A 71,265-nucleotide genomic window follows, 5' to 3' on the forward strand; every position below is an offset into this window, starting at 1 on the left:
TATGCGACAACTTACACCAGCGGGTTTTACGCACCAGCCAAGCCTCTGGGAGAGCGCGATGGTTCTCTTTTGTTCAATAAAGCATACACATTATTACAGCTATTGTCCGGGATTGGTACATACATATTTAACAAAAAATATATAATTACATTTAAATTAATGACACAGTATAACCAGCAATTTGAAGAATATAACTTATAAATACGTCATGAGCTTACGATTGTTTATTTTGGGTTCTAATGGGGAAAAAGACACTTATTTTACTCCATTGTTTATAAATATAAAAAACCTATGTATAGATTCAAAAGATGGTTAAAACTATAATGCAGATGTCATGGACTGTCAGTCCTGGCATCTGGAGCACATTCTTGAATTTGAGAGGGGTTACATTTCCCTAGCCCCATCCCTCAGCTGCGGACCACAATAAGTGGTGGGACGGACAATGTTATTTCTCAACTATCAATTCAAGTAACAATTAAAGCTACAATTAAAACTACATTTGGTGAAACAGCGCCTTTGATATTGTTTTAGTGATGAAACGCAGGAGACAAGTTGTGTCAGATGGAAGAAAGGTGTTCTTCCTTTGAAGTAACTTCGTTGTTGTAATATTCCAAACGGACGTGCCAGTTTCACCAAATGCGGATTGTAGCTTTAATGATTGGACAGTAAAGGTTTTGCTTAGCAACCATTTAGGCTTATCGAAATGAAATAAGGGTTAGTAGCCTACCTTAAATCAACGAAGCTTTCCGATGGATGTCAACCAGACAGAAATCACAAGTAGATGTACAAAATAGAAGCCAAGTAGAGCCCATAGGTCGGGATGTATCTCTACCAAGATGTAGACCGGGAGTGACACCCTGTTTTATAGACCAAATCACAGAGTTTCTAAACCCAGAGGTGCAACATCACGAGACTTCCAGGAACGCTTGTGAAACAGACTGAACAGAACATGCCGGGATTTGGTGCTTGAGAAGTCAATGACAGAAGTGAAAATATCTTCCTTAGTTGTTCATTTTCACAAAATCAAAAGGAAAAACCTAGATTCGAGACAATTTCTTAAGTAGTTGAACATGTTATTTCACTAATCTCGTGAAAGTAATAAACTGACACGTTTTAATTTTAGTCAAAAACAAGTTTATATCGAAGGACTACCTTTGATTTTCCTGCTTGCACATGCGCAATTCGGCGCAAGATGACCATTAGACCCGATGACTTGCTTCTACGCCTGAGCTTTGACAGCCAACGTCGCCATGACATCACCTACAAGTGTAGTCGCGGATTTGAATAGGATAATCATTTTTAGCTTATCTTCATACTGTATTGTCTTTGACCAAATCTCTCTTTCTTGTAATATATGTGACCACCCCACCCAAACACTCTTCTTGTAAATCACATGACTAAAGGTAAGCCTCTGACTGCAGTCCGAATTCAAAGGGTGCATTCCAAACATGTAAAAAACACCCTCTCCCCTCAAATTAAGTGGACACTTCAAATCAAATCAAATGTATTTGTCACATACACGTGTTTAGCATATGTTATTGCTGGTGTAGCGAAATGGGTTGTTTTTACAGGGTCAGCCATAGTAGTACGGTGCCCCTGGAGCAAATAAAGGTTAAGTTCCTTGCTCAAGGGCACATCGACCGATTTTTCACCTGGTCGGCTTGATTATTCAAACCATCAACCGCTCGGTTACTGGCCCAACGGTCTAACCGCTAGGCTACCTGCCGCCCTGATGACATATCATGACGAATGATGAGTTGACACTTGCAGGGCAAGGGGCGAGGGAAGAATGAATACATTTTAAATGGACGTGCCCTTGCCCAGAAATGTGTCACTAGTTCGTCCCACGGTTGTGTTTTCTGTCATCATGGAACCACCGGTAGCTGTTGTGTGTGCCTTATATGCGACACAGTGAATGATGATTGCATTTCATGTTTTGGCTAGAAGACAACACATCCGCAGATATCGAATGCTAGCCATCGGAGGATATCAGGTAAATCGAAAACTACAATGTATAAATGTGATGCCAGGACAAGTTGTATGCTCTAGCTAACGTTTCCAAAAGCTAACCAGACAAAAACATAATTACTTTTCCGATATGTGCTTGTGCTGTCGTGAATTAGTAGCACAATTTCTAACTTATTTACATTCATTTTTACTTATACTTGTATTTTGACCTCTCCATTTTGATGTTGGTTTCACGTTTTGGCTGCCTTTTCTTAGCGGATGATTAATCATCACAAATTTAATAGTGGCTACTCCATCACTCGAGGTGCTAAGTGGTTTTTAGAGGGCGTATACCTCTCCACGTGCATATTGTCACTTCTCCGCACGTTCCTGCTGTGTCAGAGGTGAACTGGACTGCTGTACCTAATTATTCTATATCGACATTATCGAAAATGAATCTAAACGTTTTTATATCGTTATTGAGGGATATTGATTTATCGCCCAGCCCTAGCCTACATCATATCAAATTCAAAAATGAAGAAAAATTACAGAAACAGAGCATCACTTAACCTGTTGTGGTATAGGGGGCAGTATTTTCACGGCCGGATAAAAAACGTACCCAATTTAATCTGGTTACTACTCCTGCCCAGAAACTAGAATATGCATATAATTAGTAGATTTTGATAGAAAACACTCTAAAGTTTCTAAAACTGTTTGAATGGTGTCTGTGAGTATAACAGAACTCATATTGTAGGCCAAAACCTGAGAAGATTCCATACAGGAAGTGCCCTGTCTGACAATTTGTTGTCCTTCTGTTGCATCTCTATCGAAAATACAGCATCTGTGCTGTAACGTGACACTTTCTAAGGCTTCCATTGGCTCTCTGAAGCCGCCAGAAAGTGGAATGGTGTGTCTGCTGTCTCTGGGCAAAGTACAGCAGCTCTGTTTGTGAGTGGTCAGCCTGGGGACAGTGAGACTGAGATGCGCATTCACGAGACTACTCCATTTTTTTCTCAATTTTTTTCTTTCAGCCTTTGAATGAATACAACGTTGCCCGGTTGGAATATTATCGCTATTTTACGAGAAAAGTTGCATAAAAATTGATTTTAAACAGCGTTTGACACGCTTTTAATGGAATATCTTGAATTTTTTTTGTCACGAAATGCGCTCGCGCGTCACTGTTTGGATAGTTACCTGAACGCACGAACAAAACGGCGGTATTTGGATATAACTATGAATTATTTGGAACCAAAACAACATTTGTTGTTGAAGTAGAAGTCCTGGGAGTGCATTCTGATGAAGAACAGCAAAGGTAATCCAATTTTTCTAATAGTAATTCTGAGTTTAGGTTGTCCCAAACTTGGTGGGTGTGAAATTAGCTAGCCGTGATGGCCAAGCTATCTACTCAGAATATTGCAAAATGTGCTTTCGCCGAAAAGCTATTTTAAAATCGGACATAGCAATTGCATAAAGGAGTTCTGTGTCTATAATTCTTAAAATAATTGTTATGTATTTTGTGAACGTTTATCGTGAGTAATGTAGTAAATTCACCGGAAGTTTTCAGTGGGTATGCTAGTTCTGAACATCACATGCTAATGTAAAAAGCTGTTTTTTGATATAAATATGAACTTGATTGAACAAAACATGCATGTATTGTATAACATAATGTCCTAGGAGTGTCATCTGATGAAGATCATCAAAAGTTAGTGCTGCATTTAGCTGTGGTTTGGGTTTATGTGACATACAGTATATGCTTGCTTGGAAAATGGCTGTGTGATTATTTGTGTCTATGTACTCTCCTAACATAATCTAATGTTTCGCTTTCGCTGTAAAGCCTTTTGGAAATAGGACAACGTTGTTCGATTCAGGAGAAGTGTATCTATAAAATGGTGTAAAATAGTCCTATGTTTGAGAACTTTGAATTATGACATTTTGTGGTTTTAAATTTGGCGCTCTGATTTGTCACTGGCTGTTGAATAGTCTGGGACGATTTCGTCCCACCTCCCCTAGAGAGGTTAAAAGGGGAATGGAAACACTTCAGGAAGTACAGTTGAAGTTGGAAGTTTACATACACTTATGTTGGAGTCATTAAAACTAGTTTTTCAACCACTCCACACATTTCTTGTTATCAAACTATAGTTTTGGCAAGTCGTTTAGGACATCTACTTTGTGCATGACACAAGTAATCTTTCCAACAATTGTTAACAGACAGATTATTTCACTTATAATTCACTGTATCACAATTCCAGTGGGTCAGAAGATTACATACACTAAGTTGACTGTGCCTTTAGTCGGCTTGGAAAATTCCAGAAAATGATGTCATGGCTTTAGAAGCTTCTGATAGGCTAATTGACATCATTTGAGCCAATTGGAGGTGTACCTGTGGATGTATTTCAAGGCCTACCTTCAAATGCAGTGCCTCTTTGCTTGACATCATGGGAAAAATCTAAAGAAATCAGCCAAGACCTCAGACAAATATTGTAGACCTCCACAAGTCTGGTTCATCCTTTGGAGCAATTTCCAAACACCTGAAGGTACCACGTCCATCTGTACAAACAATAGTACGCAAGTATAAACACCATGGGACCATGCAGCCGTCATACCGCTCAGGAAGGAGACGCGTTCTGTCTCCTAGAGATGAATGTACTTTGGTGCGAAAAGTGCGAATCAATCCCAGAACAACAGCAAAGGACCTTGTGAAGATGCTGGAGGAAACAGGTACAAAAGTATTTCTATCCACAGTTAAACGAGTCCTATATCGACATAACCTGAAAGGCCGCTCTGCAAGGAAGAAGCCACTGTTCCAAAACCGCCATAAAAAGCCAGACTATGGTTTGCGACTGCACATGGGGACAAAGATTGTACTTTTTGGAGAAATGTCCCCTGGTCTGACAAAACAAAAATAGAACTGTTTGGCCATAATGACCATCGTTATGTTTGGAGGAAAAAGGGGGAGGCTTGCAAGCCGAAGAACACCATCCCAACCGTGAAGCATGGAGGTGGTAGCATCATGTTGTGGGGGTGCTTTGCTGCGGGAGGGACTGGTGCACTTCACAAAATAGATGGCATCTTGAGGATGGAAAATTATGTGGATATATTGAAGCAACATCTCAAGACATCAGTCAGGAAGTTAAAGCTTGGTCACAAATGGGTCTTCCAAATGGACAATAACCACAAGCATACTTCCAAAGTTATGGTAAAATTGCTTAAGGACAACAAAGTCAAGGTATTGGAGTGGCCATCACAAAGCCCTGACCTCAATCCGATAGAAAATTTGTGGGCAGAACTGAAAAAGCGTGTGCGAGCAAGGAGGCCTACAAACCTGACTCAGATACACCAGCTCTGTCAGGAGGAATTCACCCAACTTATTGTGGGAAGCTTGTGGAAGGCTACACAAAACGTTTGACCCAAGTTAAACATTTAAAGGCAATGCTACCAAATATTAATTGAGTGTATGTTGTCATTGTCTCCGACCGTGGCCCCCAATTCACATCACGAGTATGGAGGACCTTTGTGGAGAAGCTCGGGGTCACGGTCAGCCTCACTTCCGGGTACCGGCCTCAGTCAAACGGGCAGGTGGAGAGTTTGAACCAGGAGCTCGTGAGGTTCCTGAGGATTCACTGTCAGGACCGGCAGGATGAGTGGGCACGATTTCTTCCATGGGCAGAGTACGCCCAGAACTCACTACGTCACTTCTCCACTGGGTTGACCCCCTTCCAGTGGGTTTTGGGATTTCAGCCGGCTCTGGCTCCGTGGATCCCGGGCCAGACTGAAGCTCCTGCGAAAGATGAGTGGTTTCGGCACGCAGAAGAAGTGTGGAGCGATGCTCACGTAAGACTCCATCATCCCGCTCCAGAGTACAGGCCTCGGTGTAACGCTCATTCCTTTGACGATAAATGATGCAGAATAATGTATCCACGCTTTTGTCACTTCTAGATTAGTCGACTGCAATGCTCTACTTTCCGGCTACCCGGATGAAGCACTAAATAAACTTCAGTTAGTGCTAAACACGGCTGCTAGAATCTTGACTAGAACAAAAAAAAATGTATCATATTACTCCAGTGCTAGCCTCTACACTGGCTTCCTGATTAGGCTAGGGATGATTTCAAGGTTTTACTGCTAACCTACAAAGCATGACATGGGCTTGCTCCTATCTATCTTTCTGATTTGGTCCTGCCATACATACCTACACGTATGCTACGGTCACAAGATGCAGGCCTCCTTATTGTCCCTAGAATTTCTAAGCAAACAGCAGGAGGCAGGGCTTTCTCCTATAGAGCTCTATTTTTAAGGAATGGTCTGCCTACCCATGTGAGAGATGCAGACTCGGTCTCAACCTTTAAGTCTTTATTGAAGACTCATCTCTTCAGTAGGTCCTATGATTGAGTGTAGTCTGGCCCAGGGGTGTGAGGTGAACGGAAAGGCACTGGAGCGACGAACCACCCTTGCTGTCTCTGCCTGGCCGGTTCCCCGCTCTCTGCCTCTAACCCTATTACGGGGACTGAGTCGCTGGCTTACTGGTGCTCTTTCATGTCGTCCCTAGGAGGGGTGCATCACTTGAGTGGGTTGAGTCACTGACGTGATCTTCCTGTCCTGGTTGGCACCCACCTCGGGTTCGTGCCGTGGGGGAGATCTTCATGGGCTATACTCGGCCTTGTCTCAGGGTAGTAAGTTGGTGGTTTGAAGATATCCCTCTAGTGGTGTGGGGGCTGTGCATTGGCAAAGTGGGTGGGGTTATATCCTGCCTGGTTGGCCCAGTCCGGGGGTATAGTCAGATGGGGCCACAGTGTCTCCCGACCCCTCCTGTCTCAGCCTCCAGTAATTATGCTGCAATAGTTTGTGTCGGGGGCTAGGGTCAGTCTGTTATATCTGGAGTATTTCTCCTGTTTTATCCGGTGTTCTGTGTGAATTTAAGTATGCTCCCTCTAATTCTATCTCTCTCTTTCTCTTTCTCTTCTCTTGGAGGACCTGAGCCCTAGGACCATTCCTCAGGACTATCTGGCCTGATGACTCCTTGCTGTCCCCAGTCCATCTGGTCGTGCTGCTGCTCCAGTTTCAACTTTTCTGCCTGCGGCTATGGAACCCTGACCTGTTCACCAGACGTGCTACCATGTCCTGGAACTGCTGTTTCAGCTCTGTCTCTCTACCGCACCTGCTGTCTCTACCTCTGAATGATCGGCTATGACAAGCCAACTGACATTTACTCCTGAGGTGCCGACCTGTTACATCCTCTACAACCGCTGTGATTATTATTATTTGACCCTGCTGGTCATCTATGAACGTTTGAACATCTGGGCCATGTACTGTTATAAACTCCACCCGTCACAGCCAGAAGAGGACTGGCCACCCCTCAGAGCCTGGTTCCTCTCCAGGTTTCTTCCTAGGTTCCTGCCTTTCTAGGGAATTTGTCCAAGTCACCGTGCTTCTACATCTGCATTGCTTGCTGTTTGGTGTTTTAGGCTGGGTTTCTGTATAGCACTTTGTGACATCGGCTGATGTAAAAAGCGCTTCTTAAATACATTTGATTGATTGAAACACAAAAGACACACCCTCCTCCACTTACCCTCGGGGGAATCCCTGCAGCCATCTTTGCCTTCGGTCCAAACAATTAGCCAAGCAAGGGAAGTTGACAACGTAAACGCCCCATAATTCAATTTGTGATGATTATACATCCGCTAAGAAAAGTCTGCCAAAACATGAAACTAACATCAATATGGAGAGGTCAACATACAAGTAAAAATGAATGTAAATAAGTTAGAAATGGTGATACTAATTCACGACAGCACAAGCACATATCGGAAAAGTAATGATGTTTTTGTTTGGTTAGCTTTTGGAAACGTTAGCTAGAGCATACAACTTGTCCTGGCATCACATTTATACATTGTAGTTTTCGATTTACCTGATGTCCTCTGATGGCTAGCATTCGATGTCTGCGGATGTGTTGTCTTCTAGCCAAAATATGAAATACAATCATCATTCACTGTGTCGCATATAAGGCACACACAACAGCTACCGGTGGTTCCATGATGACAGAAAACACAACCGTGGGACGAACTAGTGACACATTTCTGGGCAAGGGCGGGGTCCATTTAAAATGTATTCATTCTTCCCTCGCCCCTTGCCCTGCAAGTGTCAACTCATCATTCGTCATGATATGTCATCAGGGCGGCAGGTAGCCTAGCGGTTAGACCGTTGGGCCAGTAACCGAGCGGTTGATGGTTTGAATAATCAAGCCGACCAGGTGAAAAATCGGTCGATGTGCCCTTGAGCAAGGAACTTAACCTTTATTTGCTCCAGGGGCACCGTACTACTATGGCTGACCCTGTAAAAACAACCCATTTCGCTACACCAGCAATAACATATGCTAAACACGTGTATGTGACAAATACATTTGATTTGATTTGAAGTGTCCACTTAATTTGAGGGGAGAGGGTGTTTTTTACATGTTTGGAATGCACCCTTTGAATTCGGACTGCAGTCAGAGGCTTACCTTTAGTCATGTGATTTACAAGAAGAGTGTTTGGGTGGGGTGGTCACATATATTACAAGAAAGAGAGATTTGGTCAAAGACAATACAGTATGAAGATAAGCTAAAAATGATTATCCTATTCAAATCCGCGACTACACTTGTAGGTGATGTCATGGCGACGTTGGCTGTCAAAGCTCAGGCGTAGAAGCAAGTCATCGGGTCTAATGGTCATCTTGCGCCGAATTGCGCATGTGCAAGCAGGAAAATCAAAGGTAGTCCTTCGATATAAACTTGTTTTTGACTAAAATTAAAACGTGTCAGTTTATTACTTTCACGAGATTGGTGAAATAACATGTTCAACTACTTAAGAAATTGTCTCGAATCTAGATTTTTCCTTTTGATTTTGTGAAAATGAACAACTAAGGAAGATATTTTCACTTCTCTCATTGACTTCTCAAGCACCAAATCCCGGCCTGTTCTGTTCAGTCTGTTTCACAAGCGTTCCTGGAAGTCTCGTGATGTTGCACCTCTGGGTTTAGAAACTCTGTGATTTGGTCTATAAAACAGGGTGTCACTCCCGGTCTACATCTTGGTAGAGATACATCCCGACCTATGGGCTCTACTTGGCTTCTATTTTGTACATCTACTTGTGATTTCTGTCTGGTTGACATCCATCGGAAAGCTTCGTTGATTTAAGGTAGGCTACTAACCCTTATTTCATTTCGATAAGCCTAAATGGTTGCTAAGCAAAACCTTTACTGTCCAATCATTAAAGCTACAATCCGCATTTGGTGAAACTGGCACGTCCGTTTGGAATATTACAACAACGAAGTTACTTCAAAGGAAGAACACCTTTCTTCCATCTGACACAACTTGTCTCCTGCGTTTCATCACTAAAACAATATCAAAGGCGCTGTTTCACCAAATGTAGTTTTAATTGTAGCTTTAATTGTTACTTGAATTGATAGTTGAGAAATAACATTGTCCGTCCCACCACTTATTGTGGTCCGCAGCTGAGGGATGGGGCTAGGGAAATGTAACCCCTCTCAAATTCAAGAATGTGCTCCAGATGCCAGGACTGACAGTCCATGACATCTGCATTATAGTTTTAACCATCTTTTGAATCTATACATAGCTTTTTTATATTTATAAACAATGGAGTAAAATAAGTGTCTTTTTCCCCATTAGAACCCAAAATAAACAATCGTAAGCTCATGACGTATTTATAAGTTATATTCTTCAAATTGCTGGCTATACTGTGTCATTAATTTAAATGTAATTATATATTTTTTGTTAAATATGTATGTACCAATCCCGGACAATAGCTGTAATAATGTGTATGCTTTATTGAACAAAAGAGAACCATCGCGCTCTCCCAGAGGCTTGGCTGGTGCGTAAAACCCGCTGGTGTAAGTTGTCGCATAAATCTTTCTTCATTATTCTATGTTTTTAGTAATTTTCACTGCACACAGATGTGTCGGCTTTACAGCCTTCAGTGTGTAGTGACAACATCTGTAAAGAAACAGATGAGCAGCAGGTGCTTCTAATCAGGGTTTCCGCTTATCTGCCCTTCTGGGATGTGGCTTTTCTGGTCTGACTGTATTCAAATGAGTCAAAAGAAATACAGAATATTAGGGTATGGGAGCAGGCACGAAGGTCAACTCACAAATCAGACAGTACAAAATTACTGCTTTGCGAGCAAAAGCATTCACTGTCTATTTTTGTTGTTATTTTCATATCATCTCTAAGAAAGTCAGAGACCAACAAGCGAATGGGTGGAGACTGGTCAAAAGATCGAGCGGATAAGGCAGAGAGAGACCTCGATCAAGCCAAAACTGAAAAACAGAAAGTGGAGGAGGAAAAGAGGAGGACTGAAGAGGAAAACAAGCAACTCCTTGCTGAGAAAGTGAGAATGGAAACAGAAAAAAAGATGGAAGAAAAACGAAGACGGGAGATCGAGATCCAAAGACTAAAATTAATAGAACACAGTAGACAGCGAGAGAAGGATGAAAGGACCAGGATAAAGCAGGAAAAAGAAAATGCAAAAGGAGATCACAGAACTGTATAAATGTATTCAAATATTAAGAGACAAGGGCATAAACAGTTAATTTATCCACAATGAATTATTGGAGAAAGTACACAATCATTGTGTACTTTTAATATCTACAATTGCACTGCCTGTTTTATTTTCCTCAAATGATGTGCTTAAAGGGATAGTTCACACAAATGACAATGATTTTAATAGCCCTGTTAGCAGTCTTTGGTTTTGTTTACCTGGCTGCTGCCATCAAATGCTTTTCAAAACCAATGCCTGTCAATATCTGAGAATCTGTAGCTTTGCAATAAATAGATTCTATTGATGCCTTGTTGCCGGATCTCTTCTGACACAGAAAAATCCACACATTTTATTCAGGATTCATCACTTGCGCTATGCACATTTTAATGACAAAAATAAACTATCCAATATACTTTGCTAGGCAGTAGCAGGCACTGCAAGAAGCCCCTGGTGTGACTCAGTGTCTGCTGTGTTTGGTAGAGATATAACACAGTGGACCACTCCTGTCCCTTAACCCCCACCTCTACAGCACCGGTTAGATGTCAATGTCATCACTCAGTAAAACACCTCAGCATAAAACAGCAAATATGGATACTCCAGAAATTCTTCTTAAAGAGGCAAAAAAAAGTGATCAGGTTGAGTTAGTAGTGAATGAGGTGGAGAGGGTAGAACAGCCAGAAAGGCAGTGCAGCAGAGTTGGCTGCATGTTTGGCGGTAGCTAACTAGTCCCCATCAGCATAAGGGTAGGCTAATGCTAATAAGTTAGCGTTCAGTATCCTAAAGGTATTGGATGTCAGTCTGAGTTATTTAACAGTATATTTAGTGAATGGGCAAGCTAAGAATGTTGATAGAAGTCATGATATTAGGAAAAGTAGTTATTTCCAGCAAGTGTATTTGATGGGTTTCGTTTCTGTAGCTAGCTAGCTTCTGTAGCTAGCTGAGAACGAAGAGCTGAGCGAATGTTTTTCTGACTGAAGCACATATCTTCTGACAGTGACACAGCGCCACCCTGTGGACTGAAGCTGAACTTCACTACAACATATTTAACCCTTTATAAAATGAGCAATGCTGAGGTAGTAGAACTAATGAAATGAATCATAGGTCTTATAACCTATATCATTCTACATGTAAACATGCTTGGCTCGTGTTATTTCCATATAGTCTATGTGACTATTTGTGAAGAACTGCCCATTATTAAATTTGTGAAATAATGTAATTGTGCTTTTATTTTTACTCTTTATTCATTTAGCTACTTTTTCTATTGTTGCATTTTTGAGAGGTGAACCTGCAAGAAGGGGGAGGGCAGCCAGAAAGAGGGGGGAAAGATGGTCAGCCTTGTGGTTATATTGTACAGTGAACAAAACATGAAATACATAGGCCTTTAAATTGTGTCCTCAAATGTTACGTAATGGTAGAATTGACGAGGTCTGATAACTCATTCCATTCCACAAGTCCATTTTTCTTTGGCTCAAGTCTCTTTATATTCATATAGCCTAGGGGGCTATGTAGCTTCTTATCTGTCGTGTTTGGAGTTGTGTTGCGTTGTTATGTGAACATTTAAAATGTTTCTTTACAGTTGAGTTGACCTGGTTGTGTCTGTATACTAGGATAGGGCTGTAACGGTACAGGTATACCTACCAAACCTTGGTTTGGTCCGCACTGTGAACCTGAATGAATACAAAAAAACATTTCAACAAAAAATGAAAACACTAGGCCTATACGCCATGCCTACGCTGGGTTGTATGCCATTGTCCTGTGAGTAAAGCTGAAAAAACATTGTAGGTTATTCTGTTAACATGTAAACCATATATAGCTTCCAAATACATTTTCAAAACTATCCTGTGAATATCATCTAGAGCGCTGACTGACAGTCCTTCTAGAATTTGAGGGTTACCAGCCTCATCAAAAAGCTAAGCTGTATGCCAAAACAAGAGGTGTGGCTGCTGTTTTGCTGAAAAACAAATCCAGAGTGTAGAGAAACTTCTGTATTTTCTACTCACATTTGTAATATATGTCCTCTATTTTTTTCAGTTTGGTACATTACTTAAGTCAACTTAAGGTGGATTGTTTTAATTAAGACTGTATTATGTCGACCAGAAAACCATCAACATGTTCAGTGTCTTTGTTTTTTTCCCCCAAAGAAATAAGAGCACCAATCGTTAGGGCTCCAGAGTCCTCTTCCTGTTCAGAAAGAACAACAAGACTGGAGAACAAAGATGTGAATGACTCAAATGTTTGCATCACATACTGTATCAGTGATAATTTACACACGCTGCATTGTCTGGGCAATGAGCAAAAGAACTATGATTTTTATGTTGACAGCCATATTATCTGTTGCAATTTTCTAATACCGGGGCTGCTGAAGTAACCCCAGTTCTGATATGTTTTCAGAACACTGAGTCATGTCTGACTCGGAGACCATCGAGCTAGCCGCTCTGGGCCGACCCTTCCAGCTGGGGATGCTGTATGACTGTCGTAGAGATGTCCTCATTCCAGGTACAGGAAACTATTCCTCTTTGGTTTGGAGGTAATCAGTGTGCATCATCTTGAATTCATTGACAGTGTTTCCACCACTGAGTTGGATAGAGGGCACACTGTTCTAGCACAGAGAACACCATTGAGGGTTTTCACCATTTTAAAGTAGTTTCTACGGATTTAGGAAGAATGAGCAGGAGGGGTCAGCCAATGAATTGCACTCCTGAACAGACATTCCATAACTGCAGATGTCAGTAAATCACCAACCTTGGCTTTATACCTGTTCAGACTATACTGTACACACTTCACACAGTAGGTGGTGATATGCACCTTTTCAGTTTATTTACAAACTGCTAATACACTCATAGAAGTTGAAGACATTGGGGACATACTTGTGAACATAAGCAACCATTTAAATTTAAACAGTTTCTCCAGGTCAAAATGAGTCTCAGCTAATTAAAATTGTTGATTTACTTGCACGTGACAGAATGCTAAATTGTAGCTGGTCCCATCAGATAACATGGCATAAGTTAGCGCTATGCTAACCTCACCAGTTGGCAGCGATTATATTCTGTCTGATCCCTCCAGAGGACCCAGATTGAATTATGTAATCCTTCCTTAACCCAAAGGAAGTATCTCCCAGTTGAATACTTCAAAATGGGGAAAGTCCTGAATGGAGCTGCCCATGCTAAAACAGGCTTTTGGGCACTTAAGTCCTCTGTGATGCTGTCACAGAATCGGCCATTGCAGAGAGAGATTAGCTTTCTGGTGCATCTCTATGGTTACCACAGAGTAAGAAAAGCTAGAGGACGCACTTGGGACAAAAGAGTGATGTCATGCAGGTTGTTTTTGAAGTGTTCATATTGTAGTAATGCTGTCAATGACAAAGATTACCCTTTTTTTTCCTTCTGAGAGTGTAATGTGGCACTATTTGTCCCTGTAGGGCAGTGCTTCTCAATTATTTTCTGTTACGCCCCCCCCCCTAGGAAGAAGTAAACATTTCGCGCCCCCCAACTCTCCGCCGCGACTCTAAATAGTATCATTTGTCTATAAAATTGTTATAAGTACACCTCTGCATAACATTGTATCCTTATTAACATTAAAGAAAAAAAATATATATATAGATCAACTTACAACAAAGAATAACTTTATTAACATTGTTTTTTTTAGTTTGTAACAGAAAAGACTTCAAGTGCATCAATTTGCCTGAAATTTAAAAAAAAAATTCAGCCCTTATTTAAACTGTAAACATTTTTGACCATTTGATACTGAAAAATAAAATTAAATATAATCAATAAATAATAATAAATTCAAATTGATCAGCAACATTAACTCAGGAGCACAATATATGAAACATTTTGACCTATAAAACAAAAATGAATAAAACAATTTGTGCTGATTTTTTTTTTTAAATCAAAATGAGGAAGTCAGGATTAATGGCTACAATGAGCACGTTTTGCAGAGCTTAGCTTTTCCAAGCGGGGTTTGAAGCATGATACTGCAACTCTCAGCTCCTGCTCAATGTTTAGCTGGGACCTGTACTTGGTCTTCAGTGCAGCAACAGCAGAGAAGCCAGTCTCACAAAGATAAGATGTTGCAAAAGGAAGAAGAATGCCCATGGCCCTCTGCCCTAAGAGTGGATACTACCTCTCTACACTCAGCCAGAATTCACTCAGTGTCTGTGATGTGAACCTCAGTCTGAATGTGGAGTCAGACGTCATATCAATGAACTGGTCCTCCTCTGCAGAGCTGAAACCAGTTGGAGCTGGTGCATTGAAAGGATCTCTCACCCAGTCATATTGGGAACTGTTTTCAGGGAAGTACTTTTTAAAGAATCCCATCAGTGATGAAATATGCTCCTTAATATATGGAATCACTGAGGTGGCATCATAGTCAGTAGTGTCAACAAATTCATGCAGGTTCTGGAATGAATCAGTATTTCCTTCATCAAGTCGCCTGCCCCACATTGCAAGCTTTCGAGTGAAAGAGCTGATCTTGTCTGTGACCTGAGGGAGGTGTTTATCTTTCCCTTGAAGCTGTAGATTTAGTTAATTTAGCTTTCCAAATATGTCACTCAGGTAGGCCAGTTTTGCCAGGAAGTTCTCATCACTAAAGGTTTCTGTGATGTCATACTTGTGCTCCTGCTCCAAAAACATTCTTATCTGCTCTCTGAGCTCAAAATCTCGGGACAAGACTTTTCCTCGTGACAGCCACCTTGCTTCACTGTGAAACAGCACAGCTTGATGTTCAGCTCCCATCTCCTCACAGATGGCAGAGAAGACTCTTGTTTTTAGTGGTCTGGTCTTTATACAATTGACTACACCTACAATGTCAGTCATAACCTCACTTAATTCAGAGGAAAGGTGCCTTGATGCCAGTGCTTCTCTGTGTATAACAGTGTGTCCACTCAGCATTAGGTGAGGCCTTCTTGATGAGTGCCCGAAGTCCTTTTCTCATCCCTGCCATGGTCTGTGCACCATCACTGCAAACACCAATGCAGTTCTCCCACTTTAGCCCATTCTCAGTCAGAAAGCAGTCCAGCATTTTGAATAGCTCTTCAGCTGTTCAGCTGTGGCTCTGTCTCTGACATATTTACAAAAAAGTCGATCCTCACACAGGGAGTTTGTCATGTCAAAACGTACATAAGTGATAAACAAACAGTCTTTGTTGCTGTCAGTTGCTTCATCGAACTGTAAGGCAAAACGTTTGTCTTTGAGTTTATCTACCAGCTGTTCTTTAAGATTGTTAGCAATGTCATTTATACGTCTGGCGACAGTGTCATTGGACTGGTCGTTTGCAGCACTTGCGTCATCCAGCATGACAGAGACCATGTCTAATGCTGCAGGCAGTATCAGCTCCTCTGCTATGGAGTGGGGTTTTTTGCACTGAGCAATTTGGTACGCCACCTTATATGATGCTAACAGTGCTCGCTGGTTTACTGAAGAAGCATTCACAAAGCGGGACGATTGTTGACAATATTCGGCACGTTTTCGCTGAAAAAACTCAAGCGGCTTATCAGCGTGATTGGGGTGTAATGTCTATAAGTGACGCCTTAATTTATTTGGCTTCATGCTGTCCGCTGCCAACATTTTTAGACACAGTAAACATACCGGTCTTTCCTCGTCTCCCACCGTAGTCACAGTGAAGCCAAGCGCTACATACGCTTCGTCATATTTCCTCGTCTTAGCTTTCGGGAGACTTACGTTTGTCTCATTATCTCCGTCTCTCTCCATCTTTCTTTTCATCCCTGTTAAATATTTTTCCATGGTGTCTCTTAAGGGTTTGTTATCTGCACTTCATATCTCCTGCTCTGTGCTGTGTGCTCTTGTTCGGTTAAAAAAAAATACTCCCCGCGGCAAGAAAAAGCATGTTCCCCGGGGTCACGCGCCCCCCTGGCATCGCTCCGAGCCCCCCCAGGGGGGCGCGCCCCACTATTTGAGAAGGACTGCTGTAGGGGAACATTCTAGATAGAGTTCTATCTCGAATCTTTCTGGTTCCAAATAGCACCCTTTATTTGGTACCCAGATTCTATTTGACCTGAAAGAAGCTTCAGATAGAACCCATTTCCAGACTGGTTCAAATGGTGCTACAGAGCATTTTTTTACTTCTGAGTGTAGGAGGTGTAGGTTTTCTAACTATGGGTTGACACCTAGAATATTTACTTTGAATTAAATATTTACCTTCAATTAGTTATTTGAATTTAACCATGTTTACATATAGAAATATTTACACATGTACACGTTGGAGTATAATTTTCACAATAAACGTTCTTTGGTCATTCTCTTTAAACTGCAGGTATCACTCTCTGGGATTCTGAGATGCTGCAGAAACACATCAATGTCCGTCCACAACCAAACACTGACTTCAAAATCATTGCTTCAGACTCAAGTGAAGCCAAGTCAGAGGCTTTGAATGTGTCTGCATCTCTTGACGCCAGTTTCCTTGGTGGCTTAGTCAGTGTGAAGGGTTCTGCTGAATTCCTACATGACAAAAAGACCTCAAAGCGTCAGTCTAGGGTTTCTCTGCAGTACCGTACCACCACTCGCTTCGAGCAGTTGACCATGGACCACCTGGGGGTAGGAAATGTGAAATACTCTAATGTCTTACAAGAGGGCTCTGCAACCCATGTGGTGACTGCCCTGCTGTTTGGAGCGCAGGCCTTTTTCGTTTTTGACCAAGAGGTTTCCTCAGGAGAGAACCACCAGGACATCCAGGGAAACCTGCAGGCCACAATAAAAAAGATCCCTCAAATGTCAATAGAAGGGCAGGCAAATTTGAAGATGAGTGAGGAAGAGCAGAGAGAGACCAATAAATTCAACTGCACTTTCCATGGTGATTTGGCACTAGAAAACAACCCTGTCACATTTGAAGATGCCATCAAGGTGTATGCTGGCCTGCCATTTCTGCTAGGGGAGAACGGAGAACATGCTGTGCCCATGACCGCCTGGCTCTATCCTCTCAAGAACCTGGACTCTGCAGCTGCCCAGCTAGTCAGGCAGATCAGTGTTTGCCTGGTGCGTCGCGCACAGCGACTCTTGGACGGACTCGACAATACTGATGTACAATGCCAGGACATGATGAAGGAAGACATGGCTATCAAGTTCCCTGAACTCAAAGCCAAAATCAACAAGTTCAGGGACTTGTGCTCAGAGTACAAGCTGGTGTTCCAGAAAGGTCTCTGCAAGGTTCTTCCCAACATAAGAGGAGGAGGAATGGAGGAGGAAGAGCTGATAAAAATGCTCAACAGCAAAGAACGTTCTCCATTCCAGAATAACCTCATGATCACGTACCTGGACGACAGAGAGAGAGAGATGAATGTTGTTCGCTCTTACCTTGACATAATGAAAGAGGTACAAGTTGTGTACTCAAGCAGTGAATTGGATGGAATAGTGCTTGATAAAGCTAATGATTTTGTAGTGTGTTTTGCATTTTCCTATTTGAAGGAGAAAGAAGAGTATGTGTTAGACGTGGAGAACTACTTGCTGGAAGAATCAAAAAGTGATTTTTCACTGATACCTTACAATCCCAACGCAGCCGGGAAGACTACAGCAGAAAAGTGGTTTCGCTCGGGGGAGGTAACGACCCTAACTAGGCAAACCATAAATCTGTTCCTAGACTTCAAAGATTCAAACAAAGGCAGAGAAAATCTTGCATTCTGCATTGCATCAATTCCAAACAAACACCTCACTGCTTCCTCCATCCATGTCTATGAAAGAGGGACACTTTTGAGTCAACAGTTTGAGCTGCCATCAAAGCCAGGTGTTCCCACCATCAAGAGTCTGGAGCATGACTGTGTCCACTTGCAAGTCAACCCTCCCAACCTTGGTGTTACCTGTGTGGAGTCGTACCAGGTTGTGTACCAGGCTGAGCAGGCTGACTCTGAGTGGACAGAGGTGAAATCGGATGCTACAACTAACCAGGTCACCATCAGTCGTTTGGACCCTTACAAAAAGTACCGCTTTAGCTGCAAGGCAGTGTGCAGACCTGGTGTGAGCCTCTCCAGTGACTGGACAGAATATTTCAGGACCCGCCCATGTAGCCCCCCTGGACCACCCACAAAGAAGAGGATAGAATCGGGAAGTATCAGAGTGAACTGGGACATTCCTACCATGGTGGGAGATGATGTTGAAGTCATTGGTTATGTGGTTGAATACAGAAAGAATGTAAAGGCTATAGACAATCAGATGTGGCACACCATGAAAACCACCACTAGAGAGAGTACACTGGAAGGACTTGAGGCTGACACTGCATACAGCATCAGAGTCTTTGCTAACTGTGGCGAAGCAGGGAATAGTCTACCCAGTTCTGAGACTGTGCTGACTACCCTTAGGGTCTCTGATCCCCAACCGAAGATGAGCAAATCAACCAGAGCAAAAAGTGAGGAGTTCCTCACAAAATCCCAGAAGGTGGAAAAGGGCAACCCCTCAATCCACTGGCTGAATCTGGAACAGAAGTTGGGTGTAAGTGACAGTTTTGACCAGTACAGATTTGGGAAGAAAGTTGAGCAAGGTAATAACAAGGTGATATTGCTTCTGGGGGCCACAGGTGCAGGAAAAACAACTCTGGTCAATGTCATGATAAACTACATTCTCGGGGTAAAGTGGGAAGAACGTTACCGCTTTAAGCTCATCCATGAGGTGACCAACAGGTCACAGGCTGAGAGCCAGACTGTGGTTGTGACATCATACGAGCTCTACAACCAGCCAGGCTTTCAGATTCCTTATTCTCTGACCATCATTGACACACCAGGGTTCGGAGACACCAGAGGAATGGCTCAAGATAAATTGCTCACCCAGATGTTGAAGGATTTCTTGTGTAATCCTTTAGGGATTGATCACATTGATGCACTCTGCTTTGTAGTGCAGGCAACACTTGTTCGTCTCAGTCCTTCCCAGAGATACATCTTTGATTCCATCCTGTCCATCTTTGGAAAGGATGTTGCTGAAAACATCCTGATGCTTGTGACATTTGTAGATGGGAAGCAAATACCGGTGCTAGAGGCCATCAAAGCTGCAAATCTGCCTTGTAAGAAAAACAAGAAGGGGCTACCAACCCATTTCAAATTCAACAGTTCATTTGTGTTCTCAAAGGAGACGGAGAGCAGCTCTGAAGAGGATGATTCCAATGATGATCATAAGGCCCAGTGTCCAGATCAATGGAGTTCAACTTTCAAGGAGATGAAGAAATTTTTCCAAGCACTGGAAAGCATTGAGAGTAAAGATCTGACCCTGACAAAGAAAGTTCTGGAAGAACGTGAGCTTCTGGAGAAGACATTGACACACCTGACCCCTCAGATCACAGCAGGTCTGTCAAAGCTAAGTGAGATCAAAAGCTTCAAACAGTGTCTGGAGAACGAGGACGAGAACATGAAACAGAACAAAGATTTTGAATCTGAGGTAAATGTGCTGCAGGTGAAGAGAAGCAAATTATCCCAAGACTTTGCAACAAACTGCAAGATATGCAATTTCACATGTCACACCTGCTGTTTCCTCCCAAATGAGGATGAAATCAAAAGTTGTGCCGTGATGGATGATGATGGCAACTGTACCGAATGTCCAGGAAAATGCTCTTCCACTGACCACGACAGGGAAAAAGTCTTGTTGACATATGAAACAAAGACTGAGAAAAGGACTATTCAAGAACTGAAGGACAACTTCATGAAGGCATGGGACAAGTCTAATGAAACCAAGGAGATGCTGGATAAACGTGAGGATGAGTTTCATATGATTGAGGACGCGCTGATGAATTTGATCAAGCAGTCTTCTGACTGTCTCAAGAGACTTAATGATGTTGCCCTGAAACCAAGCTCTCAGTCCACTGTGGAGTACATTGAGATACTCATTCGCACAGAGGAGGACGAACGCAAGCCAGGCTTTGAGGATCGGATCGTAGAGTTGAAGAAAATGAAGGGAGAGCCTGAGATTCTGGAAAAGATTGCAAAAGGAGAAGATTTACTCCCAAATGAGCGAAAATTCATGAAGGATAAAAAGGATAGTCGGCAGGAGGTTCCAACATAAGTCAGGGATGTTGTCCTGCTAACATTATCCGGAAACAAAATTGGGTCTCTATTTGAACATCAAGCTTCCCAATATTGTAGGAACGTTTGCGTTTGTTGGGAAGATCCAACTGAGATGTGGGGTTAATTGGATTTGTAAATAAAACTCAGCCTTGTGTAAAGCCGTATGTTAATTTGTCCACCTCAAAGTAACTGAACAAAAATGAGGGCCTAATTTAGATCTAGATTAAATCAGAACTGCATAGAAAATCATTGGTTTTGTTTAGGCAATGTCAGAGGTGCAGGGCTGGCCCTCCCATTAGGCAAGATTAGGCGGCACTTGATTTTGGGGTGGCATTTTGACAATTGGCTGCTGCCCTCCAGCGCCCCTGATCGGCTACTACATCACCAGCGGCACCCCAGCCACCAGCTCATTAGCGTTGCTGCAGTTCCCGCCCCCACCCCATTCCCGCTTCTCCTGAAGTGCATTCCCACTATCCTTGGTAGCTATGTTGACGTGTGTGTTTTATGTGGGATTATCCAATTGTGAAACAATAATAAAAAGGAATCTGCCAATGAAATTATTGTATTGTTTTGTATTTTGTGAGTGACAAAGATGATTAGCGATTAAGGCAGTAGCCTAACCTAGCCTGTTAACCTTAGCTAGCTACTACTAGTGGATTTAATTTTAGCTAAAAGTAATCTATAGAGATTTGAAACAATTTGCTACCATGTCTAAGAGACGACAACTACCAGGAAGCCTGTGTGGAGAATGACAAAAATAAATAAATAAATATCTTATATAAGTGTTATTGTAATTGTAACAATTATGTAGTCGTGCCATGTATGATAACAGGTGGCATATTATTAATAAGAAACTCGGTTTCCTACTACAGGTAGTTGGCTGCATAGTGATAGCAACATTGTAACTCTCCGATGCAGGGGTTAAAGTGAAATTCCCTTCTGCCTGGTAAGGGACTTCCTATATGTGCCCGCGTGCACCAAACATTTTTATGGGCATAATCATAGGATTACATGTACAATTGGAGCCTATACGTTTGCGTTTACTGAGTAGAGTAGAGCCAACTGAGATGTGGGGTTCATTGGATTTGTATTAAAACTCTTAGCCTTGTCTAAAGCCTTATGTTAATTTGTCCACCCCAAGGTAATTTAACAAAAATTAGGGCCTACATTAAATCAGAACTGCATAGAAAATCATTGTTTTTGTTCAGGCAATGTCAGAGGTGTAACTGCATCAAATCTCTGAGTGGCTGTTCTTGTGGTCATTGTCACAAAGCCACACCCATCCTACCCATGTTAGAAGTTCAGAAGGAGAAAGTGTAGGCTATATAGAAATAATGACACGTTGAAAATGATTAAATGAAAGAATAAGGATTGATCTCATCCTAATGGAGGTGTACTGTGTATTACAACACACATTCCTATGTTCAACCTTGTCAAACGGCTCAATGAGATTTCTAATAATGAGACTCAGTGTATCAAATGGCAATGTCCGCGATAGCGATAGGTGTAACGCTGGGAAACGCTTGTTGATTTGACAGCTACAACACAGTAACACCTCTGACATCGCCTACAGGTCTTTCTATAAGCTAGAGTACCAGTGAGGATTTCCTGCGGTGGACAAAACACAGATACAGCTGTTGGTATGTAATTGATATAAGGAACATTCAATACAATTCACGAGTTAATTTAACAAACTCAGTTTAACCCTTTCTCATGGTTGGTGTCTTGACAAATTTGGCCAAAATCATGTGACATAAAACATTACATTTCTTACCTTGCATTTATGGCTGTGTTTTTTGTTATATCATATATTAAGCATTTATCAGTTAAATGAGACATTGAACTTGAACCCGGTAAGAATCCTGGATCTTGCTCGGACAGTTCTTTGTTTGGCGGTTTTGGAAATGCACTGTAACTAGGCTTATGTAACATTTAGTGTTTCCTTATGTCACGGTGTGAGTATAGTTTTTATGGGCACACAAATCCAAAATGTATGTGATTACAAAATCGAATGCTTCTAACTGATATATTCTTAACTTGATATTTAAAACCATAATCGATATTCACTTCCTATTTCGCAACAAAGCATCCTTCACTCATGCTGCCAAACATACCCTCGTAAAACTGACAGTCCTACCGATCCTCGACTTCGGCGATGTCATTTCCAAAATAGCCTCCAATACCCTACTCAACAAACTGGATGCAGCCTATCACAGTGCCATCCGTTTTGTCACCAAAGCCCCATATACTACCCACCACTACGACCTGTACGCTCTCGTTGGCTGGCCTTCGCTTCATACTCGTCACCAAACCCACTGGCTCCAGGTCATCTACAAGACCCTGCTAGGTAAAGTCCCCCCTTATCTACGCTCACTGGTCACCATAGCAGCACCCACCTGTAGCACGCGCTCCAGCAGGTATATCTCTCTGGTCACCCCCAAAGCCAATTCCTCCTTTGGTCGTCTCTCCTTCCAGTTCTCTGCTGCCAATGACTGGAACGAACTACAAAAATCTCTGAAACTGGAAACACTTATCTCCCTCACTAGCTTTAAGCACCAGCTGTCAGAGCAGCTCACAGATCACTGCACCTGTACATAGCCCATCTATAATTTAGCCCAAACAACTACCTCTTCCCCTACTGTATTTATTTATTTTATTTTGCTCCTTTGCACCCCATTATTTCTACTTTGCACTTTCTTCTACTACAATTCTACCATTCCAGTGTTTTACTTGCTATATTGTATTTACTTTGCCACCATGGCCTTTTTTGCCTTTACTTCGCTTATCTCACCTCATTTGCTCACATTGTATATAGACTTATTTTTCTACTGTATTATTGACTATGTTTGTTTTACTCCATGTGTAACTCTGTGTTGTTGTATGTGTCGAACTGCTTTGCTTTATCTTGGCCAGGTCGCAATTGTAAATGAGAACTTGTTCTCAACTTGCCTACCTGGTTAAATAGAGGTGAATTAAAATAAAAAGAAATAAAAATTAATGTGGTTCTTCAATAATTCTGCATAATACTTGTTGGGTGCGCATTTGTCCAGCTGTCTTAATTACATTGTGATATTTTCACACATCAAATGTATTTTCTGAATGACAGTCAAGTGACAAACAGCTGTTGTGATACAGCACTCGATGCAACAGCCAAAGTGCAGGGAAAATATTGTTAGGAATGTCCATAATGTTTTGTTGTCTCCTTCATTAACCCGATGAAGACCATTGTGCCGTGGTCCATATTAGATCTAACATCCCTAGCAGATAATTGATGTTGATCATCTGTCTGCTTGATTTACAGCAGGGTCACGTTAGATTGAACAGAGAACGAGTCAAGGTAATGAGTTAAAGTTTAATTGGACACAGAGTCGACTGGGCGCAATTGTGTAGCTATCGCATATGGAAGCATGGCCTTAACTACATATGAGAACACAGAGGTCTGTGTATTTTTTGGCCAATTCATATATTTTATTGCATGACAAGATAAAAAAAAATAGAAAAGGGTTGAAAACTCGTTTATTTTATTTTAATCTGAAATCAAACAATTCTAGAACTTTTTTGTTTTTGTCAAAAGGAAATATTAAATAATGATTTGATTATTGTGTTTTTATAATTGTAGGTTCTAGTTCAAGCCGTGAAAATAGTGCCGGATTTAGAAATCATAGACCCCGGGGCTTTGTTTTTTAAAATAATGCACACTGACTTACATAACGATGGAGATGAAGCCATAGGCTACCCACGGTGATTGCCATTGTGCTTGCTGTGGCAATAGTCCGTCTCAAGATGAGCGACTTTGAAAAACAGTGCTACTGCTAGAAATTGAGAGTTGAGATTTTTTTAAAATATTGTTTCTACATACAGATTAGTAATCTATTTTCAGAAGTAGGAATTTGCTTTCCAAATTATACATTTTTCCCAGGATTGTATTTGGAAATCTGCAAAAGGCAAACCGACAGTTGCAACCAGCCATAGCAGTATACTGAACAAAAATATAAACGCAACATGCAACAATTTCAGACTTTACTGAGTTACAGTTCATATAAGGAAACCAGTCAACTGAAATAAATAAATTAGGCTCTAATCTATGGATTTCACATGACTGGGAATACAGATATGCACCTTTGCAGCGCGACACATCGCCTTCCCATAGAGTGGATCAGGCTGTTGACTGTGGCCTGTGGCCTGTGGTACCACTCCTTTTCAAAGGCTGTGCGAAGTTGCTGGATATCAGATATGAAGGTAAGACACAGATGCAGACTACATCGAATAAACAATGGCTTAATAATCCAACAGGGGCAGGCAATAGACCGGTCAAGGCAGGCAGGTGTCAGTAAACCAGAGGTGGGGCAGAAGTACTGGACGGCAGGCAGGCTCAGGGTAGGCAGAGGTCAATAGTCCAGAGTTGGTGCAAAGGTACAGGTCGGCAGGCAGGCTCAGGTTCAGGCAGAGTGTTCAGGAAGGCGGGGTCAGAGTCAGGATGGGCAAGGGTCAAAACCAGGAGAGCGAGAAAAAGAGAGACTGGGAAAGCAGGAGCCGAGACAAAAAATGCTGGTTGACTTGACAAACAAGATGAACTGGCAACAGAGAACACAGGTAGAAATACACAGGGGATAATGGGGAAGATGGGCGACACCTGGAGAGGGATGGAGACAATCACAAAGACAGGTGAAACAGATCAGGGTGTGAGACGGGAACTGGAACACGTCGATCCAGAGCATCCCAAACATACTCAATGGCTGTATTGTCTGGTGATTATGCATTCAAATTGCCATCGATAAAATACAATTGTGTTCGTTGTCCGTAGCTTATGCCTGCCCATACCATAAACCCACCACTACCATGGGGCACTCTGTTTACAACGTTGACATCAGCAAACCGCTCACCCACACGACGCCATACTTGCTGTTTGCCATCTGCACGGTACAATTGAAACTGGGATTAATCTGTGACGAGCATACTAGCCTGCCAGGCATACTAGCCTGCCAGCATACTAGCCTGCCAGTGACCATTAAAGGTGAGCATTTTCCCATTGAAGTTGGTTAGAACGCTGAACTGCAGTCAGGTTAAGACCCTGGTGAGGATGACGAGCACGCTGATGAGCTTCCCTGAGGTGGTTTCTGAAAGTGAAAGTGCAGAAATTCTTTGGTTGTGCACAGCCTCAGTTTCATCAGCTGCATGCAAATTGCACACTCCCTCAACTTGAGACATCTGTTGCTTGTGTTGTGACAAAATTGCACATTTTAGATTGGCCTTTTTATTGTCCCCAGCACAAGGTGCACCTGTGTAATCGTCATACTGTTTAATCAGCTTCTTGATATGCCACACCTGTCAGGTGGATGGATTATCTTGGCAAAGGAGGAATGCTCACTAACAGGGATGTAAAGAAATTAGCTTTTTCTGCATATGGAGAATTGATGGGATATTTTATTTCAGCTCATAAAACATGGGACCAAGACTGTATATTTTTATTCAGTGTACAATCCATAGATGGCCGTTCCCATTCAAGCCAGGACTGGCATCCACCCATGAGTTTAACAGTCAAATTGCCAGGGTAAGAGATTCCAAATCCCTTCTGTGGATTATATACCTATGGCCACAATGCAACAATCTGTATATTTGACATGCATTCTGCCCAAATTGCAGCCTTCCCAACTGTAGGCAACCGGTAACTGCCAAAATAAAGGAAACACTTGAGTAAATGAGGGCTACAAATAATGTCATGGTGTGGGGTGCATTTTCCTGGCATGGTTTAGGTCCACAAGTAGAATCTATGCCAAAGAGCATTGAATCTGTTCTGGCAGCTTGTGGTGGCCAAACACCTGTAAGACACTACATTGCATTCGGAAAGTATTCATACCCCTTCACTTTTTCCACATTTTGTTACATTACAGCCTTATTCTAAAAATTAACCTAAAAAAATGTGGAAAAAGTCAAGGGGTCTGAATCAAGGGGACAACCATTACATTTACATTTAAGTCATTTAGCAGACACTCTTATCCAGAGCGACTTACAAATTGGTGCATTCACCTTATGATATCCAGTGGAACAACCACTTTACAATAGTGCATCTAAATCTTTTAGGGGGGGGGGGGGGGGTTAGAAGGATTACTTTATCCTATCCTAGGTATTCCTTAAAGAGGTGGGGTTTCAGGTGTCTCCGGAAGGTGGTGATTGACTCCGCTGTCCTGGCGTCGTGAGGGAGCTTGTTCCACCATTGGGGTGTCAGAGCAGCGAACAGTTTTGACTGGGCTGAGCGGGAACTGTGCTTCCTCAGAGGTAGGGGGGCCAGCAGGCCAGAGGTGGATGAACGCAGTGCCCTTGTTTGGGTGTAGGGCCTGATCAGAGCCTGAAGGTACAGGAGGTACCGTTCCCCTCAGCTCCGTAGGCAAGCACCATGGTCTTGTAGCGGATGCGAGCTTCAACTGGAAGCCAATGGAGAGAGCGGAGGAGCGGGGTGACGTGAGAGAACTTGGGAAGGTTGAACACCAGATGGGCTGCGGCGTTCTGGATGAGTTGTAGGGGTTTAATGGCACAGGCAGGGAGCCCAGCCAACAGCGAGTTGCAGTAATCCAGACTGGAGATGACAAGTGCCTGGATTAGGACCTGCGCCGCTTCCTGTGTGAGGCAGGGTCATACTCTGCGAATGTTGTAGAGCATGAACCTACAGGATCGGGTCACCGCCTTGATGTTAGTGGAGAACGACAGGGTGTTGTCCAGGGTCACGCCAAGGTTCTTAGCACTCTGGGAGGAGGACACAATGGAGTTGTCAACTGTGATGGCGAGATCATGGAACGGGCAGTCCTTCCCCGGGAGGAAGAGCAGCTCCGTCTTGCCGAGGTTCAGCTTGAGGTGGTGATCCGTCATCCACACTGATATGTCTGCCAGACATGCAGAGATGCGATTCGCCACCTGGTTATCAGAAGGGGGAAAGGAGAAGATTAATTGGGTGTCATCTGCATAGCAATGATAGGAGATACCATGTGAGGATATGACAGAGCCAAGTGACTTGGTGTATAGCGAGAATAGGAGAGGGCCTAGAACAGAGCCCTGGGGGACACCAGTGGTGAGAGCACGTTGTGCGGAGACAGATTCTCGCCACGCCACCTGGTAGGAGCGACCTGTCAGGTAGGATGCAATCCAAGCGTGGGCCGCCCCGGAGATGCCCAACTCGGAGAGGGTGGAGAGGAGGATCTGATGGTTCACAGTATCAAAGGCAGCAGATAGGACTAGAAGGATGAGAGCAGAGGTGAGAGAGTTAGCTTTAGCAGTGCGGAGAGCCTCCGTGACACAGAGAAGAGCAGTCTCAGTTGAATGACCAGTCTTGAAACCTGACTGATTTGGATCAAGAAGGTCATTCTGAGAGAGATAGCAGGAGAGCTGTCCAAGGACGGCACGTTCAAGAGTTTTGGAGAGAAAAGAAAGAAGGGATACTGGTCTGTAGTTGTTGACATCGGAGGGATGTAGGTTTTTTCAGAAGGGGTGCAACTCTCGCTCTCTTGAAGACGGAAGGGGCGTAGCCAGCGGTCAAGGATGAGTTGATGAGCGAGGTGAGGTAAGGGAGAAGGTCTCCGGAAATGGTCTGGAGAAGAGAGGAAGGGATAGGGTCAAGCGGGCAGGTTGTTGGGCGGCCGGCCGTCACAAGACGCAAGATTTCATCTGGAGAGAGAGGGGAGAAAGAGGTCAAAGCACAGGGTAGGGCAGTGTGAGCAGGACCAGCGGTGTCGTTTGACTTAGCAAACGAGGATCGGATGTTGTCGACCTTCTTTTCAAAATGGGTGACGAAGTAATCCGCAGAGAGGGAGGAGGGGGGAGGGGGAGGAGGATTCAGGAGGGAGGAGAAGGTGGCAAAGAGCTTCCTAGGGTTAGAGGCAGATGCTTGGAATTTAGAGTGGTAGAAAGTGGCTTTAGCAGCAGAGACAGAAGAGGAAAATGTAGAGAGGAGGGAGTGAAAGGATGCCAGGTCCGCAGTGAGGCGAGTTTTCCTCCATTTCCGCTCGGCTGCCCGGAGCCCTGTTCTGTGAGCTCGCAATGAGTCGTCGAGCCACGGAGCAGGAGGGGAGGACCGAGCCGGCCTGGAGGATAGGGGACATAGAGAGTCAAAGGATGCAGATAGGGAGGAGAGGAGGGTTGAGGAGGCAGAATAAGGAGATAGGTTGGAGAAGGTTTGAGCAGAGGGAAGAGATGATAGGATGGAAGAGGAGAGAGTAGCGGGAGAGAGATAGCGAAGGTTGTGACGGCGCAATACCATCCGAGTAGGGGCAGAGTGAGAAGTGTTGGATGAGAGCGAGAGGGAAAAGGATACAAGGTAGTGGTCGGAGACTTGGAGGGGAGTTGCAATGAGATTAGTGGAAGAACAGCATCTAGTAAAGATGAGGTCAAGCGTATTGCCTGCCTTGTGAGTAGGGGGGGGAAGGTGAGAGGGTGAGGTCAAAAGAGGAGAGGAGTGGAAAGAAGGAGGCAGAGAGGAATGAGTCAAAGGTAGACGTGGGGAGGTTAACTTTCTCTTTATCCCTGGTTGATGTACATTACACAGTGTTAACTTTCTCTTTATCCCTGGTTGTTGAACATTTCAGAGCATCTTCAGTGTGGATGGGTATAGCATACATTTTCAACAACAAAGACTGCACTTCCAGTTTGTGTTCTTTACTCTGTTGAACTCTTTTGTCTTCATTCCTAGTTACAGCACATGGAACCACCTGTCACGTTCGTGAGGAGAGACGGACCAAGGCGCAGCGTGATTAGATTTCCACATCTTTAATACAAAGTGAAACTTCAGCAAAACAATAAACGAACACCGAAACGTGACTAAGTGGTGCTACATGCACAATACACAAAACAATATCCCACAAACACTGGTGGGAAAAATGGCTACATAAATATGATCCCCAATTAGAGGCAACGATTACCAGCTGCCTCTAATTGGGGACCATACAAAACACCAACATAGAAAATATAAACTAGAACGCCCCCTAGTCACGCCCTGACCTACTACACCATAGAGAAACAAGGCTCTCTATGGTCAGGGCGTGACACCACCGTTGGCATGCAAAACATTCAATCTACAACAAAACAAAGCATAACACATTATAAATAATATCAAATATCAATGCAGTATGACGAATTAGCCATTGTGTTATATCATAAATTGTCTTACATGCCGTTACTGTTGTCAAAAGATTATAAACATGTTAAATAAAGTTACTAACCCAGTCAGTCTTTGGGCCACATCCAGGTTCTTTATCAGTGACACACAGGAAGCAGTTGTTGGCTTTGTTGAACTCTGAAATCATAGGCATGAACTGAACATATGGCTGTCTCACACAACTACATAAAAATAAAGAATTGTCATTTACTTTTAATTAAATTTCATTACATACCAGACATTTTTAGTATATCCTCAGCCATTTCTTTAGGCAGTTGCTCCATGTGTTTTTGTGAAGGTTCTATGCATTTTGGAGGGGAAGTTGGGGAAGTTCTGTGCAACTTCCTTGGCCATCTACACCAAAAAAGAAAATAGAGTTTTTGACCTAATTGTCACATATCAGCTAACCATTCATTATTGAAAATATAACTATCAAACCTGCATTACAAAGTCCCCACAGCTGAAGGTGTCCTGCTGCATGATGTGAGCTATTTCCCCTCCTTTCCACTTCATGTCCACCCAGCTGTCTTTTCCATGGCAGGATCTTCTCATTTTGAAGTATTCTCTTTTTTTAACTTGGTAAGTCAGTTAAGATCAAATTCTTATTTACAATGACAGCCTAGGAACAGTGCATTAACTGCCTTGTTTAGGACGACATATTTGTACCTTGTCAGCTAGGGATTCAATCTTGCAACCTTTCGGTTACTAGTCCAACGCTCTAACCACTAGGCTACGCTGCCACCCCATGTAAACATAATGGAATTCTGATTAGTTATAGGCAAATGAATACACAGGCCAAAACTGTATGCTGTTTTCCTTATCAGTATAATCTAGTAGAGGTCATTTCCTTTATGCCCATTCTACACACAGCCTAAATTATAGGCACTGAACCATTTACAGGACAACAATAAAAGTAGCATTGAGGATCCAACCCTATCAGAGTGAATAAATATAGCGTTTGTAGTCTTTAATAAAAAAATATGAAGTGACAGTTTCATCGGAACCTGCTTAAAGAAAGTCATATCACAAAGATCACAAATGACAGTGCCCACCAAATCTATGACAATAGAGAATTAATTGTAAGCACCAATTTAAAGTGTGTTTTGTCTAAATAAAATCTGAAAATGTCAGCTGTTGAACATAATACTTCTATTTGCTATAGCAATTGATGATATATGCAGTTGATGAATATTCCATGTACCAACACTACATGTAGGACGGACATTCCCACATACAGTATACACATACTGTACAAAGAGACATGTTTCAGCTATGTTTTTACCACTCAGAATCCAGAATGGATATGACAATGGGGCCAGCACAGGACGTAATACACCCTTACAACAATCTACTTTTGATCTTCTTGACTTCTTATCTGGAAAACTGCTACTGTGTGTCAAGAAAGGAGCCCCAATTAGGGGTTAGTGTACTCCAGTAAAAAAGGGTTGGTTTAGATTAGAAACTATTGCCCCGGGTCCCCGTTCATAGGGGTATGAGAGACTAGTCAGTGATACAATTGAGTTGGCACTTTATTGGCCCAAACACACAGACCCACAAGGTTGAGGTCAGTCATTGACACATTGTGTCTAACTGTCCAATAATAGGATCCAAAGTGTTAGGAAATATTTGTTCCCATAAATACAAAGGAGGATGTCTCTCCTCAAACCTCTGGCACTTTAGTCAGACTGCCAGACTGTGTAAAAACTTGATGTGGCCGGCAACGGAGTTCCCATTGGCCAAGCACCACGGGGACCAATCAGGAGAATACAGTCAGGTCAAGGGTGCCAACTGAAAATCAAGGGGTGTGTCTGTGCCTTTGGATGACTCTCTCCTTACAGAGAACCCCTGTGGTTCAAGTCAAGAGCTACCTTCCCCCTTTCAGTCTGCTCTGTGCATGTCTGAAAGTGGCAGAGCCAGCAGCCAAGAGAGTTTTTCACAGTGTGTCATAAAATTATTACACTTATGAATGTATGTAAAAGGCTAATATGTGTTAAATCCAGTACAATGTTATAACTAACACCTGAATTTGAATGCAACATGTTCTAATTGTTACACGGAGTGAACCAGGGAAACCCAAGAGCAGACAACAGGATCTGAATAGTAACAAACGGCTAGAAACGTAGACTGACTGAGCAGAGATTACGATCTGGCAGCATGGAAGTGGCAGGGCGGAGTATTTGTAGAGGTCTTGATTATGGAACAGGTTGCAGCTGGTGGGGATGTGCTCTGACTCCAGCACACCTGTCTCCGCCCATACAATCACACACACACACACAGAGGGAGAGAGCACTGGGGGAGTGGCGGCAGGTCAAGGAGACACAGGATGAGCAGTAGAGGGTGTTGCAGGAGCAGATGTGACATTGATTCTTCCTTCTCTTTCTGTCCAGCAGGGTCAACCAAAAACACTTGGCCTGATGGTTCGTGCAGATAGTGGGGAAGCAATATAGAAATGTATTGATCCCTTAAATTATTGTACTATTAAATCACACATATCACAACCCCCTCTTACCAAAAATGTACCTAAATTAATTTTGGGAAAAGGATTTTACTCACAATGAACTTCCAGTGCTTCTGAAAGTGCTGATCCTTTCAGCACTGTAGTTACCGAAGTTCACCTGAAATAAATAATTTCACCTGGCACTAAGCCCCCCAAAAAGTATCAATAGTCTATCCTTTAACAATTCCACTAACAGATTGTATTAGTAACTTGGGCAGACTTGCGCACTAAAATTCTTTCTCCATTTAGAATGACTTGGGCTGAGTAATGATTTAGGATGTAAATCTTTATCCCGTGACCACATCTTTTTGTGGCTGTTTGAAAGTACCATTTGAATGTCTGTATAAGGAGAGAAAGTAAAACCACAAATGCTTTGAATGTGAAGAACATTATACAAATAATTAAGCATAAACTAAAATATATAGACACTTCAGAGAATATTGGTTAGTTAGAACGATTGTTTATCGATATTTAAAACAAAAATGAATTACATTTGCCTTTGTTTTTATTTTTCTAATATATTCTGGCTACATGCAACTTAATGGGTCATTATCACACACACATATATATATATATGTATGCCTTGTTAGGGAGATTAAGTATCATACATAAGGTGTTATGTAGTCAGAAAAGTGTTATTGCTGACAATACTGTGTTTACGTGATGACACATTTTCACCATTGTCTTTAAAGTGACAGAATAAGGGCCATAAATATTAAAGTGTATGTCATCAGAAACATTCAACTCCAATTCCTGTTAAATACATAATTAAATCAAATCAAATGTTATTTGTCACATACACATGGTTAGCAGATGTTAATGCGAGTGTAGCGAAATGCTTGTGCTTCTAGTTCCGACAGTGCAGTAATATCTAATAAGTAATCTAACCTAACAATTACCTTATACACACAAGTGGAAAGGAATGAATAAGAATATGTACATAAAAAAATATATGAATGAGTGATGGAATAGAACGGCATAGGCAAGATGCAGTGGATGGTATAGAGTATAGTATATACACATGAGATGAGTAATGTAGGGTATGAAAACATATAAAAGTGGCTAGTGATACATTACATAATGATATTACATGTCCTTGGACTTTGGTATGTGCACATCTAATGTACGTCTATGTTTATCATTCATACTGTATGAAATGTTTTTTCCCCCAAGATATGTTTAGAATTGAAAAAATGCTTATTGTCATGTTATGACTAGTATTTATTACCTCACCCACAAGCCATTTGTGGGGTTGCAGAGTTTTAAACTCTGAGTGATGGAGTAGGAAAGAGGACTTTTTGTCTGTAGACCTCACAACAGCAACCACCACCTCGCAATTCTTTCTTCGCCACAGAGCTGTGACCGGCAATAAGCTTAAACATGAACTGAAAACAATCTATCACAATCAAATCAAATGTATTTATCAAGCCCTTCTTACTTCAGCTGATATCTCAAAGTGCTGTACAGAAACACAGCCTAAAACCCCAAACAGCAAGCAATGCTGGTGTAGAAGCACGGTGGCTAGGAAAAACTCCCTAGAAAGGCCAGAACCTAGGAAGAAACCTAGAGAGGAACCAGGCTATGAGGGCCAGTCCTCTTCTGGCTGTGCCGGGTGGAGATTATAACAGAACAAATCCTTTAACAAATAAAATAAAAACCACACCTGGCCTAGTTGTCTAGTTCTAGGTGATGTTGCCTCATCCCTGCTTTCATCTTTCTTGTGATGTTGCCTCATCCCTGCTGGTTTCTTTTTATCCTTCTTCTTTGGCTCAGGTAACTTGTCAGGTGAGTATTTTCTTTGTCTCTTGGCCCACTGCTCCTCTTCCTGGTCCAACAACTTCTTGCGGTAGGGGTGACCAGTGATTCTGGCAGTCCCTATACCTTCCTTGGAGGGTGGCATACATTTTCAAAATGAATTCAGTTGGACGGAGGAATTTCTTATTTTCTCAAATGGAAAGCTTCAGGATCCAGAACCACTGTTCCACATAGCAGTTGGTGTCCTGTGATTTCACTGATTGCGATGTTGTGATGGTCACATTACAATATCTTGTAAGGTCACCCAGAAGTATCCCACTCCATAGAGGGAAAATGGCCATGTAAGTGTCCATTAGAACATTGATTATCCCAGGGCAGAAAAGGCGTGTTTTCAGGCCCTGTCTGTCAACTAAAACAGGACTCTGCGAATGTTTAAGAACTGATACGAAGTCATGTGTGAAGGGAGATTGTCCACATATTGTTCCGTTTTTTTTGCTGACATTGCACATTCTTCATAACTGTCATCTCTCATCACGTCCTCCACTTTCACCTTCTCTGACTTCATAATACTCTCATCTAAATGCTTTTGCGATTCATCCACAAGATTACTTTTATGTTGTGATTTGAAAAGCACACACACACGTGTCTAAAGACATCGAGTGCCTCGAAGAAAGAGGTGATGTTGAGAAACAAGGCAAAGCAAAAAGTTGCAATCTCTTTGAGCCCATTGTTAATTGTTTTCTTCCCAAATCCCTGGCCGACAGCCTTAAGGATGTGGGCAGAGCACAGATGGAGCACTGTGAAGTCTTCGCAATCTTCTTCTTCCTCCAAGGAAACTATGCTGTGGGCTCTGTTTAGATAAGAAGTGATGCTCTCTTTGTTAAATGAGAGAAATACACTTCCAATCATCCTCCACCTGTCTCACCTTGCAGCTTGTCATTTGTGAGACCTTGCGTACTGTCTCCATTAACCAAAAGGTTATTGTTGGGATGGAGTGCTGAACACTAATCATCTCGGATATGGGGATGGGGTAGTTTATCCTTGCCCATTCCGGGCAGAACCAAAGCATTGTACAGAACTCTTTTACTTTGATTGCTAATCTTAGACACAACAACCTCACTAGTGGCATCACAATGAAGAGTCACTGGACTGCGCTTTCTCCGATGTTCAACTAGAATCTTTAAACCCTCTTCTGTGTACAAGTGAACACCAAACGGCTCAACTTGGAGGTGCTGCATGTATCCAGAATAAGTAGCTGAAGTTGTGGCACACTCCTTCAGAACCTTTAGTGCAAGCATGAGCTCTAGCATCATGTCATCGTGCAGCTTTGTGCTCTTTCTGATTTCAGCCCCAATCACTTTGAGAATATCTTTTGAAAGGCTTCTTGTAATGTTGCCTGCCAAAATCTCTTCTGTACGTGTGTTTAACTGTCTGTAGTGGTCGTTGCTGACACCTTTTTTGTAACCTGTTGGGGCTAGGGGGCAGTATTTTCACGGCCGGATGAAAAACGTACCCAATTTGAACAGGTTACTACTCTGGCCCAGAAACTAGAATATGCATATTATTAGTAGATTTGGATAGACACTCTGAAGTTTCTAAAACTGTTTGAATGGTGTCTGTAAGTATAACAGAAAAAATACAAGCAGGAAATGAAAATCTTGTGGCTGTACTATTTTCAAGTCATTGCCAATGGAACACACAGCGACAAAGCATTCATTTTGCACTTCCTAAGGCTTCCACTAGATGTCAACAGTCTTTAAAAAGTTGTTTGAGCCTTTTGTGGCAAACACAGACCGAAGGAGAACGCTGGGAAGCAGGTCACTGAGAAAACCACTTCAGTTCAAAGGGCGTGTTCACGTGAGAGGATACCTGTGTTCCAAAGCTTTTTTCAAGACATAGCATGGGTCCGGTTGAAATATTACTGAAGCTTCACGTTCTAAAGGCCCTAAAGTTTGATACTATACAACGTTTGACATGTTTGAACGAATGTAAATATCTTTTTTTTTTTTTACTTTTCGTCGTGAAATTTTGGGCGCGCTTCCTACATTTGGAGTAGCTAACTGAACGTGCGAACAACAAGGAGCTATTTGGACATAAATTATGAACTTTATCGACCAAAACAACATTTATTGTGGACCTGGGATACCTGGAAGTGCCTTCTGATGAAGATTATTAAAGGTAAGTGAATTTTTATAAGGCTATTTATGTGTTTAGATGACTCCAAGATGACCGGTGTCTATAATTGCCTGCTGTTTTTTTCTGAGCACAGTACTCAGATTATTGCAAAGTGTGCTCTCCCAGTAAAGTTATTTTGAAATCTGTCAGCGTGATTGCATTCAGGAGATGTTAATCTATAATTCTTTGAATAACAGTTTAATATTTTATCAAGGTTTATGAATAGTATTTTTGTAGATTGTTGTGCTGATTCACCGGAGGTTTTGGGGGAAATACATTTTCTTAACGTCACGCGCCACTGTAAAATGCTGTTTTTATATATAAATATAAACTTGATAGAACAAAAAAATGCATGTATTGTCTAACATAATGGCCTAGGAGTGTCATCTGATGAAGACTGTCAAAGGTTAGTGCATAATTTTAGCTAGTTTTCTGCTTTTGGTGACGCCTGACCTTGCATTGAAAATGGCTGTGTGTCATTTTTTGTCTATGTACTGTCCTAACAATCTAACTTTATGGTTTCGCCGGAAAGCCTCTTTGAAATCGGACAATGTGGTTAGATTAAGGAGATGTTTATCTTTCAAATGGTGTAAAATAGTTGATTGTTTGAGAAATTGAAATTAGATTTTTTGCTGTTTTGAATTTCGCCCATGTATCTTGTCAAGCAATCCCGTTACCGGGATCCGAACGGGAAGGGGTGTCCCCAAGAAGTTTTTATATAATCCATAGAATGGTTTTGGAATCTCTAACCCTGGAAATTAGACTGTTAAACTCATGGGTACACTAGCAATGGAAGCCAGTCCTGACTTGGGAACGGCCATCTATGGATTGTACACTGAACAAAAATATAAAGTCTTTGTCCCATGTTTTAAGAGCTGAAATAAAATATCCAATACATTTTCCATATGCACAAAACGCTCATTTGTTTACATCCCTGTTCATGAGCATTTCTCCTTTGCCAAGAAAATCCATCCACCTGACAGGTGTGGCATATCAAGAAGCTGATTAAACAGTATGATCATTACACAGGTGCACCTTGTGCTGGGGACAATAAAAAGGACAATCTAAAATGTGCAATTTTGTCACACAACACAAGCCACAGATGTTTCAAGTTGAGGGAGTGTGAAATTGGCATGCTGACCTCAGGAATGTCCACCAATGCTATTGCCAGAGAATTGAATGTCCATTTCTCTACCATAAGCTGCTTCGATTGTCATTTTAGAGAATTTGGCAGTACGTCTAACCGGCTTCACAACCGCAGACCACGTGTAACCAGTCTAGGACCACCACATCCATATTCTTCACCTGCGGGATCATCTGAGACCAGCCACCCAGACAGCTGATGAAACTGAGGCTGTGCACAACACAATAATTTCTGCACAAACTTTCAGAAACGTCTCAGGGAAGCTCATCAGCATGCTCGTCATCCTCACCAGGGTCTTAACCTGACTGCAGTTCGGCATTGTAACCGACTTCAGTGGGAAAATGCTCACATTCAATGGCCACTGGCACGCTAGAGAAGTATGCGCTTCACAGATTAATCCCAGATTCAACTGTACCTGGCAGATTGCAGACAGCGTGTATGGCGTTGTGTGGGCGAGTGGTTTGCTGATGTCGACGTTGTGAACGGAGCGCCCCATGGTGCTGGTGGGTTTATGGTATGGGCAGGCATAAGCTACGGACAACGAACACAATTGCTTTTTAACGATGGCAATTTGAATGCACAGAGATACCGTGGCGAAATCGTGAGGCCTATTATCGTGCCATTCATCCGACGCCATCACTTCATGTTTAAGCATGATAATGCACAGCCCTATGTCGCGAGGATCTGTAAACAATTCCTGGAAGCCGAAAATGTTCCAGTTCTTCCATAGCCTGCATACTCACCAAACATGTCATACAATGAGCATGTTTGGGATGCTCTGGATCGACATGTTCCAGTTCCCGCCAAAATCCAGCAACTTCGTACAGACTTTGAAAAGGAGTGGAACAACGTTCCACAGGCCACAATCAACAGCTTGATCCACTTTGTGGGAAGAAGATGTGCCGTGCTGCATAAGGCAGCGCAAAACTGGCTCTCTGATCCACACCCATTTTTTTTTGGTTTTAAAGGTGCATATCTGTATTCCCAGTCATGTGAACTCCACAGATTAGAGCCTAATTTATTTGTTTCAGTTGACTGATTTCCTTACATGAACTGTAACTCAGTAAAGTCTGAAATTGTTTCATGTTGTGTTTATATTTTTGTTCAGTACATTTCTATGGTTGGTTGCGACTGTCAGTTTGCCTTTTGAAGCTTTCAAAATACAATCTTGGGAAGAAATGTATAGTTTGGAAAGCAAATGCCTACTGCTGAAAAGAGAAGACTAATCTGTATGTAGAAACAGTACTAAAAAAAAAAATCTAAAAAAAAAATTAACTCCCATTTTCTAGCTAATAGCAGCACTGTTTTTCAAAGTCGCTCATCTTGAGATGGGCTATCGCCACAGCAAGCACAATGGCCATCACTGTGGGTAGCCTATGGCTTCATCTCCATCATTAGGTGAGTCAGTGTGCATCATTTTTTATTAAACCCTGGGCCTATGATTTCTAAATCCGGCCCTGTGCACGGGCTGAACTAGAACCAATAATTACAAAAACACAATAATCATTATTTAATGTTGCATTTAGACAAAAAACTGTTATAAATTGTTTGATTTCAGATTAAAATCAAATAAAAGTGGAACGACCCTTTACTCATTTTTTATCTTGTCGCGTAATAAGAAGTATCATTTGGCCAAAAAGTACATGGACCTCGGTGTTCTAATATGTAGTTAAGGCCATGCTTCCATACGCAATAGTCTATACTACACAATTGCGCCCAGTCGACTCTGCCCAATAAAACTTTAACTCATTACCTTGACTCGTTCTCTGTTCAGTCTAACGTGACCCTGCTGTAAATCAAGCAGACAGATGATCAACATCAATTATCTGCTAGGGATGTTAGATCTAATATGGACCACGGCACAATGGTCTTCATCAGGTTAACGAAGGAGACAAAACATTATGGACATTCCTAACAATATTTTCCCTGCACTTTGGCTGTTGCATCGAGTGCTGTATCACTGAAGAATATAAAATCTATTTTGATTTGTTTAACACTTTTTTGGATACTACATGATTCCATAGTTTTTATGTCTTCACTATTATACAATGTAGACGATAGTAAAAATAAAGAAAAACCCTGGAATGAGTAGGTGTGTCCAAACTTTATACTGGTACTGTACATTTTGGATTTGTGTGCCCATGAAAACTATATTCACACCGTAACATAAGGAAACTCTAAATGTTAAGTAAGCCTAGTTACAGTGCATTTCCAAAATTGCCATACAAAGAACTGTCCAAGCAAGATCCAGGATTCTTACCGGGTTCAAGTTCAATGTCTCATTTAACTGATAAATGCTTAATATATGATACAACAACAAACACTGCCATGAATGCAAGGTAAGAAATGTAGTGTTTTATGTCTCACGGTTCTGGACAAATTTGTCAAGACACCAACCATGAAAAAGTGTTAAACATAGTTTATTAAATTAACTTGTGAATTTTATTGAATGTTCCTTATATCAATTACTACTTATCAACAGCTGTATCTGTGAGTTGTCCACCGCAGGAAATCCTCACTGGTACTCTAGCTTATAGAAAGACCCGTAGGCGATGTCAGAGGTGTTACTGTGTTTCCCAGCGTTATACCTATCATGGACATTCGATACACTGAGTCACATTAGCAGAAATGTCATGCATCCGTTTGACAAGTTTGAACATAGGAATGTGTGTTGTAATACACAGTACAGTCGTGGCCAAAGGTTTTGAGAATGACACAAATATTAATTTTCACAAAGTCTGCTGCCTCAGTTTGTATGATGGCAATTTGAAAATACTCCATAATATTATGAAGAGTGATCAGATGAACTGCAAAGTCCCTTTTTGCCATGCAAATGAACTGAATCCCCCCCCCCAAAACATTTCCACTGCATTTCAGCCCTGCCACAAAAGGAGGCTTCAGGGCACCCAAGAAAGTCCAGCAAGCACCAGGACCGTCTCCTAAAGTTGATTCAGCTGCGGGATCCGGGCACCACCAGTACAGAGCTTGCAAAGGAATGGTAGCAGGCAGGTGTGAGTGCATCTGCACGCACAGTGAGGTGAAGACTTTTGGAGGATGACCTGGTGTCAAGAAGGGCAGCAAAGAAGCCACATCTCTCCAGGAAAAACATCAGGGACAGACTGATACTCTGCAAAAGGTACAGGGATTGGACTGCTGAGGACTGGGGTAAAGTAATTTTCTCTGATGAATCCCCTTTCCGATTGTTAGGGGCATCCGGAAAAAAGCTTGTCCGGAGAAGACAAGGTGAGCGCTACCATCAGTCCTGTGTCATGCCAACAGTAAAGCATCCTGAGACCATTCATGTGTGGTTGCTTCTCAGCCAAGGGAGTGGGCTCACTCACAATTTTGCCTAAGTACACAGCCATGAATAAAGAATGGTACCAACACATCCTCCGAGAGCAACTTCTCCCAACCATCCAGGAACAGTTTGGTGATGAACAATGCCTTTTCCAGCATGATGGAGCACCTTGCCATAAGGCAAAAGTGATGACTAAGTGGCTCGGGGAACAAAACATCGATATTTTGGGTCCATGGCCAGGAAACTCCCCAGACCTTAATCCCATTGAGAACTTGTGGTCAATCCTCAAGAGGCGGGTGGACAAACAAAAAAAACAAATTCTGACAAACTCCAAGCATTGATTATGCAAGAATGGGCTGCCATCAGTCAGGATGTGGCCCAGAAGTTAATTGACAGCATGCCAGGGCAGATTGCAGAGGTCTTGAAAAAGAAGGGTAAACACTGCAAATATTGACTCTGCATCAACTTCATGAAACTGTCAATAAAAGCCTTTGACACTTATGAAATGCTTGTAATTATACTTCAGTATTCCATAGTAACATCTGACAAAAATATCTAAAGACACTGCAGCAGAAAACTTTGTGAAAATGTATATTTGTGTCATTCTCAAAACTTTTGGCCACGACTGTACACCTCCATTAGGCTGATATCAATGATTATTCTTGAATTTCATGATTTTCAATGTGAGTGTCATTATCTCTATATAGCCAACACTTTCTCCTTCTGAACTTCTAACATGGGTAGGCTGGGTGTGGCTTTGTGACAATGACTACAAGAACAGCCACTCAGTGATTTGATGCAGTTACACCTCTGACATTGCCTGAACAAAGACAATGATTTTCTATGCAGTTCTGATTTAATCTAGGCCCTAATTTTTGTTAACCTGTTAGGAATAGGGGGCAGTATTGACACGGCTGGATAAAAAACGTACCCGATTTAATCTGGTTACTACTCCTGCCCGGTAACTAGAATATGCATATAATTATTGGCTTTGGATAGAAAACACTCCAAAGTTTCTAAAACTGTTTGAATGGTGTCTGTGAGTATAACATAACTCAAATGGCAGGTCAAAACCTGAGAAGATTCTGTACAGGAAGTACCCTGTCTGACTATATCTTGGCCTTCTTTGCCATCTCTATCCAAAACAAAGGATCTCTGCTGTTACGTGACACTTCCTACGGCTGCCATGGGCTCTCAGAAGGCGGCAAAAAGCTGAATCGTGGCTTTGCAGGCTCTGGCTGAAAAAAAGTAGCACGTTTGGGTAGTGGCTGGTTACAGTACTGTGAGACTCAGGCGCGTGCCCGCGTCGACCGAATGCTTTGTTTTCTTTCCTCTGTTTACCTAAACGCAGATTCCCGGTAGGAATATTATCGCTTTTTTTTACGAGAAAAATTGCATAAAAATGGATTTTAAACAGCGGTTGACATGCTTCGAAGTACGGTAATGGAATATTTAGAATTTTTTTGTCACGAATTGCGCCATGCTCGTGACCCTGATTTACCATTTCGGATAGTGTCTGGAACGCACGAACAAAACGCCGCTATTTGGATATAACGATAGATTATTTTGGACCAAACCAACATTTGTTATTGAAGTAGCAGTCCCGGGAGTGCATTCTGACGAAGACAACAAAGGTAATCAAACTTTTGTAATAGTAAATCTGACTGTGGTCAGGGCTAAACTTGGTGGGTGTCTAAATGGCTAGCCGTGATGGCTGGGCTATCTACTGAGAATATTGCAAAATGTGCTTTCACCGAAAAGCTATTTTAAAATCGGACACCTCGATTGCACAAAGGAGTTCTGTATCTATAATTCTTAAAATAATTGTTATGTTTTTTGTGAACGTTTATCATGAGTAATTTAGTAAATTCACTGGAGGTTTGCGGGGGGTATGCTAGTTCTGAACGTCACATGCTAATGTAAAAAGCTGGTTTTTGATATAAATTTGAACTTGATTGAACAAAACATGCATGTATTGTATAACATAATGTCCTAGGTGTGTCATCTGATGAAGATCAAAGGTTAGTGCTGCATTTAGCTGTCTTCTGTGTTTTTGTGACATTATATGCTAGCTTGAAAAATGGGTGTCTGATTATTTCTGGCTGGGTACTCTGCTGACATAATCTAATGTTTTGCTTTCGTTGTAAAGCCTTTTTGAAATCGGACAGTGTGGTTAGATTAACGAGTCTTGTCTTTAAAATGCTGTAAAATAGTCATATGTTTGAGAAATTGAAGTAATAGCATTTCTAAGGTATTTGAAAATCGCGCCACAGGATTCAACTGGCTGTTGCGTAGGTGGGACGAATTCGTCCCGCCTAGCCCAGAGAGGTTTAAAATAACTTGGGGTGGACAAATTAACCTAAGGCTTTACACAAGGCTAAGAGTTTTAATACAAAGGCAAATCAGCCCCACATCTCAGTTGGATCTACCCAGCAAACGCAAACGTTCCTACAACATTGGGAAGCTTAATGTTCTAATGGAGACCCAATTTTGGTTTCCAGATAATGTTAGCAGGACAACATCCCATGACTGATTTATGTTGGAACCCCCTGCCGTCTATGCTATTTTTCCTTCAGGAATTCTCGCTCATTTGGGAGTACATCTTCTCCTTTTGCAATCTTATCCAGAATCGTAGACACTTTCTTCATTTTCTTCAACTTTACGATCCGATCCTCGAAGCCTGGCTTCCGTTCATCCTCCTCTGTGCGAATGAGTATGTCAATGTACTCCATAGTGGAGAGAGAGCTTGGTTTCAGGGCAACATCATCAAGTCTCTTGAGACAGTCAGAAGACTTCTTGATCAAATTCATCAGAGCATCCTCAATCATATGAAACTCATCCTCAAGCTCATCCAGCATCTCCTTGGTTTCCATAGACTTGCTCCACGCCTTCATGAAGTTGTCCTTCATTCCTTGAATAGTCTTTTTCTCAGTCTTTGTTTCATATGTCAACAAGACTTGTTCCCTGTCGTGGTCACTGGAAGAGCATTTTCCTGGACACATGGTACAGTTGCCATCATCATCCATCACGGCACAATTTTTGATGTCATCCTCACGTGGGAGGAAGCAGCAGGTGTGACATGTGAAATTGCATATCTGGCAGTTTGTCGCAAAGTCCTGGGATAATTTGCTTCTCTTCAGCTGCAGCACATTGACCTCGATTTCAAAATGTTGGTTCTGTTTCATGTTCTCGTCCTCGTTCTCCAGACACTGTTTGAAGCTTTTGATCTCACTTAGCTTTGACAGACCTGCTGTGATCTGAGGGGTCAGGCGTGTCATGGTCTTCTCCAGAAACTCACGTTCTTCCAGAACTTTCTTTGTCAGGGTCAGATCTTTGCTCTCAATGCTTTCCAGTGCTTGGAAAAATGTCTTCATCTCCTTGAAAGTTGACCTCCATTGCTCTGGACACTGGGCCTTATGATCATCATCAGTATCATCCTCTTCAGAGCTGCTCTCCATCTCCTTTGAGAACAGAATTGAACTGTTGAATTTGAAATGGGTTGGTAGCCCCTTCTTGTCTTTCTTACAGGGCAGATTTGCAGCTTTGATGGCCTCTAGCACCGGTATTTGCTTCCCATCAACAAATGTCACAAGAATCAGGATGTTTTCAGCAACATCCTTTCCAAAGATGGACAGGATGGAATCAAAGATGTATCTCTGGGAAGGACTGAGACGAACAAGTGATGCCTGTACTACAAAGCAGACTGCATCAATGTGATCAATCCCTAAAGGATTACACAAGAAATCCTTCAACATCTGGGTGAGCAATTTATCTTGAGCCATTCCTCTGGTGTCTCCGAACCCTGGTGTGTCAATGATAGTCAGAGAATAAGGAATCTGAAAGCCTGGCTGGTTGTAGAGCTCGTATGATGTCACAACCACAGTCTGACCCTCAGCCTGTGACTTGGTCACTTCATGGATGAGCTTAAAGCGGTAACAGTCTTCCCACTTTACCCCGAGGATGTAGTTTATCATGACATTGACCAGAGTTGTTTTTCCTGCACCTGTGGCCCCCAGAAGCAATATCACCTTGTTATTCCCTTGCTCAACTTTCCTCCCAAATCTGTACTGGTCAAAACATTCCTTTACACTCAATTTATGTTCCAGATTCAGCCAGTGGATTGAGGGGTTGCCGTTTTCCACCTTCTGGGATTTTTTAGGAATACCTCACTTTTTTCTCCTGTTGATTTGCTTGTCTTCGGTTGGGGATCAGAGACCCTAAGGGTAGTCAGCACAGTCTCAGGACTGGGCAAGGTATTCCCTGCTTCGCCACAGTTAGGAGAGACTCTGATGCTGTATGCAGTGTCAGCCTTTAGTCCATCCAGTGCACTCCCTCTAGTGGTGGTTTTGATGGCGTGCCACATCTGATTGTTTATAGCATTTACACTCTTTCTGTATTCAACCACATAACCAATGACTTCAACATCATCTCCTGCTAAGGTTAGGAATGTCCCAGTTCACTCTGATACTTCCCGATTCTATCCTCTTCTCTGTGGGAGCTCCAGGGGGACTACATGGGTGGGTCCTGAAGTATTCTGTCCAGTCACTGGAGAGGCTCACACCAGGTCTGCACACTGCCTTGCAGCTAAAGCGGTACTTTTTGTAAGGGTCCAAACGACTGATGGTGACCTGGTTAGTTGTAGCATCCGATTCGAACTCGGTCCACTCAGAGTCAGCCTGCTCAGCCTGGTACAAAACCTGGTACGACTCTACAGAGGTAACACCAAGGTTGGGAGGTTTGACTTGCAAGTGGACACAGTCATGCTCCAGACTCTTGATGGTGGGAACATCTGGCTTTGATGGCAGCTCAAACTGTGGAATCAGAAGTGTCCCTCTTTCATAGACATGGATGGAGGACGCAGTGAGGCGTTTGTTTGGAATTGACGCAATGCGGAATGCAAGATTTTCTCTGCCTTTGTTTGAATCTTTGAAGTCTAGGAACAGATTTATGGTTTGCCTAGTTAGGGTCGTTACCTCCCCCGAGTGAAACCACTTTTCTGCTGTAGTCTTCCCGGCTGCGTTGGGGTTGTAAGGTATCGGTGAAAAATCACTTTTCGATTCTTCCAGCAGGTACTTCTCCAAGTCTACCACATACTCTTCTTTCTCCTTCAAATAGGAAAATGCAAAACACACTACAAAATCATTTGGTTTATCAAGCACTATTCCATCCAATTCACTGCTTGAGTACACAACTTGTACTTCTTTCATTATGTCAAGATAGGAGCTGACAACATTCATCTCTCTCTCTCTGTCGTCCAGGTACGTGATCATAAGGTCATTCTGGAATGGAGAACGTTCTTTGCTGTTGAGCATTTTTATCAGCTCTTCCTCCTCCATTCCTCCTCCTCTTATGTTGGGAAGAACCTTGCAGAGACCTTTCTGGAACACCAGCTTGTACTCTGAGCACAAGTCCCTGAACTTGTTGATTTTGGCTTTGAGTTCAGGGAACTTGATAGCCATGTCTTCCTTCATCATGTCCTGGCATTGTACATCAGTATTGTCGAGTCCGTCCAAAAGTCGCTGTGCGCGACGCACCAGGCTAACACTGATCTGCCTGACTAGCTGGGCAGCTGCAGAGTCCAGGTTCTTGAGAGGATAGAGCCAGGCGGTCATGGGCACAGCATGTTCTCCGTTCTCCCCTAGCAGACATGGCAGGCCAGCATACACCTTGATGGCATCTTCAAATGTGACAGGCTTGTTTTCTAGTGCCAAATCACCATGGAAATTGCAGTTGAATTTATTGGTCTCTCTCTGCTCTTCCTCACTCATCTTCAAATTTGCCTGCCCTTCTATTGACATTTGAGGGATCTTTTTTATTGTGGCCTGCAAGTTTCCCTGGATGTCCTGGTGGTTCTCTCCTGAGGAAACCTCTTGGTCAAAACCGAAAAAGGCCTGCGTTCCAAACTGCAGGGCAGTCACCACATGGGTTGCAGAGCCCTCTTGTAAGACATTAGAGTATTTCACATTTCCTGCCCCCAGGTGGTCCATGGTCAACTGCTCGAAGCGAGTGGTGGTACGGTACTGCAGAGAAACCCTAGACTGACGCTTTGAGGTCTTTTTGTCATGTAGGAATTCAGCAGAACCCTTCACACTGACTAAGCTACCAAGAAAACTGGCCTCAAGAGATGCAGACACATTCAAAGCTTCTGACTTGGCTTCACTTGAGTCTGAAGCAATGATTTTGAAGTCAGTGTTTGGTTGTGGACGAACATTGATGTGTTTCTGCAGCATCTCAGAATCCCAGAGAGTGATACCTGCAGTTTAAAGAGAATGACCAAAGAACGTTTATTGTGAAAATTATACTCCAACGTGTACATGTGTAAATATTTCTATATGTAAACATGGTTTAATTCAAATAACTAATTGAAGGTAAATATTTAATTCAAAGTAAATATTCTAGGTGTCAACCCATAGTTAGAAAACCTACACCTCCTACACTCAGAAGTAAAGAATGCTCTGTAGCACCATTTGAACCAGTCTGGATATGGGTTCTATCTGAAGCTTCTTTCAGGTCAAATAGAATCTGGGTACCAAATAAAGGGTGCTATTTGGAACCAGAAAGGTTCGAGATAGAACTCTATCTAGAATGTTCCCCTACAGCAGTCCTTCTCAAATAGTGGGGCGCGCCCCCCTGGGGGGGCTCGGAGCGATGCCAGGGGGGCGCGTGACCCCGGGGAACATGCTTTTTCTTGCCGCGGGGAGTATTTTTTTTTAACCGAACAAGAGCACACAGCACAGAGCAGGAGATATGAAGTGCAGATAACAAACCCTTAAGAGACACCATGGAAAAATATTTAACAGGGATGAAAAGAAAGATGGAGAGAGACGGAGATAATGAGACAAACGTAAGTCTCCCGAAAGCTAAGACGAGGAAATATGACGAAGCGTATGTAGCGCTTGGCTTCACTGTGACTACGGTGGGAGACGAGGAAAGACCGGTATGTTTACTGTGTCTAAAAATGTTGGCAGCGGACAGCATGAAGCCAAATAAATTAAGGCGTCACTTATAGATATTACACCCCAATCACGCTGATAAGCCGCTTGAGTTTTTTCAGCGAAAACGTGCCGAATATTGTCAACAATCGTCCCGCTTTGTGAATGCTTCTTCAGTAAACCAGCGAGCACTGTTAGCATCATATAAGGTGGCGTACCAAATTGCTCAGTGCAAAAAACCCCACTCCATAGCAGAGGAGCTGATACTGCCTGCAGCATTAGACATGGTCTCTGTCATGCTGGATGACGCAAGTGCTGCAAACGACCAGTCCAATGACACTGTCGCCAGACGTATAAATGACATTGCTAACAATCTTAAAGAACAGCTGGTAGATAAACTCAAAGACAAACGTTTTGCCTTACAGTTCGATGAAGCAACTGACAGCAACAAAGACTGTTTGTTTATCACTTATGTACGTTTTGACATGACAAACTCCCTGTGTGAGGATCGACTTTTTTGTAAATATGTCAGAGACAGAGCCACAGCTGAACAGCTGAAGAGCTATTCAAAATGCTGGACTGCTTTCTGACTGAGAATGGGCTAAAGTGGGAGAACTGCATTGGTGTTTGCAGTGATGGTGCACAGACCATGGCAGGGATGAGAAAAGGACTTCGGGCACTCATCAAGAAGGCCTCACCTAATGCTGAGTGGACACACTGTTATACACAGAGAAGCACTGGCATCAAGGCACCTTTCCTCTGAATTAAGTGAGGTTATGACTGACATTGTAGGTGTAGTCAATTGTATAAAGACCAGACCACTAAAAACAAGAGTCTTCTCTGCTATCTGTGAGGAGATGGGAGCTGAACATCAAGCTGTGCTGTTTCACAGTGAAGCAAGGTGGCTGTCACGAGGAAAAGTCTTGTCCCGAGATTTTGAGCTCAGAGAGCAGATAAGAATGTTTTTGGAGCAGGAGCACAAGTATGACATCACAGAAACATTTAGTGATGAGAACTTCCTGGCAAAACTGGCCTACCTGAGTGACATATTTGGAAAGCTAAATTAACTAAATCTACAGCTTCAAGGGAAAGATAAACACCTCCCTCAGGTCACAGACAAGATCAGCTCTTTCACTCGAAAGCTTGCAATGTGGGGCAGGCGACTTGATGAAGGAAATACTGATTCATTCCAGAACCTGCATGAATTTGTTGACACTACTGACTATGATGCCACCTCAGTGATTCCATATATTAAGGAGCATATTTCATCACTGATGGGATTCTTTAAAAAGTACTTCCCTGAAAACAGTTCCCAATATGACTGGGTGAGAGATCCTTTCAATGCACCAGCTCCAACTGGTTTCAGCTCTGCAGAGGAGGACCAGTTCATTGATATGACGTCTGACTCCACATTCAGACTGAGGTTCACATCACAGACACTGAGTGAATTCTGGCTGAGTGTAGAGAGGTAGTATCCACTCTTAGGGCAGAGGGCCATGGGCATTCTTCTTCCTTTTGCAACATCTTATCTTTGTGAGACTGGCTTCTCTGCTGTTGCTGCACTGAAGACCAAGTACAGGTCCCAGCTAAACATTGAGCAGGAGCTGAGAGTTGCAGTATCATGCTTCAAACCCCGCTTGGAAAAGCTAAGCTCTGCAAAACGTGCTCATTGTAGCCATTAATCCTGACTTCCTCATTTTGATTTAAAAAAAAAAATCAGCACAAATTGTTTTATTCATTTTTGTTTTATAGGTCAAAATGTTTCATATATTGTGCTCCTGAGTTAATGTTGCTGATCAATTTGAATTTATTATTATTTATTGATTATATTTAATTTTATTTTCAGTATCAAATGGTCAAAAATGTTTACAGTTTAAATAAGGGCTGAATTTTTTTTTAAATTTCAGGCAAATTGATGCACTTGAAGTCTTTTCTGTTACAAACTAAAAAAAACAATGTTAATAAAGTTATTCTTTGTTGTAAGTTGATCTATATATATATATTTTTTTTCTTTAATGTTAATAAGGATACAATGTTATGCAGAGGTGTACTTATAACAATTTTATAGACAAATGATACTATTTAGAGTCGCGGCGGAGAGTTGGGGGGCGCGAAATGTTTACTTCTTCCTAGGGGGGGGCGTAACAGAAAATAATTGAGAAGCACTGCCCTACAGGGACAAATAGTGCCACATTACACTCTCAGAAGGAAAAAAAAGGGTAATCTTTGTCATTGACAGCATTACTACAATATGAACACTTCAAAAACAACCTGCATGACATCACTCTTTTGTCCCAAGTGTGTCCTCTAGCTTTTCTTACTCTCTGGTAACCATAGAGATGCACCAGAAAGCTAATCTCTCTCTGCAATGGCCGATTCTGTGACAGCATCATAGAGGACTTTATTGCCCAAAAGCCTGTTTTAGCATGGGCAGCTCCATTCAGGACTTTCACCATTTGAAGTAGTCAACTGGGAGATACTTCCTTTGGGTTAAGGAAGGATTACATAATTCAATCTGGGTCCTCTGGAGGGATCAGACAGAATATAATCGCTGCCAACTGGTGATGTTAGCATAGCGCTAACTTATGCCATGTTATCTGATGGGACCAGCTACAATTTAGCATTCTGTCACGTGCAAGTAAATCAACAATTTTAATTAGCTGAGACTCATTTTGAGCTGGAGAAACTGTTTAAATTTAAATGGTTGCTTATGTTCACAAGTATGTCCCCAATGTCTTCAACTTCTATGAGTGTATTAGCAGTTTGTAAATAAACTGAAAAGGTGCATATCACCACCTACTGTGTGAAGTGTGTACAGTATAGTCTGAACAGGTATAAAGCCAAGGTTGGTGATTTACTGACATCTGCAGTTATGGAATGTCTGTTCAGGAGTGCAATTCATTGGCTGACCCCTCCTGCTGATTCTTCCTTAATCCGTAGAAACTACTTTAAAATGGTGAAAGCCCTCAATGGTGTTCTCTGTGCTACAACAGTGTGCCCTCTATCCAACTCAGTGGTGGAAACACTGTCAATGAATTCAAGATGATGCACACTGATTACCTCCAAACCAAAGAGGAATAGTTTCCTGTACCTGGAATGAGGACATCTCTACGACAGTCATACAGCATCCCCAGCTGGAAGGGTCGGCCCAGAGCGGCTAGCTCGATGGTCTCCGAGTCGGACATGACTCAGTGTTCTGAAAACATATCAGAACTGGGTTTACTTCAGCAGCCCCGGTATTAGAAAATTGCAACAGATAATATGGCTGTCAACATAAAAATCATAGTTCTTTTGCTCATTGCCCAGACAATGCAGCGTGTGTAAATTATCACTGATACAGTATGTTATGCAAACATTTGAGTCACTCACATCTTTGTTCTCCAGTCTTGTTGTTCTTTCTGAACAGGAAGAGGACTCTGGAGCCCTAACGATTGGTGCTCTTATTTCTTTGGGGGAAAAAAACAAAGACACTGAACATGTTGATGGTTTTCTGGTGGACATAATACAGTCTTAATTAAAACAATCCACCTTAAGTTGACTTAAGTAATGTACCAAACTGAAAAAAATAGAGGACATATATTACAAATGTGAGTAGAAAATACAGAAGTTTCTCTACACTCTGGAATTGTTTTTCAGCAAAACAGCAGCCACACCTCTTGTTTTGGCATACAGCTTAGCTTTTTGATGAGGCTGGTAACCCTAAAATTCTAGAAGGACTGTCAGTCAGCGCTCTAGATGATATTCACAGGATAGTTTTGAAAATGTATTTGGAAGCTATATATGGTTTACATGTTAACAGAATAACCTACAATGTTTTTTCAGCTTTACTCACAGGACAATGGCATACAACCCAGCGTAGGCATGGCGTATAGGCCTAGTGTTTTCATTTTTTGTTGAAATGTTTTTTTGTATTCATTCAGGTTCACAGTGCGGACCAAACCAAGGTTTGGTAGGTATACCTGTACCGTTACAGCCCTATCCTAGTATACAGACACAACCAGGTCAACTCAACTGTAAAGAAACATTTTAAATGTTCACATAACAACGCAACACAACTCCAAACACGACAGACAAGAAGTTACATAGCCCCCTAGGCTATATGAATATAAAGAGACTTGAGCCAAAGAAAAATGGACTTGTGGAATGGAATGAGTTATCAGACCTCATCAATTCTACCATTACGTAACATTTGAGAACACAATTTAAAGGCCTATGTATTCATGTTTTGTTCACTGTACAATTTAACCACAAGGCTGACCATCTTTCCCCCCTCTTTCTGGCTGCCCTCCCCCTTCTTGCAGGTTCACCTCTCAAAAATGCAACAATAGAAAAAGTAGCTAAATGAATAAAGAGTAAAAATAAAAGCACAATTACATTATTTCACCAATTTAATAATGGGCAGTTCTTCACAAATAGTCACATAGACTATATGGAAATAACACGAGCCAAGCATGTTTACATGTAGAATGATATAGGTTATAAGACCTATGATTCATTTCATTAGTTCTACTACCTCACCATTGCTCATTTTATAAAGGTTTAAATATGTTGTAGTGAAGTTCAGCTTCAGTGCACTGGGTGGCGCTGTGTCACTGTCAGAAGATATGTGCTTCAGTCAGAAAAACATTTTACTCATCTCTTCGTTCTCATCGAGCTACAGAAACGAAACCCATCAAATACACTTGCTGGAAATAACTACTTTTCCTAATATCATGACTTCTATCAACATTCTTAGCTTGCCCATTCACTAAATATACTGTTAAATAACTCAGACTGACATCCAATACCTTTAGGATACTGAACGCTAACTTATTAGCATTAGCCTACCCTTATGCTGATGGGGACTAGTTAGCTACCGCCAAACATGCAGCCAACTCTGCTGCACTGCCTTTCTGGCTGTTTTACCCTCTCCACCTCATTCACTACTAACTCAACCTGATCACTTTTTTTTGCCTCTTTAAGAAGAAATTCTGGAGTATCCATATTTGCTGTTTTATGCTGAGGTGTTTTACTGAGTGATGACATTGACATCTAACCGGTGCTGTAGAGGTGGGGGTTAAGGGACAGGAGTGGTCCACTGTGTTATATCTCTACCAAACACAGCAGACACTGAGTCACACCAGGGGCTTCTTGCAGTGCCTGCTACTGCCTAGCAAAGTATATTGGATAGTTTATTTTTGTCATTAAAATGTGCATAGCGCAAGTGATGAATCCTGAATAAAATGTGTGGATTTTTCTGTGTCAGAAGAGATCCGGCAACAAGGCATCAATAGAATCTATTTATTGCAAAGCTACAGATTCTCAGATATTGACAGGCATTGGTTTTGAAAAGCATTTGATGGCAGCAGCCAGGTAAACAAAACCAAAGACTGCTAACAGGGCTATTAAAATCATTGTCATTTGTGTGAACTATCCCTTTAAGCACATCATTTGAGGAAAATAAAACAGGCAGTGCAATTGTAGATATTAAAAGTACACAATGATTGTGTACTTTCTCCAATAATTCATTGTGGATAAATTAACTGTTTATGCCCTTGTCTCTTAATATTTGAATACATTTATACAGCTCTGTGATCTCCATTTGCATTTACTTTTTCCTGCTTTATCCTGGTCCTTTCATCCTTCTCTCGCTGTCTATTGTGTTCTATTAATTTTAGTCTTTGGTTCTCAAGCTCCTGTCTTCGTTTTTCTTCCATCTTTTTTTCTGTTTCCATTCTCACTTTCTCAGCAAGGAGTTGCTTGTTTTCCTCTTCAGTCCTCCTCTTTTCCTCCTCCACTTTCTGTTTTTCAGTTTTGGCTTGATCGAGGTCTCTCTCTGCCTTATCCGCTCGATCTTTTGACCAGTCTCCACCCATTCGCTTGTTGGTCTCTGACTTTCTTAGAGATGATATGAAAATAACAACAAAAATAGACAGTGAATGCTTTTGCTCGCAAAGCAGTAATTTTGTACTGTCTGATTTGTGAGTTGACCTTGGTGCCCGCTCCCATACCCTACTATTCTGTATTTCTTTTGACTCATTTGAATACAGTCAGACCAGAAAAGCCACATCCCAGAAGGGCAGATAAGCGGAAACCCTGATTAGAAGCACCTGCTGCTCATCTGTTTCTTTACAGATGTTGTCACTACACACTGCAGGCTGTAAAGCCGCCACATCTGTGTGCGCTATCCCTGATGCAGTGAAAATTACAAAAAACATAGAATAATGAAGAAAGATTTATGCGACAACTTACACCAGCGGGTTTTACGCACCAGCCAAGCCTCTGGGAGAGCGCGATGGTTCTCTTTTGTTCAATAAATAATACACATTATTACAGCTATTGTCCGGGATTGGTACATACATATTTAACAAAAAATATATAATTACATTTAAATTAATGACACAGTATAACCAGCAATTTGAAGAATATAACTTATAAATACGTCATGAGCTTACGATTGTTTATTTTGGGTTCTAATGGGGAAAAAGACACTTATTTTACTCCATTGTTTATAAATATAAAAAACCTATGTATAGATTCAAAAGATGGTTAAAACTATAATGCAGATGTCATGGACTGTCAGTCCTGGCATCTGGAGCACATTCTTGAATTTGAGAGGGGTTACATTTCCCTAGCCCCATCCCTCAGCTGCGGACCACAATAAGTGGTGGGACGGACAATGTTATTTCTCAACTATCAATTCAAGTAACAATTAAAGCTACAATTAAAACTACATTTGGTGAAACAGCGCCTTTGATATTGTTTTAGTGATGAAACGCAGGAGACAGTTGTGTCAGATGGAAGAAAGGTGTTCTTCCTTTGAAGTAACTTCGTTGTTGTAATATTCCAAACGGACGTGCCAGTTTCACCAAATGCGGATTGTAGCTTTAATGATTGGACAGTAAAGGTTTTGCTTAGCAACCATTTAGGCTTATCGAAATGAAATAAGGGTTAGTAGCCTACCTTAAATCAACGAAGCTTTCCGATGGATGTCAACCAGACAGAAATCACAAGTAGATGTACAAAATAGAAGCCAAGTAGAGCCCATAGGTCGGGATGTATCTCTACCAAGATGTAGACCGGGAGTGACACCCTGTTTTATAGACCAAATCACAGAGTTTCTAAACCCAGAGGTGCAACATCGCGAGACTTCCAGGAACGCATCTGAAACAGACTGAACAGAACATGCCGGGATTTGGTGCTTGAGAAGTCAATGAGAGAAGTGAAAATATCTTCCTTAGTTGTTCATTTTCACAAAATCAAAAGGAAAAACCTAGATTCGAGACAATTTCTTAAGTAGTTGAACATGTTATTTCACCAATCTCGTGAAAGTAATAAACTGACACGTTTTAATTTTAGTCAAAAACAAGTTTATATCGAAGGACTACCTTTGATTTTCCTGCTTGCACATGCGCAATTCGGCGCAAGATGACCATTAGACCCGATGACTTGCTTCTACGCCTGAGCTTTGACAGCCAACGTCGCCATGACATCACCTACAAGTGTAGTCGCGGATTTGAATAGGATAATCATTTTTAGCTTATCTTCATACTGTATTGTCTTTGACCAAATCTCTCTTTCTTGTAATATATGTGACCACCCCACCCAAACACTCTTCTTGTAAATCACATGACTAAAGGTAAGCCTCTGACTGCAGTCCGAATTCAAAGGGTGCATTCCAAACATGTAAAAAACACCCTCTCCCCTCAAATTAAGTGGACACTTCAAATCAAATCAAATGTATTTGTCACATACACGTGTTTAGCATATGTTATTGCTGGTGTAGCGAAATGGGTTGTTTTTACAGGGTCAGCCATAGTAGTACGGTGCCCCTGGAGCAAATAAAGGTTAAGTTCCTTGCTCAAGGGCACATCGACCGATTTTTCACCTGGTCGGCTTGATTATTCAAACCATCAACCGCTCGGTTACTGGCCCAACGGTCTAACCGCTAGGCTACCTGCCGCCCTGATGACATATCATGACGAATGATGAGTTGACACTTGCAGGGCAAGGGGCGAGGGAAGAATGAATACATTTTAAATGGACGCCGCCCTTGCCCAGAAATGTGTCACTAGTTCGTCCCACGGTTGTGTTTTCTGTCATCATGGAACCACCGGTAGCTGTTGTGTGTGCCTTATATGCGACACAGTGAATGATGATTGCATTTCATGTTTTGGCTAGAAGACAACACATCCGCAGATATCGAATGCTAGCCATCGGAGGATATCAGGTAAATCGAAAACTACAATGTATAAATGTGATGCCAGGACAAGTTGTATGCTCTAGCTAACGTTTCCAAAAGCTAACCAGACAAAAACATCATTACTTTTCCGATATGTGCTTGTGCTGTCGTGAATTAGTAGCACAATTTCTAACTTATTTACATTCATTTTTACTTATACTTGTATGTTGACCTCTCCATTTTGATGTTGGTTTCACGTTTTGGCTGCCTTTTCTTAGCGGATGATTAATCATCACAAATTTAATAGTGGCTACTCCATCACTCGAGGTGCTAAGTGGTTTTTAGAGGGCGTATACCTCTCCACGTGCATATTGTCACTTCTCCGCACGTTCCTGCTGTGTCCGAGGTGAACTGGACTGCTGTACCTAATTATTCTATATCGACATTATCGAAAATGAATCTAAACGTTTTTATATCGTTATTGAGGGATATTGATATATCGCCCAGCCCTAGCCTACATCATATCAAATTCAAAAATCAAGAAAAATTACAGAAACAGAGCATCACTTAAAAGGGGAATGGAAACACTTCAGGAAGTACAGTTGAAGTTGTAAGTTTACATCCACTTATGTTGGAGTCATTAAAACTAGTTTAACCTCTTATGGACAGACGTTCTGCTAGTTGAACCCCGTTCCGCCTGCGGAACCCCTAGCCAACTGCATCGCACCGCGCGAAATACAAAACCAACTAAAATACCACTAAAATACCACAATTCAGTTTTCTCAAACATATGACTATTTTACACCATTTGAAAGATAAGATTCTCGTTAATCCAATCACATTGTCCGATTTCAAAAAGGCTTTACAGAGAAGGCAAAACATTAGATTATGTCAGGAGAGTACCCAGCCAGAAATAATCACACAGCCATTTTCAAAGCAAGCATATATGTCACAAAAAAACAAAACCACAGCTAAATGCAGCACTAACCTTTGATGATGTTCATCAGATGACACTCCTAGGACATTATGTCATACAATACATGCATGTATTGTTCAATCAAGTTCATATTTATATCAAAAACCAGCTTTTTACATTAGCATGTGATGTTCAGAACTAGCATACACACCGAAAACTTCCGGTGAATTTACTAAATTACTCAGCATAAACCTGCACGAAATACATAACAATTATTTTAAGAATTATAGATACAGAACTCCTTTATGCAATCGCGGTGTAAGATTTTAAAATAGCTTTACGGCAAAAGCACATTTTGCAATATTCTGACTTCATAGCTCGGCCATCACGGCTAGCTATTTAGACACTCGCCAAGTCGAGGCTCACTAAACTCAGAATTACTATTAGAAAAATTGGATTACCGTTGGTGTTCTTCGTCAGAATGCACTCCCAGTACTTCTACTTCAACAACAAATGTTGTTTTGGTCCCAAATAATCCATAGTTATATTCAAATAGCTCCGTTTTGTTCGTGCGTTCAGGTAACTATCCGAACGGTGACACGCAGGCGCATTTCGTGAGAATTTTTTTCGAAATGTTCCTTTACCGTACTTAGAAGCATGTCAAACACTGTTTAAAATCAATTTTTATACGATTTTCCTCGTAAAATAGCGATAATATTCCAACCGGACGATGTTGTATTCATTCAAACAGGTGAAGAAAAACATGGAGTACTCTCGTGGCCACGCATCTCCAGTCTCTGAGCCACTAGGCTGACCACTCACAAACAGAGCTGCTGGTCCCTGCCCAGAGACAGCAGAGATCCCATTCCACTTTCTGGCGCCTTCAGAGAGCCTATGCAAGCCTTAGAAATTGTCACGTTACAGCAGAGATACTGTATTTTCGATAAAGAGGCAAAAGAAGCACCAGAAATTGTCAGACAGACCACTTCCTCTATGGAATCTTCTCAGGTTTTGGCCTGCCATTCGAGTTCTGTTATACTCACAGACACCATTCAAACAGTTTTAGAAACTTTAGAGTGTTTTCTATCCAAATATACTAATTCTATGAATATTCTAGTTTCTGGGCAAGAGTAGTAACCAGATTAAATCGGGTACGTTATTTTCACCCGGTCGTGAAAATAGTGCCCCCTAGCCATAACAGGTTAACCCTCCACACATTTCTTGTTAACAAACTATAGTTTTGGCAAGTCGGTTAGGACATCTACTTTGTGCATGACACAAGTCATTTTTCAAACAATTGTTAACAGACAGATTATTTCACATATAATTCACTGTATCACAATTCCAGTGGGTCAGAATTTACATACACTAAGTTGACAGTGCCTTTAGTCGGCTTGGAAAATTCCAGAAAATGATGTCATGGCTTTAGAAGCTTCTGATAGGCTAATTGACATCATTTGAGCCAACTGGAGGTGTACCTGTGGATGTATTTCAAGGCCTACCTTCAAACTCAGTGCCTCTTTGCTTGACATCATGGGAAAAATCTAAAGAAATCAGCCAAGACCTCAGACAAATATTGTAGACCTCCACAAGTCTGGTTCATCCTTTGGAGCAATTTCCAAACACCTGAAGGTACCACGTCCATCTGTACAAACAATAGTACGCAAGTATAAACACCATGGGACCATGCAGCCGTCATACCGCTCAGGAAGGAGACGCGTTCTGTCTCCTAGAGATGAATGTACTTTGGCGCGAAAAGTGCGAATCAATCCCAGAACAACAGCAAAGGACCTTGTGAAGATGCTGGAGGAAACAGGTACAAAAGTATCTCTATCCACAGTTAAACGAGTCCTATATCGACATAACCTGAAAGGCCGCTCAGCAAGGAAGAAGCCACTGCTCCAAAACCGCCATAAAAAAGCCAGACTATGGTTTGCGACTGCACATGGGGACAAAGATCATACTTTTTGGAGAAATGTCCCCTGGTCTGACGAAACAAAAATAGAACTGTTTGGCCATAATGACCATCGTTATGTTTGGAGGAAAAAGGGGGAGGCTTGCAAGCCGAAGAACACCATCCCAACCGTGAAGCATGGGGCTGGTAGCATCATGTTGTGGGGGTGCTTTGCTGCGGGAGGGACTGGTGCACTTCACAAAATAGATGGCATCATGAGGGTGGAAAATTATGTGGATATATTGAAGCAACATCTCAAGACATCAGTCAGGAAGTTAAAGCTTGGTCACAAATGGGTCTTCCAAATGGACAATAACCCCAAGCATACTTCCAAAGTTATGGTAAAATTGCTTAAGGACAACAAAGTCAAGGTATTGGAGTGGCCATCACAAAGCCCTGACCTCAATCCTATAGAAAATTTGTGGGCAGAACTGAAAAAGTGTGTGCGAGCAAGGAGGCCTACAAACCTGACTCAGATACACCAGCTCTGTCAGGAGGAATTCACCCAACTTATTGTGGGAAGCTTGTGGAAGGCTACACAAAACGTTTGACCCAAGTTAAACATTTAAAGGCAATGCTACCAATATTAATTGAGTGTATGTTGTCATTGTCACCGACCGTGGCCCCCAATTCACATCACGAGTATGGAGGACCTTTGTGGAGAAGCTCGGGGTCACGGTCAGCCTCACTTCCGGGTACCGGCCTCAGTCAAACAGGCAGGTGGAGAGTTTGAACCAGGAGCTCGTGAGTTTCCTGAGGAGTCACTGTCAGGACCGGCAGGATGAGTGGGCACGATTTCTTCCATGGGCAGAGTACGCCCAGAACTCACTACGTCACTTCTCCACTGGGTTGACCCCCTTCCAGTGGGTTTTGGGATTTCAGCCGGCTCTGGCTCCGTGGATCCCGGGCCAGACCGAAGCTCCTGCAAAAGATGAGTGGTTTCGGCGCGCAGAAGAAGTGTGGAGCGATGCTCACGTAAGACTCCATCATCCCGCTCCAGAGTACAGGCCTCGGTGTAACGCTCATTCCTTTGACGATAAATGATGCAGAAAAATGTATCCACGCTTTTGTCACTTCTAGATTAGTCGACTGCAATGCTCTACTTTCCGGCTACCCAGATGAAGCACTAAATAAACTTCAGTTAGTGCTAAACACGGCTGCTAGAATCTTGACTAGAACAAAAAAAAAAGTATCATATTACTCCAGTGCTAGCCTCTACACTGGCTTCCTGATTAGGCTAGGGATGATTTCAAGGTTTTACTGCTAACCTACAAAGCATGACATGGTCTTGCTCCTATCTATCTTTCTGATTTGGTCCTGCTGTACATACATACACGTATGCTACGGTCACAAGATGCAGGCCTCCTTATTGTCCCTAGAATTTCTAAGCAAACAGCAGGAGGCAGGGTTTTCTCCTATAAGCTCTATTTTTATGGAATGGTCTGACTATCCATGTGAGAGACCCAGACTCGGTCTCGACCTTAAGTCTTTATTGAAGACTCATCTCTTCAGTAGGTCCTATGATTGAGTGTAATCTGGCCCAGGGGTGTGAGGTGAACGGAAAGGCACTGGAGCGACGAACCACCCTTGCTGTCTCTGCCTGACCCGTTCCCCTCTCTCTGCCTCTAACCCTATTACGGGGGCTGAGTCACTGGCTTACTGGTGCTCTTCCATGTCGTCCCTAGGAGGGGTGCATCACTTGAGTGGGTTGAGTCACTGACGTGATCTTCCTGTCCGGGTTGGCACCCACCTCGGGTTCGTGCCGTGGGGGAGATCTTCATGGGCTATACTTGGCCTTGTCTCAGGGTAGTAAGTTGGTGGTTTGAAGATATCCCTCTAGTGGTGTGGGGGCTGTGCATTGGCAAAGTGGGTGGGGTTATATCCTGCCTGGTTGGCCCAGTCTGGGGGTATAGTCGGATGGGGCCACAGTGTCTCCGGACCCCTCCTGTCTCAGCCTGCAGTAATTATGCTGCAATAGTTTGTGTCGGGGGCTAGGGTCAGTCTGTTATATCTGGAGTTTTTCTCCTGTTTTATCCGGTGTTCTGTGTGAATTTAAGGATGCTCCCTCTAATTCTCTCTCTCTCTTTCTATTTCTCTTCTCTCAGAGGACCTGAGCCCTAGGACCATTCCTCATGACTACCTGGCCTGATGACTCCTTGCTGTCCACAGTCCATCTGGTCGTGCTGCTGCTCCAGTTTCAACTGTTCTGTCTTCGGCTATGGAACCCTGACCTGTTCACCAGACGTGCTACCATGTCCTGGAACTGCTGTTTCAGCTCTGTCTCTCTACCGCACCTGCCGTCTCTAACTCTGAATGATCGGCTATGAAAAGCCAACTGACATTTACTCCTGAGGTGCCGACCTGTTACACCCTCTACAACCACTGTGATTATTATTATTTGACCCTGCTGGTCATCTATGAACGTTTGAACATCTGGGCCATGTACTGTTATAAACTCCACCCGTCACAGCCAGAAGAGGACTGGCCACCCCTCAGAGCCTGGTTCCTCTCTAGGTTTCTTCCTAGGTTCCTGCCTTTCTAGGGAATTTGTCCAAGTCACCGTGCTTCTACATCTGCATTGCTTGCTGTTTGGTGTTTTAGGCTGGGTTTCTGTATAGCACTTTGTGACATCGGCTGATGTAAAAAGCGCTTCATAAATACATTGGATTGATTGAAACACAAAAGACACACCCTCCTCCACTTACCCTCGAGGGAATCCCTGCAGCCATCTTTGCCGTCGGTCCAAACAATTAGCCAAGCAAGGCAAGTTGGCAACGTAAGCCCTTCAGCCCTTGTTTGTGATCGAGTTTGCGAGTGTACAATTCTATTCACTCCGGGGCCTGAAACGCCCCATAATTCAATTTGTGATGATTATACATCCGCTAAGAAAAGTCTGCCAAAACATGAAACTAACATCAATATGGAGAGGTCAACATACAAGTATAAGTAAAAATGAATGTAAATAAGTTAGAAAATGTGCTACTAATTCACGACAGCACAAGCACATATCGGAAAAGTAATGATGTTTTTGTTTGGTTAGCTTTTGGAAACGTTAGCTAGAGCATACAACTTGTCCTGGCATCACATTTATACATTTTAGTTTTAGATTTACCTGATATCCTCCGATGGCTAGCATTCGATGTCTGCGGATGTGTTGTCTTCTAGCCAAAACATGAAATGCAATCATCATTCACTGTGTCGCATATAAGGCACACACAACAGCTACCGGTGGTTCCATGATGACAGAAAACACAACCGTGGGACGAACTAGTGACACATTTCTGGGCAAGGGCGGGGTCCATTTAAAATGTATTAATTCTTCCCTCGCCCCTTGCTCTGCAAGTGTCAACTCATCATACATCATGATATGTCATCAGGGCGGCAGGTAGCCTAGCGGTTAGACCGTTGGGCCAGTAACCGAGCGGTTGATGGTTTGAATAATCAAGCCGACCAGGTGAAAAATCGGTCGATGTGCCCTTGAGCAAGGCACTTAACCTTTATTTGCTCCAGGGGCACCGTACTACTATGGCTGACCCTGTAAAAACAACCCATTTCGCTACACCAGCAATAACACATGCTAAACACGTGTATGTGACAAATACATTTGATTTGAAGTGTCCACTTAATTTGAGGGGAGAGGGTGTTTTTTACATGTTTGGAATGCATCCTTTGAATTCGGACTGCAGTCAGAGGCTTACCTTTAGTCATGTGATTTACAAGAAGAGTGATTTGGTCAAAGACAATACAGTATGAAGATAAGCTAAAAATGATTATCCTATTCAAATCCGCGACTACACTTGTAGGTGATGTCATGGCGACGTTGGCTGTCAAAGCTCAGGCGTAGAAGCAAGTCATCGGGTCTAATGGTCATCTTGCGTCGAATTGCGCATGTGCAAGCAGGAAAATCAAAGGTAGTCCTTCGATATAAACTTCTTTTTGACTAAAATTAAAACGTGTCAGTTTATTACTTTCACGAGATTGGTGAAATAACATGTTCAACTACTTAAGAAATTGTCTCGAATCTAGGTTTTTCCTTTTGATTTTGTGAAAATGAACAACTAAGGAAGATATTTTCACTTCTCTCATTGACTTCTCAAGCACCAAATCCCGGCATGTTCTGTTCAGTCTGTTTCACAAGCGTTCCTGGAAGTCTCGCGATGTTGCACCTCTGGGTTTAGAAACTCTGTGATTTGGTCTATAAAACAGGGTGTCACTCCCGGTCTACATCTTGGTAGAGATACATCCCGACCTATGGGCTCTACTTGGCTTCTATTTTGTACATCTACTTGTGATTTCTGTCTGGTTGACATCCATCGGAAAGCTTCGTTGATTTAAGGTAGGCTACTAACCCTTATTTCATTTCGATAAGCCTAAATGGTTGCTAAGCAAAACCTTTACTGTCCAATCATTAAAGCTACAATCCGCATTTGGTGAAACTGGCACGTCCGTTTGGAATATTACAACAACGAAGTTACTTCAAAGGAAGAACACCTTTCTTCCATCTGACACAACTGTCTCCTGCGTTTCATCACTAAAACAATATCAAAGGCGCTGTTTCACCAAATGTAGTTTTAATTGTAGCTTTAATTGTTACTTGAATTGATAGTTGAGAAATAACATTGTCCGTCCCACCACTTATTGTGGTCCGCAGCTGAGGGATGGGGCTAGGGAAATGTAACCCCTCTCAAATTCAAGAATGTGCTCCAGATGCCAGGACTGACAGTCCATGACATCTGCATTATAGTTTTAACCATCTTTTGAATCTATACATAGGTTTTTTATATTTATAAACAATGGAGTAAAATAAGTGTCTTTTTCCCCATTAGAACCCAAAATAAACAATCGTAAGCTCATGACGTATTTATAAGTTATATTCTTCAAATTGCTGGTTATACTGTGTCATTAATTTAAATGTAATTATATATTTTTTGTTAAATATGTATGTACCAATCCCGGACAATAGCTGTAATAATGTGTATTATTTATTGAACAAAAGAGAACCATCGCGCTCTCCCAGAGGCTTGGCTGGTGCGTAAAACCCGCTGGTGTAAGTTGTCGCATAAATCTTTCTTCATTATTCTATGTTTTTAGTAATTTTCACTGCACACAGATGTGTCGGCTTTACAGCCTGCAGTGTGTAGTGACAACATCTGTAAAGAAACAGATGAGCAGCAGGTGCTTCTAATCAGGGTTGCCGCTTATCTGCCCTTCTGGGATGTGGCTTTTCTGGTCTGACTGTATTCAAATGAGTCAAAAGAAATACAGAATAGTAGGGTATGGGAGCGGGCACCAAGGTCAACTCACAAATCAGACAGTACAAAATTACTGCTTTGCGAGCAAAAGCATTCACTGTCTATTTTTGTTGTTATTTTCATATCATCTCTAAGAAAGTCAGAGACCAACAAGCGAATGGGTGGAGACTGGTCAAAAGATCGAGCGGATAAGGCAGAGAGAGACCTCGATCAAGCCAAAACTGAAAAACAGAAAGTGGAGGAGGAAAAGAGGAGGACTGAAGAGGAAAACAAGCAACTCCTTGCTGAGAAAGTGAGAATGGAAACAGAAAAAAAGATGGAAGAAAAACGAAGACAGGAGCTTGAGAACCAAAGACTAAAATTAATAGAACACAATAGACAGCGAGAGAAGGATGAAAGGACCAGGATAAAGCAGGAAAAAGTAAATGCAAATGGAGATCACAGAGCTGTATAAATGTATTCAAATATTAAGAGACAAGGGCATAAACAGTTAATTTATCCACAATGAATTATTGGAGAAAGTACACAATCATTGTGTACTTTTAATATCTACAATTGCACTGCCTGTTTTATTTTCCTCAAATGATGTGCTTAAAGGGATAGTTCACACAAATGACAATGATTTTAATAGCCCTGTTAGCAGTCTTTGGTTTTGTTTACCTGGCTGCTGCCATCAAATGCTTTTCAAAACCAATGCCTGTCAATATCTGAGAATCTGTAGCTTTGCAATAAATAGATTCTATTGATGCCTTGTTGCCGGATCTCTTCTGACACAGAAAAATCCACACATTTTATTCAGGATTCATCACTTGCGCTATGCACATTTTAATGACAAAAATAAACTATCCAATATACTTTGCTAGGCAGTAGCAGGCACTGCAAGAAGCCCCTGGTGTGACTCAGTGTCTGCTGTGTTTGGTAGAGATATAACACAGTGGACCACTCCTGTCCCTTAACCCCCACCTCTACAGCACCAGTTAGATGTCAATGTCATCACTCAGTAAAACACCTCAGCATAACACAGCAAATATGGATACTCTAGAATTTCTTCTGAAAGAGGCAAAAAAAAAAGTGATCAGGTTGAGTTAGTAGTGATTGAGGTGGAGAGGGTAGAACAGCCAAAAAGGCAGTGCAGCAGCAGTTAGCTGCAGGTTTGGTGCTAGCTAACTAGTCCCCTTCAGCATAAGGGTAGGCTAATGCTAATAAGTGAGCGTTAGGTTTCAGTATCCTAAAGGTATTGGATGTCAGTCTGAGTTATTTAACAGTATATTTAGTGAATGGGCAAGCTAAGAATGTTGATAGAAGTCATGATATTAGGAAAAGTAGTTATTTCCAGCAAGTGTATTTGATGGGTTTCGTTTCTGTAGCTAGCTAGCTTCTGTAGCTAGCTGAGAACGAAGAGATGAGTAAATGTTTTTCTGACTGAAGCACATATCTTCTGACAGTGACACAGCGCCACCCTGTGGACTGAAGCTGAACTTCACTACAACATATTTAAACCTTAATAAAATGAGCAATGCTGAGGTGGTAGAACTGATTAAATGAATCATAGGTCTTATAACCTATATCATTCTACATGTAAACATGCTTTGCTCGTGTTACTTCCATATAGTCTATGTGACTATTTGTGAAGAACTGCCCATTATTAAATTGGTGAAATAATGTAATTGTGCTTTTATTTTTACTCTTTATTCATTTAGCTACTTATTTTTTCTATTGTTGCATTTTTGAGAGGTGAACCTGCAAGAAGGGGGAGGGCAGCCAGAAAGAGGGGGGAAAGATGGTCAGCCTTTTGGTTATATTGTACAGTGAACAAAACATGAATACATAGGCCTTTAAATTGTGTCCTCAAATGTTATGTAATGGTAGAATTGACGAGGTCTGATAACTCATTCCATTCCACAAGTCCGTTTTTCTTTGGCTCAAGTCTCTTTATATTCATATAGCCTAGGGGGCTATGTAGCTTCTTATCTGTCGTGTTTGGAGTTGTGTTGCGTTGTTATGTGAACATTTAAAATGTTTCTTTACAGTTGACTTGCCCTGGTTGTGTCTGTATACTAGGATAGGGCTGTAACGGTACAGGTATACCTACCAAACTGTTGGGCACGGGGACCTTGGTTTGGTCCGCACTGTGAACCTGAATGAATACAAAAAATATTTCAACTAAAAATGAAAACACTAGGCCTATAGGCTATGCCTACGCTGGGTTGTATGCCATTGTCCTGTGAGTAAAGCTGAAAAAACATTGTAGGTTATTCTGTTAACATGTAAACCATATATAGCTTCCAAATACATTTTAAAAACTCCTGTGAATATCATCTAGAGCGCTGACTGACAGTCCTTCTAGAATTTTAGGGTTACCAGCCTCATCAAAAAGCTAAGCTGTATGCCAAAACAAGAGGTGTGGCTGCTGTTTTGCTGAAGAACAAATCCAGAGTGTAGAGAAACTTCTGTATTTTCTACTCACATTTGTAATATATGTCCTCTATTTTTTTCAGTTTGGTACATTACTTAAGTCAACTTAAGGTGGATTGTTTTAATTAAGACTGTATTATGTCCACCAGAAAACCATCAACATGTTCAGTGTCTTTGTTTTTTTCCCCCAAAGAAATAAGAGCACCAATCGTTAGGGCTCCAGAGTCCTCTTCCTGTTCAGAAAGAACAACAAGACTGGAGAACAAAGATGTGAGTGACTCAAATGTTTGCATAACATACTGTATCAGTGATAATTTACACACGCTGCATTGTCTGGGCAATGAGCAAAAGAACTAAGATTTTTATGTTGACAGCCATATTATCTGTTGCAATTTTCTAATACCGGGGCTGCTGAAGTAACCCCAGTTCTGATATGTTTTCAGAACACTGAGTCATGTCTGACTCGGAGACCATCGAGCTAGCCGCTCTGGGCCGACCCTTCCAGCTGGGGATGCTGTATGACTGTCGTAGAGATGTCCTCATTCCAGGTACAGGAAACTATTCCTCTTTGGTTTGGAGGTAATCGGTGTGCATCATCTTGAATTCATTGACAGTGTTTCCACCACTGAGTTGGATAGAGGGCACACTGTTGTAGCACAGAGAACACCATTGAGGGCTTTCACCATTTTAAAGTAGTTTCTACGGATTTAGGAAGAATCAGCAGGAGGGGTCAGCCAATGAATTGCACTCCTGAACAGACATTCCATAACTGCAGATGTCAGTAAATCACCAACCTTGGCTTTATACCTGTTCAGACTATACTGTACACACTTCACACAGTAGGTGGTGATATGCACCTTTTCAGTTTATTTACAAACTGCTAATACACTCATAGAAGTTGAAGACATTGGGGACATACTTGTGAACATAAGCAACCATTTAAATGTAAACAGTTTCTCCAGCTCAAAATGAGTCTCAGCTAATTAAAATTGTTGATTTACTTGCACGTGACAGAATGCTAAATTGTAGCTGGTCCCATCAGATAACATGGCATAAGTTAGCGCTATGCTAACCTCACCAGTTGGCAGCGATTATATTCTGTCTGATCCCTCCAGAGGACCCAGATTGAATTATGTAATCCTTCCTTAACCCAAAGGAAGTATCTCCCAGTTGACTACTTCAAATGGTGAAAGTCCTGAATGGAGCTGCCCATGCTAAAACAGGCTTTTGGGCAATAAAGTCCTCTATGATGCTGTCACAGAATCGGCCATTGCAGAGAGAGATGAGCTTTCTGGTGCATCTCTATGGTTACCACAGAGTAAGAAAAGCTAGAGGACACACTTGGGACAAAAGAGTGATGTCATGCAGGTTGTTTTTGAAGTGTTCATATTGTAGTAATGCTGTCAATGACAAAGATTACCCTTTTTTTTCCTTCTGAGAGTGTAATGTGGCACTATTTGTCCCTGTAGGGCAGTGCTTCTCAATTATTTTCTGTTACGCCCCCCCCTAGGAAGAAGTAAACATTTCGCGCCCCCCCCAACTCTCCGCCGCGACTCTAAATAGTATCATTTGTCTATAAAATTGTTATAAGTACACCTCTGCATAACATTGTATCCTTATTAACATTAAAGAAAAAAAAAATATATATATAGATCAACTTACAACAAAGAATAACTTTATTAACATTGTTTTTTTTAGTTTGTAACAGAAAAGACTTCAAGTGCATCAATTTGCCTGAAATGTAAAAAAAAATTCAGCCCTTATTTAAACTGTAAACATTTTTGACCATTTGATACTGAAAAATAAAATTAAATATAATCAATAAATAATAATAAATTCAAATTGATCAGCAACATTAACTCAGGAGCACAATATATGAAACATTTTGACCTATAAAACAAAAATGAATAAAACAATTGTGCTGATTTTTTTTTTTAAATCAAAATGAGGAAGTCAGGATTAATGGCTACAATGAGCACGTTTTGCAGAGCTTAGCTTTTCCAAGCGGGGTTTGAAGCATGATACTGCAACTCTCAGCTCCTGCTCAATGTTTAGCTGGGACCTGTACTTGGTCTTCAGTGCAGCAACAGCAGAGAAGCCAGTCTCACAAAGATAAGATGTTGCAAAAGGAAGAAGAATGCCCATGGCCCTCTGCCCTAAGAGTGGATACTACCTCTCTACACTCAGCCAGAATTCACTCAGTGTCTGTGATGTGAACCTCAGTCTGAATGTGGAGTCAGACGTCATATCAATGAACTGGTCCTCCTCTGCAGAGCTGAAACCAGTTGGAGCTGGTGCATTGAAAGGATCTCTCACCCAGTCATATTGGGAACTGTTTTCAGGGAAGTACTTTTTAAAGAATCCCATCAGTGATGAAATATGCTCCTTAATATATGGAATCACTGAGGTGGCATCATAGTCAGTAGTGTCAACAAATTCATGCAGGTTCTGGAATGAATCAGTATTTCCTTCATCAAGTCGCCTGCCCCACATTGCAAGCTTTCGAGTGAAAGAGCTGATCTTGTCTGTGACCTGAGGGAGGTGTTTATCTTTCCCTTGAAGCTGTAGATTTAGTTAATTTAGCTTTCCAAATATGTCACTCAGGTAGGCCAGTTTTGCCAGGAAGTTCTCATCACTAAAGGTTTCTGTGATGTCATACTTGTGCTCCTGCTCCAAAAACATTCTTATCTGCTCTCTGAGCTCAAAATCTCGGGACAAGACTTTTCCTCGTGACAGCCACCTTGCTTCACTGTGAAACAGCACAGCTTGATGTTCAGCTCCCATCTCCTCACAGATGGCAGAGAAGACTCTTGTTTTTAGTGGTCTGGTCTTTATACAATTGACTACACCTACAATGTCAGTCATAACCTCACTTAATTCAGAGGAAAGGTGCCTTGATGCCAGTGCTTCTCTGTGTATAACAGTGTGTCCACTCAGCATTAGGTGAGGCCTTCTTGATGAGTGCCCGAAGTCCTTTTCTCATCCCTGCCATGGTCTGTGCACCATCACTGCAAACACCAATGCAGTTCTCCCACTTTAGCCCATTCTCAGTCAGAAAGCAGTCCAGCATTTTGAATAGCTCTTCAGCTGTTCAGCTGTGGCTCTGTCTCTGACATATTTACAAAAAAGTAGATCCTCACACAGGGAGTTTGTCATGTCAAAACGTACATAAGTGATAAACAAACAGTCTTTGTTGCTGTCAGTTGCTTCATCGAACTGTAAGGCAAAACGTTTGTCTTTGAGTTTATCTACCAGCTGTTCTTTAAGATTGTTAGCAATGTCATTTATACGTCTGGCGACAGTGTCATTGGACTGGTCGTTTGCAGCACTTGCGTCATCCAGCATGACAGAGACCATGTCTAATGCTGCAGGCAGTATCAGCTCCTCTGCTATGGAGTGGGGTTTTTTGCACTGAGCAATTTGGTACGCCACCTTATATGATGCTAACAGTGCTCGCTGGTTTACTGAAGAAGCATTCACAAAGCGGGACGATTGTTGACAATATTCGGCACGTTTTCGCTGAAAAAACTCAAGCGGCTTATCAGCGTGATTGGGGTGTAATGTCTATAAGTGACGCCTTAATTTATTTGGCTTCATGCTGTCCGCTGCCAACATTTTTAGACACAGTAAACATACCGGTCTTTCCTCGTCTCCCACCGTAGTCACAGTGAAGCCAAGCGCTACATACGCTTCGTCATATTTCCTCGTCTTAGCTTTCGGGAGACTTACGTTTGTCTCATTATCTCCGTCTCTCTCCATCTTTCTTTTCATCCCTGTTAAATATTTTTCCATGGTGTCTCTTAAGGGTTTGTTATCTGCACTTCATATCTCCTGCTCTGTGCTGTGTGCTCTTGTTCGGTTAAAAAAAAATACTCCCCGCGGCAAGAAAAAGCATGTTCCCCGGGGTCACGCGCCCCCCTGGCATCGCTCCGAGCCCCCCCAGGGGGGCGCGCCCCACTATTTGAGAAGGACTGCTGTAGGGGAACATTCTAGATAGAGTTCTATCTCGAATCTTTCTGGTTCCAAATAGCACCCTTTATTTGGTACCCAGATTCTATTTGACCTGAAAGAAGCTTCAGATAGAACCCATTTCCAGACTGGTTCAAATGGTGCTACAGAGCATTTTTTACTTCTGAGTGTAGGAGGTGTAGGTTTTCTAACTATGGGTTGACACCTAGAATATTTACTTTGAATTAAATATTTACCTTCAATTAGTTATTTGAATTTAACCATGTTTACATATAGAAATATTTACACATGTACACGTTGGAGTATAATTTTCACAATAAACGTTCTTTGGTCATTCTCTTTAAACTGCAGGTATCACTCTCTGGGATTCTGAGATGCTGCAGAAACACATCAATGTCCGTCCACAACCAAACACTGACTTCAAAATCATTGCTTCAGACTCAAGTGAAGCCAAGTCAGAGGCTTTGAATGTGTCTGCATCTCTTGACGCCAGTTTCCTTGGTGGCTTAGTCAGTGTGAAGGGTTCTGCTGAATTCCTACATGACAAAAAGACCTCAAAGCGTCAGTCTAGGGTTTCTCTGCAGTACCGTACCACCACTCGCTTCGAGCAGTTGACCATGGACCACCTGGGGGTAGGAAATGTGAAATACTCTAATGTCTTACAAGAGGGCTCTGCAACCCATGTGGTGACTGCCCTGCTGTTTGGTGCGCAGGCCTTTTTCGTTTTTGACCAAGAGGTTTCCTCAGGAGAGAACCACCAGGACATCCAGGGAAACCTGCAGGCAACAATAAAAAAGATCCCTCAAATGTCAATAGAAGGGCAGGCAAATTTGAAGATGAGTGAGGAAGAGCAGAGAGAGACCAATAAATTCAACTGCACTTTCCATGGTGATTTGGCACTAGAAAACAACCCTGTCACATTTGAAGATGCCATCAAGGTGTATGCTGGCCTGCCATTTCTGCTAGGGGAGAACGGAGAACATGCTGTGCCCATGACCGCCTGGCTCTATCCTCTCAAGAACCTGGACTCTGCAGCTGCCCAGCTAGTCAGGCAGATCAGTGTTTGCCTGGTGCGTCGCGCACAGCGACTCTTGGACGGACTCGACAATACTGATGTACAATGCCAGGACATGATGAAGGAAGACATGGCTATCAAGTTCCCTGAACTCAAAGCCAAAATCAACAAGTT

General features: G+C 42.1%; 2 protein-coding genes and 2 long non-coding RNA genes across 6 annotated transcripts in view; 2 read left to right on the plus strand and 2 right to left on the minus strand.

Annotated features, from left to right (window-relative positions):
• Positions 1 to 869, minus strand: part of LOC106597247 (uncharacterized) — a 1,821-nt gene extending 952 nt beyond the window's left edge. The window contains exon 1 of the long non-coding RNA XR_014391998.1: positions 728 to 869. This is a non-coding gene — a long non-coding RNA (uncharacterized LOC106597247). The remainder of the gene's footprint in view (positions 1 to 727) is intronic.
• Positions 870 to 8,971: 8,102 nt separating this feature from the next.
• Positions 8,972 to 21,011, plus strand: LOC123742505 (uncharacterized). Of its 2 annotated transcripts, none has more exons than XM_082974789.1 (3): positions 8,972 to 9,113; positions 12,864 to 12,968; positions 16,743 to 21,011. In XM_082974789.1, exons 2-3 carry the CDS (start codon positions 12,875 to 12,877, stop codon positions 20,462 to 20,464), a joined length of 3,816 nt encoding a protein of 1,271 aa, XP_082830915.1. In that variant the 5' UTR covers positions 8,972 to 9,113; positions 12,864 to 12,874; the 3' UTR covers positions 20,465 to 21,011. The 2 variants fall into 2 exon arrangements, with proteins under 2 accessions (XP_082830915.1, XP_045573377.2); XM_045717421.2 differs by lacking the exon at positions 8,972 to 9,113 and adding an exon at positions 12,611 to 12,690.
• A 31,664-nt stretch (positions 21,012 to 52,675) lies between these two features.
• On the minus strand, positions 52,676 to 54,494 carry LOC106593096 (uncharacterized). The gene is made up of 2 exons (XR_006769689.2): positions 54,352 to 54,494; positions 52,676 to 53,286 (listed from the first exon to the last, which is right to left on the minus strand). It is a non-coding gene; the product is annotated as an uncharacterized LOC106593096 (long non-coding RNA).
• An 8,142-nt stretch (positions 54,495 to 62,636) lies between these two features.
• Positions 62,637 to 71,265, plus strand: part of LOC145878676 (uncharacterized) — a 12,072-nt gene continuing 3,443 nt past the window's right edge. Inside the window, exons 1-3 of one of the 2 annotated variants that reach the window (XM_082974791.1) lie at positions 62,637 to 62,776; positions 66,551 to 66,655; positions 70,428 to 71,265. The exon at positions 70,428 to 71,265 is cut by the window's right edge and continues 3,443 nt beyond it. In XM_082974791.1, coding sequence (XP_082830917.1) covers positions 66,562 to 66,655; positions 70,428 to 71,265 — 932 coding nt within the window. In that variant the 5' untranslated portion in view covers positions 62,637 to 62,776; positions 66,551 to 66,561. Of the gene's footprint in view, positions 62,777 to 66,208; positions 66,378 to 66,550; positions 66,656 to 70,427 lie in introns of those variants that run through there. The other variant, XM_082974790.1, reaches the window with a different exon arrangement.

The sequence above is a fragment of the Salmo salar genome, chromosome 04 (assembly GCF_965601325.2).
Source record: "Salmo salar chromosome 04, fSalSal1, whole genome shotgun sequence".
Lineage (NCBI taxonomy): Eukaryota > Metazoa > Chordata > Actinopteri > Salmoniformes > Salmonidae > Salmo > Salmo salar.

Bases quoted from the DNA above. Each gene is read 5' to 3' on its own strand.
- LOC123742505 (XM_082974789.1), top strand. From the start codon at position 12,875: ATGTCTGACTCGGAGACCATCGAGCTAGCCGCTCTGGGCCGACCCTTC. The intron at 12,969-16,742 runs GTACAGGAAACT...TTTAAACTGCAG, and splicing joins TAGAGATGTCCTCATTCCAG to GTATCACTCTCTGGGATTCT.